Source organism: Pelecanus crispus, chromosome 3, assembly GCF_030463565.1.
Source record: "Pelecanus crispus isolate bPelCri1 chromosome 3, bPelCri1.pri, whole genome shotgun sequence".
NCBI classification, from domain to species: domain Eukaryota; kingdom Metazoa; phylum Chordata; class Aves; order Pelecaniformes; family Pelecanidae; genus Pelecanus; species Pelecanus crispus.
The window spans coordinates 113,917,870-113,989,958 of NC_134645.1; the positions used below are offsets into that span (position 1 = coordinate 113,917,870).

Here is a 72,089-nt window from a genome sequence, read left to right on the forward strand (position 1 = left end):
AAAGGTTAGAAACCCCAAAAGTCCTAATAAGCTCTATACTGTCCTTACTAAATGAATTAATTGACAGGGAAAGTCATTTACAAATGCAGAACTGCCAGTAGTTTGTTCTTAAGGTTTTGTTATAAATGAGGAAAGAAAAACTATAGTTGAAGCTCCAAAAGCATCTCAATTTACTACATTTAATCAATGAGTAAGAGGAGAAAACTAAATGGAAACTAGAAGTAATAAACCAAGGCCCAACACCTATTGATTTTTAAGAGCTGTGCTTAAGTGTACAAAGCATTATGGAGAAAATCCCAGTAACATGCCTCTGCATGTCTTCCTGAAATCAAAGGTCTGTAACTTATCGGTACTTGTTGTCTAGAAAACTGTAGCGTGGGGAGCCCTGGAAAGAGTGTTTCTACTGTGGTGAACCTGCGTTCTTTCCTTTCTTCCCCTTACGCTTTCTGCTGTCTCTGCGTGCCTGAGCACTTCAACCTTTGGTTTCGGTCTTTCCACCTTCGCTGTTGCAGAGGCGTTATGCACGCACAGATGGGCTGCCACAGTGCTTCTGCTTTCTGCAGTAAACAGATACATGTGTTATACTGCAAATGTTAAATGTGGGGAGGGGGAAAAAAAACCATCAACAAAGAAGGAAGCATTACGATGCAACAATAATATTACTGTGAAGGATTAGAGGTGGGGCTGATGTTGAAGCTAATACATTACACCTCTGAAAATACTGCAAATGCTGATTCTCACTCTGCAGAGGAAGAGAAGGGAAACAGGCACTCAGGCAGCTAATACACTGCTCATCCACCCACCAGCCTATGTGATGTGGTAGGTACCAGCAGATGTTGTCTGAGGCACGACTAAACTGTGTGAGCTGCTCAGTTACGCAGTAAGTTTGAGGCAGAAGAGTTTATCAGTAGTTGCTTGTAACTCAGGTGATGTTCTAATCACTAGACCATCCTTTTTTGGTGTGTGCAATCTTAGTGCTTCACACTGACTTAAGCACTTCCTCTTGATTGTGTTTGTTGAAGGTCTTCCAAGGCCTGTGCTAAATGACTTGACCGTCAATAAGAAGGTAGCAAGACACTGGAGCAAATTAAATATATGTCCCTAATCAAAGTGTTATTAGATAAGATAATAAGAATCTGTCTGTAAGTTCCCTAGCCCATGTGAGTGACAGATCTGTGCCCAGGCATGTGCTGGTTGAATGTCACATCAGCACATGACTTGGAGAAATGTGGTTGGAACATGTAATACTGTAATGTGTGAAAGGGAATTTGGGAACAAACAACACTTTACTTGCCAAGCTAGCATGGCTGAGATACTAACATAGACCATAATATAATTAAATTTTGTAACACTGTACTGAAAAAAGGCAAACTGCTCCTCTCCCAGAGAGAAGAGGAAACTTGTCCCAAGCCAGTGTCCTAGTAGAACACCCTGACCTCTCTTGTTTGGCTGACCTGGGCTACTTGCCTTGGATACGGTGCAGTGGAGGTGAGACAGAAGAATTGGGTTGTGATGCAGATGTGACGGGAAGAGGGCAGGCTCCTTCAAGCAGGAAGAAATTAGAGCAACAGTATTATGTATAGGAAAGGAGTTAAAAAGACAAAGAAAACAAAACTTTTAGGAGGAGGCAGGGAAATGATCAGTTGGATTTGAACAGTGCCCAGAGAGAGGTTTTAGTCCAGAGTCATCAAATTTGTCAGGCCAGAAATTTTGTTGTAAAATGTCCTAGCTGATGGGTGTAGCTTTTATCACGTGAAGCAATCTTTTCCTGTGTTACCCATTGTTAAATTTGGTACTACTATTAAGAGAAACAGTGAGTAGCTCATCCTGTTAATCAGGCTAGATCCTGTTTGCGGGATGTACCAAGCAGGCTGTATCAGGTTTTTTTCCCCTCAAACACTGAGGGGGCAAAAAAAAAAAAAAATCTTACTGATTCAGCTCATTGCACAGCCAAGCCATTGGATTTATTGTCAGGAGATGGATTTCTTCCAGAAAGATGTGGTAGTGGGTTTTTCTGTTTGGGTGGGTTTTTTTCCTTTGGCTGAGCTGCATGATGCTAGACATACAGTCTCCCTCTGAAGGCCTTCAAAATTACTTTCCTTTCTTTCACAGAGTAGGTAATATAGGCAGTGATCTTAGAAAATCTGCTTCTTTAGGCACCAACAATAGGGTGACTATTTTAGGTAGCCTGACTCCCATCCTAGGTTTCTCCTTATGCTTAGTCTGGTGTGTCACACCAACATGGTGAGTGAGTTTGCATACCATGACATCTAATTTAAATACACTGTATTTTTCTGTCCTCTGAAGAGTTGAGGGGCAGTTCTGGGTCATAGCTGATGCACAGTGCAGTATGGTATGATGGAAGCTGTTACTTCTGCAGTGAAGCTGTCCAACTTCTAACTAGAGTTGCTGTTTTTAGCATGGTTTTGGAAAAAGTAAAAGTAATTTTCCAGATGGCTGTAATTACTGCACAAAACATTTCTATGAAGTTTTACTCTTTCTATGAAGAGTCTTTCTCTTTTCTTGTACTTCAGCAGTATTTTCTTCCTAGTCCTATTGACTGTATGTACTCTGTTGGTCCTTTTCCCTCTTAATACTGGTAGTAGAAGATAACCCTTCAGAACAAGGGAGAACTTCATGCTAATCTCTGAGGGGCAGATCTGGGGCATGAGACTGGGAACTTGCTGTCCACACTGGGAGCTGTGAAAAATGCTATCTCTTAACAAATTTCTGCCTGGAATTTTGTGGTGGTTGTTGAGTCACAGGAACAAAGAGAGCTGTGGGTAAGTTAACCAGACTTCACCCCACTCTGAATGCTGTTTTCAACTACCAGCATATCTGCTTTGTGGTTCAAGTGCAGCATATGAAGGGATGGTACTTGTGTATGTGTTGTCTTACAGCTAGGACGTGAGCTGTTGTTAAAATCTGAGCTCCGCAAGAGGGTTTGCAGTGGGCTTTCAATCCCGTGTACTTTGTTCCTTCAGCTGAGACTTGTCAAGTGCTATGGAAGTACAACACTGGGCAGTGCACCAGGCATGCATCTAGCTATAGTTGCAAGGAAAAAGACAATTTTGACTAGTGGAAACGAGAGAATTGCTCAGCTGGTCTCTCCGAGTCTCTCAGTCAGAACTAGGGCTCCACTCGCCTTGCCAATATTTGCATTTTCTCAGTAATTTCAAACAGCTTTAACAGTGGTTTCTAGCTTTAAGCTTCCAAGGCTTTTCTCTTCCCTCCCCCCCTCCCCAACAAAGAAAAAAACTCACATGGCTCAAGCTTGGTGTTACTTGGGTTTTGTGTAAACATAGCTCTCACTTTTCTCAGAGAGTCAAATGTGGAGAAGGAAAAACCTTGTGGTATGCTAAAGTTTCAAACTGCTCCTTACTGATTTATTGCTAGTGTGGAGACAGCTCAGAGTGCACTAATTCATCAGTTCCTTGTAAGCAGAGAGGAGGGAAAGAATAGTAGGAAGCAAGGAAAAGGGTGGAGGGGGAAAGAGTTGGGGAAGAGAAAAATAAAAACATGGGAAAATGTTACAGATGGGAGGAAAGGCATAGCAAAGCAGGTTTTTTGACTGGGTGGTTTACAAGTTTCTGGAAAATAATAAAATAAGATGTTACCCTAGAGAGCAGTGGAATTTTCTGTGCCCTTGTTATTACTGTTACCTTCACAAACTAGAAAATAATTCAGTCACGAGTGACTTCTCACTGCTAGATAGTGTTCAGGGGTTGTTGCAGCTGCAAGTTGCATGGTTAAGTTACAACTGTCTTTTGGTTAAGACCAGTCTCTTTTAGGTTGGCTTAATCTTACCTCACTTTTAAGACCTCTTACAGATGTTATCTGATTCACCCTGGTTTCCTTTCCTTGTGGGAGAGTTAGGACCAGCAAAAGGGCAAGGCATATGGGTGGAAATTTAAGGTATTTAACAGGCAGGTGGCTACTGGGTTACCTGTAGCCAGTAGTAGAACTCTAGTTGGTATGGCCAACAGAACTGCCAAAATAGTCAGCACACCCTAAAGTGGGCACCTACAGCCCATGACTATAATGGGAGCTCATAGCTGGAAAACGTGGAAGTATCTTCTTAGCCATGTTAATTTGGAGTAGGACTTAACTGTGTTCTGAGCTGCCTGCCTTGGCTGATAAATGCTAGCTGCATAGCCCTTGGTGTACCCATGGTTTTGAGCATGAATTCTGTTAACAAAGGTGGTGGTGACAAGGTGCAGAATACTCTGTAAATCTGAAAACATTCAGCCAGGAAAATGAGTTTGACTGTTTCTAATTTTGTCTTATAACCAAAAAAGCCAGGTCAACAGGATATGTTGCTCTTCCACTCTGGAAGTCACCTGGTTGTTGTTGGCATCTGCTGAAATGGTTATTCATATCACAACTCCTTTCAAGAAAGATTACACTGCTTTTGTTGTATTCAACTGTCAGTGGAGAAGGAAGGTTTGGGTTTTTTTTCCTGAACTCTTGTTCCTTTGGTCATGATGCCAGTCAATTGTTTTAATCTGTGCTTGATCTCAGAGTCTTACTACTATTTCAAGCATGTAGTCTTGGTTCTGTTTGTTGAAAATTGTGGAGAAGAGGAACAATGGAGTGTAGCGTGTCACTCTTCATATGGAGAAAATCTTTCTTATTTCCTAGATTCTGTGTGCAGCTGACTTTCCTGTCTCCAAGATACTTACAGAGCTTGAGCTTAAACATGTCAACTGTTAATGATTTAACCCATGGTCTTCCACACTTCTGCATGGGCTTAGTGGTTGCCACAGTAATTCATAGATGGTACCTTGGTCTTGGCCCTAGTATTCAAAGGCGGTGGTTCATTGCATTAAAGTTCATGGGAGTTTTTAATGAGGATCTAATGGGTTCATGACTCTTAAAGCAGGCAACTGTGATGGGCAGGCTCATTCTTGCCAGACCAATATGTATTGCATTTGTGCCAGTTTCAGATCCAGTTGATACCAGTGCTACAGTGTCTAGGCTTTTCTCCAGTATGGTGGGGGTGGAATTTTCCTGCTCAGCATGGAGGAGGATGCTTTTAAAATCCCTATCATCTTGACCTAGCTGTTTCAAATCATCTTGAGGCCTTGTCTCTCTGGCTGCTGAGAGTCCCTGAGGCATGCTAAGGGTCTGGGAGTCCACTGCTGGGAAATGGGATGGTGCAAGGACTTCCCAGCTCTCACCTGAGGTGCTTTGCTGCTCTCTTGGATAATCTCTTGGATAGCAAACATCGATTAGACACATGAATTCTGAGCAATGTTCCTTAATATTACCCCAACTCTGTCCTTTTATGTCATCTTTTGGGGATATTGAATGTTTGGGCAATAATGCAGTGGAATTCCACTTCAGTTGTACTCTGTATAGCAAAATACACTTCTAGGAACAGCCAGGAAGAAGATCTTTTTCCCCTATTTTCTTGTCATTTCTCTCTATCTTTCCTGTGTTCTCTGTCTTCCATCTCAACCCTTCTTTCTTTTTATTAAATTACAGGGGTTTTTTTTCTCTGTACCTTTGAATCTTCCAGTTCTTACCCTTCTGCCTGACCGCAATTTCTTTCACATGGAGTAAGTGGTGGGTTTTTTCTCCTTTGAAATGTTTTCACCTCTGCCTACAGGTCTGAATAACAGCCACACCCAGTTTATTTCAGGTTGCTGCTCTTTGGCAGCACTTTGAGAAGCCACGATGGTACCAGAGCTGGTGACAAACACAGGAAAATGCAGGGTCAGAAAAGTCTTTGGCTCTATCACGTTATTCAGCAGCTGTATTTTTTGGGACATGAAATGAGGATCTAATGGGTTCATGACTCTTAAAGCAAGCAAATGAGATGGGCAGGCTCATTCTCTCCAGACCAAAATGTGTTGTGTTCATGCCAGTCTTGGATCCAGGTGATGCACCTGTGCTGAAGTGTCTAGGCTTTCTAGGCACTCTGAGGTACTTCTGTATGGACAGGAGATGAGCTTGTGGCCTGTCTATTTGTAGTATTCTTTAGAAGCTGGAGCTTTAAAAATCTGTTTGTTTTCTGTGTTTGTTTCCATAGTATCTTTTCCTCTCTACCCACCCATGCATTTGATAGGGAACATCATCATATACATCCATAGATCTAGAAGCTGTCCATTACTTTTCTAATATTTAAAAATCTTTCATGGTCTGTGACTTAAACCAAGCTGTGTAAATTTCCCTTTTTTTTTTCCTTATATGATACTCTAATTTCTCAGGAAAAGAAACAAGAAAAATTGTTAGTCAGGTGTTTAGCAAAGAAAACTTTTTTAACTTACCCTAATTCAGAGGCTTGTCCCAGAAGTGGTCCAGTAGACTTTTTTTGGCACTTTTGATGCTATTTTTCAGGTACCTTTTGTCAGTGAGAAACCAGCTGTTCTCTTTTTCTTTTATCTTGGACTAGAATGTTTGAATGTCATCTTTATATGTGTATATATTTTTGTTACATACACATGTGCATGTATGTTATTTATATATATTTAAAATATGTTTTGTATCGGTCAGGAAGGTGAAGCAAAGAAACATAGTGGCTATTCGTGGGGTGGACTGAAGAGTCTGGAATAATTCAGTTTCAACTCAAGAAAGATCCTGTTTCCCACATGCGATATTGTCCAGGAGATACAAGTTGCTGACAGTGCTCTAAGCTTTTACATGGTCTTTTATCTAGTCTGGGCTTGGGCCCTGGAATAGCTTGAAGATAAGAACAGAGATGGTGAGCTTGGAATTGATGGTTAGCCAGTGTAAGGACTTAAAGGCCAGGTCTGAAGAGTTCATGATAGACTATGTGTTGACATTACTTTCTGCAGTATTCTGTGCAAGCTGCAGCTTCTTATGTGTTGAAAAGAGTTATGCCTGAAAACAACAGCCACAGAATGTGGCTTTACTGGTTGGGGTTTTCTGGAATTCAAAGGACAACTGGTGTCTGCTGGACTTGAGCAGTTGACTGGGTGAGTGAGCCTTAAGAGTTAGGTAGGCATTTGGCAGGATTTAAGAACCTAAGGAAGGAAGGCACCAAATCTCTGTAAGCTAGTCATCTCTAAACGTCTGTGTAAATCCAGTCTTCTGTGTGTTAGTTTGCCTGACATTTAGCAGAGAGAATTATTCTACTTTACCTCCCAAGCAGCTCTGTGAGGACGAAGACTCAGAGACAAACAGTTAATGCAATGGTAGACACCAGTAACTAACTGGGATTGGTGAGACACACTAAGTCTGCCTGCCAACTTTTACAACCATAAAATCTACCTAGTGGGTGAAATTTAATTAATTTGTTTTAGAGAGGGACTTTTAAATGGCCTTATAAGTCTATGGTACAGTTACATAATAAAACTGGCAACGCCAACAAAAAAAAGCTTGCTGACTGGTCAGTTCTATCATACAGGTTTCTATATTGCTAGGGAAATATGAGTTCTGCTGAGGATTCCTGGAAAAGGAACAGGGAAAATGGCATCAAACTCAAACTCTGACAAAGGAGTAACAAATAATCCAAGTTGCAGAACTGCCACTGAACATTCTCAGCCACCAATCTTCATGTAAGCTAGTCCCTGCTGACTTGGGTGTCTTGGAGATAGCTATTGAATTGCATGCAATGAGCTACAGCTGTGACTACATAGGAAAGCTCAGAACTGTTTAGCTCACAGAGTCAAAATAATCACTTAATAGATGTGGCAGGCAGTGCCAGTTCCAGAGTGCAGTGTAATAGCCTTTCTGCAGATGACTTCACTTCAGAAATGTGCATTTTTTCTCCACAAAAGTAAAATATCTGAAGAATTTTTTATAGATTTGTATTTTTATATACTTATTAAATGTATAAATCTAATCTATAAAGATACTTATATATAAAATATGTGTATAAAACTGTACTATGACAGATATGTTTGACTTCATTTAGGAAGAAGTGTAGCCTGGATTATATAAATATATATAATTATATATATAAATATATTTAAAAAAACTCTACTATAGCAGATGTGTTTGCCAAAATAAACTCTAGTTAAAATAATCCAGGGTACTAGATGAAATCAAAGAGGGACAACAGGAATGAGAACCAATTTTAAATCCCATTTAAATCCCTTCCCTTGGCTTCTAAAAAAAAAAATGTTTTCCATCATGTTAGTAAATTCACATTAAGATAACTCCTTAAGGCAGATGACTAAGTGTACATGATTAACTAGTTGTCTGATAGGAGAGGGGACTGAAGCCCTTTATTTAGAAATTAAACTCATCCCTAATCTAAAGCTGAAAATAAGATTCTGTTGAAAGCTCTGGTTTGGGTCTTATTTGGTGGAAAAAGACCCACTAGTTAAAGCGTGGTGTGTATGACTTTTATTCAACCATGTTTTCTAGTCACTTTTTTCTCGCATAGCTGGTCACAGATCTGTGAAATGTTAACTTGATGCAATTGCAGTTTGACTGTACAGGGCTGTGAAATGCTTTACAGTGCAGTAAGAAAACTCATACTGTTTTATAATTTCTTGAATGACTTGTATGGAAGAAAGTTGCATTATTTCCTGCTTTCAGAGTTTTTCCCAGGCATTTTCACATTATTTCTGTTTCACTGTTTTCTGCAACTTCTTGAAGCCTGGAAAGAAAGAATTGTTCTATTCTTGACTTAGAGATCAAGTCAGCCATTTGTTCTCACTTGAAAATGTAGTCTGTGTAGGTGGACCAAAAACTAAGGGATTACTGTTCAGAAATCCAGTTTGTGTTCACTTAATTCATTAATTGTTGTGCAGAAATAATTAAAGATTCCTTTTCCCCTCCATACCCATCTCCCAGAACGCATAACAGTCACGTTTTAAATATATGAACGTGTTGTTACAGCAACAAGACTTCAGTCACTTCTGTGTCATTATGCAGTTGTTCCTTTTTTGTGTAGACATGCACATCATTGCAGAATTAAATTATCATTAGTCAGGCTGTTGATTATTTATGTACAGACTGCTCTGAACGAACTATTACTAAAGGTATTTCCTATATTTCCTACTCCCAGCTTGCTTTGGGATGCTGCCCTAGAAGATGATGGGCTGCGTTACCATATTTCTTACAAATTCAGTATTACCAGATACAGACCACAGTCTGCAAAAATGTGTAAATGAGACTGACCTTGACTGCAGTAGAGTTTGGAGTCCGAACTGGTGACGAACTTCTCTTCTGGTTTTCTGTGTCTCCAAGTCTGATTTGGTGCGTCTGTTATCAGGGCCTGTGAAGTATTGATGTTTGTATTGACTTTGGTAATCAACACTAAATCTCTAATGAACTGAATGTTTATTGGGCTAAGATCCACTAAAGATCCTCTAAGATCCTCTAAAGGTCCCTTCCAACCCAAAGCATTCTATGATTCTATGATCTGTTCAGTAGGTGGATTGGACTGTAGTTCTGTAACTTTACTAGCTGTATTTTTTGGTGCCTCCTAGCAGACAGCCAAACCAAGAGGCAAAATTCTGTACTGGCTGGTGCTCTAACTGGTGGTCATCAGCATGAGGGCACGCCAGTACATATTTTTCAGTCTTTTGTTCCTCTAGAGGTCCTTTTGGTTGCCTTCTCTTACTACTTGCTGTTACTTTACGTTCTCCGTGAAGTATTGCATGTCATTAGAAAGCATGAGAATACAATCTGAAGCAGTAGGAGACCATAGCTATGGAACAGTGGGAGTCTTAATCTGATTTTGACAGAAGGTAGTTTTTTCTGTGTTGTTCTCTTGTGAGTTTGTTTTTTTGGTTGGTTGTTCTTTTTTTTTTTTTTTTTAAAAAAAGGTTTCTTGAGCATCATGATGTAAACACAGAAGCTTATTATTTAGTTGCAACAGTTGCCGGATGATCATGAAGCAAGATCTAGCCTGTGCTTTGGAAAGCCTCATTCACTGTGTTCCTTTACAGGGATACCCAGCAGAGGTGTTCCACTGGGATGTGGTAGCTTTCTGTATGCGTTTTCCAAGTCTAGATGGCAGATTTCTTGATCCTTGCTTTAATGCCACCAGGGACAACAGATATTTATTCCCATGCAAGTGAACGTAAGATTTTGTTACTAAAAGCTGTTTTAGCATAGATTTAGTGTGTAATTGAGGTTGTAATGATTGTGTGTGCATGTAATGCTATCTTGTACTATTTGGACTCTATTTGAAACAGTGACATACCAAAAATAAGACTAATTTGGTGACTTGGAACTTGTTTTCTTTGGCAGCGCGGGATAGAAGCCTTTAGGAGTCAACTAAGCATTTTCTTTTTAATGTGCCCCTTTGAATGGAGGCAATCAGCCTCTGCTGCACATATTAGTGTTTCAACAGAAGGTGTTTGGCAAGAAGAGGTGAGCAGAAATGGCTCTGCTGCCATTTGAAGCTGCAGTCAGGCTTTTGCTTTCTGTTATCACCATAGCTGAGCTCGTCATGGATTACATGCCAACTGTATTGGGCAGCCAATTTCTGCTGGCCTGCTAGATGCCAGCTTGAAAGAAATTTCACTTTAATTGACTTTCGCTTTGCAGGAGATGACAGAGGAGAAATATTTCCTAGTGAGTTGTTACTGCAGTATAGTTGTGTTGCAGAAGAGGAGTTACCACAGTGATACCAGTAAGCCTCTGTCGAAAGCCCTAGGGATCAGGGAACAAGTGTAAGCCTTGGAGCTGAAAGGTTAATATTGTCCCCTTTATCATCACTTACTGACCCACACTGAATATATATAAACTTCTTTTTTGTCTTGATTGTATTGTATCAATATATTTGGTGAGTTTTTAGTCTGAATTGTGTCAGATTTTACACCTTCGCCATAAAACTTGCTAGGATTTTGGTCTGCCTGATGTATGCAAGTGCATCCTTAACTCAAATTTGTCCCTCTTTGTTCATCTGCTAGTTTCATTTGCTTGGTGCCATAAGCAATGGATGTGCAATAAACTGGGCAGGACAAGCAAAGGACACTCAAACTAATAGCAGAGTTAGTTCAGGTGTGTTTGATCACTGCTTCTCAAATACTTCATGAATCTATCTGCAAATGTCAGATAAGCCAAAGTTTGGCAGAAGAAAATTGTTTTTGCTGATATTTTGTGTTCAGTGAAAAAGTAGTGACAATTGACAGTATAGAGGCAGTCAAATAGCCTTAAAACTCTTGGGTTTTCATTCATATCACCATGTCAGACTTTCATGTTAAAGTCTCAGAAAAGACTGCACAGCACAAGTCTTGTTTTATGATGTGGAGCTGTTACTCATGTGTTGTTCTGTGAGACTGTCTCATCTGTTTCCTTTGAAAGAGTGTGGAGTTTGTGTGTGAGCTTTTGGAGGAAGTGATCCAGCACATCCCTGGAAATGGAGTTGTTTAATCTTTCTTCTCTTCCCCTCTCCTCCCTGATGGCTGCACTAGAAATAAGTATTATTAGGCTCTGCTCTTTTGGTGTCCTTTATGTACCTTTTAAAGGGCATCTTCTACTGAGTTAGACTGAACGGGGGGCTAACATAAAATCTTCACTTTGTTTCAGAGAATTTAGAGACCTTGGTGGAGTCATGTCCACAATGAATTGAATATCAAAGACTCAGACTTCACAAGCACTTCTTTGAACTCTCCATGTGATTTGTTTGGGGGCAAAAAGCATATTTTGCTTGAACATCTGCCTAAACCTAATCTAATAAGCACGAAAGTAATTTGTTGCAGTTCTGGAGGTCTTAGGAAGTTCAAAGATAATATGTCTTATATCATAGAATGCTTTGGGTTGGAAGGGACCTTTAGAGGCCATCTAGCCCAACCCCCCTGCAGTGAGCAGGAGCACCTTTAACCAGATCAGGTTGCTCAGAGCCCCATCCAACCTGACCTTGAATGTTTCCAGGGATGGGGTCTCCACTACCTCTCTGGGCAACCTGGTCCAGTGCTTCACCACCCTCATGGTAAAAAATTTCTGTCTTATGTCTAGTCTAAATCTATTCTTCTTTAGTTTAAATCCATTATTCCTTGTCCTGTCACAACAGGTCTTGCTAAAAAGATTCTCCCCATCTTTCCTGTAGGCCCCCTTTAAGTACTGGAAGGTCGCAATAAGGTCTCCTCATTATATAGATACATATAAAATATATATATTATTTTATATATATATTTTATATATATAAGTAGTTGCTGCAAGTGCCAATGAAAAAAAAAAGCTGTAGTCACAGTTGGAGTAGTGTAACTGCTTGTGTGGGGAAGATAAGGAACCAGCTAATTTTGGGAAGGAGAGAGGTGAGATAATGTGGACCTCCCAGCAGCCTTGTGATGTGAATTTCCCACACTTGGAAGGTCAGTATCACAGTGACAAAACAATACTAGTAAATGTGGTGTTAGGATATACTATATCAATTACCCTAGATGTTTGTGGGAGTCTATGTTTTTTTGTTTTGGTTTTTTTCCATGTATGTAACTTGTAAATTAGCTTCCTTCTTTGTGGGAATACATTTGTTATGTGTGAGATTATTTTCTTTCTGGTTAGTCATTTGGCAACTGACCATCTGGGCCCTGAAGCCTAGGATAAAGGTGCTGTGCATGGTCCTATCCTACTGCTGTCTTGGGGGTGATATATAGCTATTATAGCCTTTTTTTATAGCTTGCTTTGTGTTCTTATTTGCCCCAGTTTGTTGTTGCTACAACAAAGTTGTACTCTTGGCATATAGCAAGGGTTGGGAGAAAAATGCAGGCTAAAACTCTGAGTGTACTCAGAATATTCATTGTTATTTCTAAAATTAACTTAGCAAACTGATCTCTCATGCTCTTAGGAACAAAAATATCTGGCTCTGAGTTGCAATATCATCAGGCTGGAAAAGGGACATAATAAGATCTTTCATGAATCAAGCATCTGTGAGTTTTGCCTGAGTAGCTGGAGTTGTGGGGGTTAAGGAATGTATTTTAAGTGATGGGTAATCAATGTTGGTGAAAGAAAGCTTGTAACTAGTGGTGAAAATGGCAGGAATTGGGAATGAGATTTTTGCATGTATAATATCAGACAAAAGTCTGTGACCGAAGGATATCTCCTGATTGCTCTCATATTTTGTTAGTGTATTACGTGGGTGGATTTTTTCCTTCTGCTTGCTATATGCATGTTCTATTGGGCAGGGGATGTATAGCCTACTGCAAGTGCTGACAGTGTCAAATTAGCCATTGGTGTTTATAGGTTTTTTTTCCCAAATAGCTAACAGGCAGCAGCTGACAATGAGACTTTCAGTGGCAGAAATGTACCAAGTATCAATATAAAGAAATGATGGAGTATCTTTACTTTTGTGCTGTATTTCAGACTGCTCTGCAATGACTACAGCAAGATATAGGCCTACCTGGGACTTGGTACTTGACCCATTAGTGTCCTGCAAGCTCTGCCTTGGTGAATATCCTGTGGAGCAGATGACAACAATAGCACAATGCCAATGCATCTTCTGTACCCTGGTGAGTTTGCTTTTTTATTAGGCATAAAAAACAATGCACAATTTAAACTGCAGAAATCATATGTGTTTCTGCTGAGTGGGTTTCACTCAGAAGTATTGATGCTGTAGTGGAAATAAATACTGTTGCTGCATACTTGACACAAATGCTAGCAAGTAGACTTTTCTGTTCTCCTGCTTTAAAACAAAACAAAACCAACCAAAAACCTCAGCACTTCCATATGCTGCTGTATACAGTTACCTCCTTAGCAAGGTTATTCACATTTTCCCTTTATCATCTATCAGTGGCTTGGTTGGTTTTTGTTTGGGTGTGTGGGTTTTGGGGTTTTTTTTAATTTTAGGTCCAAGTCTTTCTGGAACAGAGCCATGCACACGCTTTTAACTAGAGAAGTATTTAATATATTATAGATACTAATTTCACTCTATCATAATTACGATCACATAACAGGTTTTCATTACCATATTGCACAAATGTGTGCCTAGAATAACAAGAATCTTGTCAGTTACGTATAAACACTATTTGGTGCATGCAAGTGTAGTATGTAGCAAAGATTATCATGCCAGTAAATTGGTATTGCTAGTTTACAAACAGAGAAACAAAAGAAGTAGTAGTTTTCCATCCCTAATGATTTGGAATGAAAATGTTAGCTCCTTTAACTTTGCATTGGGTGCAGGTACACAAAGAAGACCTTGTAATGATGGTTCAGCAGTGGAAAAATTACAGTAACATCAATAAGAATATAATTTCTGGGATACATGCTCAAAGACTTTAATGCTGTGTCATAAACTCATGAGGAAATAATGAGTTCAGACATGGGATCAGGTGATTTTTAATTTGAAAGTCCTTTTCAACAAAGTCAGGTTTTGGGTTGGGTTTTGGGGGGGGGGGGGGGAGTTTTGTTTTAATGTTGAAGAGCAAGAATTTTTTAAGTAGTCTTTTCTATGTTTTAATTTTCTTCATGGAAATATTACCATTTTTTTAAATAGAATTTTTTCTGCTTGTTATTGAGAAGCTATAGGGAGTTGCCAACAGAACAGGCAGCTCCTTTTTGTTGCTTAGTGAAAACAGCAAAAAAGCAGTGCAAACAGCTCAGTTTCTAATATGTGTAATATTCTAAAAACTCCAGGTTGTCGTAATCAACTTTAACATTGATGTTCCATGGGAAAAGAGAAAGTTAGTACACAGGCAGGTAAGCAGGTACAGTCTGTTGCAAACACTGTGCCTGTCCAGTTAAAAATAAGTATTGCTTCGTTACACGCTTTGAAAGGAGTGTTTGCTTAAGCATGCAAAAGTATATAAAATAATAGGTTTCATGAAAAACAGAATAATAGGCTTCATGAAAACTGTTCTCTACTGCACAATGGATAGTTCTAGTATTTACAGCTGAGTTTTCTGTGTGTCTCCCTACTGCCTGGATGCAGAGAATATTTTCATTTCATTTTTCAGTAACGTTTAAGTGGCAGCAGAAAGGCTGGGTTACCAGATACATCTTTTCCTTTCCACCTTGTTCCTTCTGGCTTTTGCTGCTATTGCTGATCTTCCATTTCTTCCTGGTAGAGTATGGTTACTGACTCTTACCAGTGTTTTGAAAGATATAAACTGTTGCAGATGTTAAAGATGTAACCTTTGCCGATAACCTGTTCTTAGGACCTGGCATAAGTAAGCTTACTGTGGTGACATTGGATTCTTGTGTTGAACTCTATTCAGGTGGAATCATCAGTCCATTTTTACCACTTATATTTGATTGTCTTGAATAATTCATTGAGCTTTGTCCTGTTTAAGCGAACCAGCATAGCTTGTCTGCCTCTTGTCTGCCATTTATATGAGCTTCACTACAGTGATGTTTGAGTGCCCTGAAAAAATTATTTACCCTAAAGTTTTTCCATGAATTAATAGGAAATAATATTACCCTTGCTTTCATTGGTGGTGATGGGGGAAGAAATAAGAATCAATCCAAATAATTGCAAGAAGTGATAAATATAAACCTGTTACAGCCCAGGAATTCAACGTGACTGAAACCTTGTGGACAGCCTGCAGGTTAATAAATTGCCTAAGAAAATACTCCCGTAACGAGTCAGGCAAGATGGTTTAGCCCACTGGCAGTGGTTAAGGAAGAGTGTGACAACTATGCATTGATTCTTCCACTGGTGTTCCTCCAGTGATTATTTCCAGAACCTTGGTGTTTCTGGAAATCATCATTGCAGTCCTCAATATGAACTGTGTTTTGTAAACAGCCAAATTAAAGTTATTGAAAACCAACAGGGAAAAATAATCCTTTTGACTCAAGACTTGGGATGGAGTCTACGTACAGTAGATCCAGTACATTATACTAGGATAAGTGGAAATACAATTGAAGAAACATTTGACTGTCTCTGTTTTGTTCTTGATGGACCAATGTATAATTTTGTTCTGGCTTCTTGCTTTTATAAAAATGATCTGAGGTAACTGATGGCCTCTGCAGTGACATGAGCAAAAAAGAAAAAAGCATGTCTGTTCGAAGTGTGAAAACTATTTTTGCTGCAGCTCTTGCTCCTAGCTCTAGCCCTTCTGTCTAAATCACAGCAACTTGAGACAGTGTGAGTATGTATTACAAAGAGATCTTTCAAGTGCAGTGCTACCGGTATGTAGGCAGAATTTAGATCAACATGCAGATTTCTCAGTCCTCTAAAATTTCTGTCTGCAAGTCTTCACTCTTTATAACCATAAAAGTGGTGTGGTAAAGATCTAATTAAGGATTGTCTCTTCCCAACACCTATACAATAAGACAACATTGCTATTCAGAAAGATAGAATGGAGACACTGTTTCCTTTTGCTCTCTGGCAGAGCTGTGCATGAATTGAATAGAGCAGACTGCCACTCCTCTGCTGATAAGGCATAGACGCTATAATTTCCCATGGTATTATTTAGCCAGTTGTGGCTATTAGTACAATACTCCATTATGGTTTTTATCGTTATGAGCGTTAATGCACACTCAATGCTGCAAGCTCTCTCAAGTTTTGTATATCTCATCCGTTAGGAATGTATCCATTGTTGGATTGCTGAAGGTACCAGAGAAACAAAAGTCTAGAGAGTAGAAAGGAAAACAAGTTATCTGTTGTTGGCTTTTACATTGGTTTTTTTTCCGAGTATTGTCACGGGGCAAAGAAATATTTCTTTCCTTCTGGAATCATGTCAGCAACAGGACCAATCTTAAGTGTGCTTTTCAAATTTTGGACCAAAATGCTTAAATGTCTTGCTCTTTATTAAATCACTCTTCCCTACTTAACTAGCACACAGTAGATAGCTAGTAGCCTTAGATTTCAAGATAGTCACTTAGCAGTTGCTTGCTGCAGGAGAAGTAATTGATTTTGCATGTTTTCTTCAGAAAACTTTCCTTATGGCACTTATCTCCTTACAAAAGGAAAGAGAGTAAAGCAAACAGAGCATCACTTTTTTCTTTATGTCTAATTTTATTTTGTATTAGTTACTGCATCAAATTTTTATCAGTTGTTACTTAGCCTTTGCTTTTTTGGGGGTGAGGGGAGACGGGAGGGAGCAATTTTAGTCCAATTCCTGCCTGAAATTCTGACCATTTTATAATCCATGATGAAATTCTTACGTGCCTCAAAGGACAGGATGTTCCCTTGATGTGTTACCAATTGTGTATGTATTAAAGTTACAACAGGTTTTGCTCCATTTGATATTCTTGCATGGAAGTCTGTCAGCTAGTTGCTGAAATGTGTTGTGATTCTGGATTACATATATATGGGTGTACATATATAATGTTTATATGTATAGAAACATACACATAGAAGTGCCAAATAATGTGTTGCAAGTACAGTGATGCTGCTACTCTTACTCAAGACAGGCTAAGCTCCTCTTGGCTTCACATTAGATTGTTCAGTCCCCTTCAAGATTTTATGCAGTGCTGATCATTCTGGTACCAGAAAACTTGTTGCTTACCTTTTTCAAATTTAAAAAGAAAATCAGTCATGTAGGCAGTCCAGACAAGCAAATATCTGGAACTTGTCTTTGATGGAAAAAATTATTTTGATTACTCATCTGAATCCACCTTGTTACTAATGGAAGGAAAGAGTGCTATTTGGATATGTGAGATAGAGGTCCTACAATCAAAAAGAAAATAACAAAACTAATGTTAAGACCTGCCTTCTGCTGCTTGTTTGTGATTTCTTGTTGGCCAGCTGTGGACATGTAGATCAGCTTTGTGGTGTTTAAAATTGGCATAGCAGTATTAGTTTCATATCTGTTTACTAGATACTTGTACTTCAATTCTTACCCATAGGTTCTACCTTAAGCCCTTGAAGACAGCTGGTTAATATTCCCTGCACCTTTAGGTGTACCTCTGAGTTTGGTAGAACTGTGATTTAAGTCTACATCTAAGTGTATTCTATCTCAGTAGCATGACAGTGGCATAGTGATAGACTTTCCTGCTATCACTAGCCCTCTTTAACCAGGATTACTGCACTTCCCTAATCATGACTGTTCATACACATCTATGTAATTCTAGTCATTCCCCTAATTGAGTTGCTTTATAGGCTGAAGACCTGAAAGGAAGAGAAGACCCTATGATCAGCAGGGCAAATATAATTAGCCTGCCTGTAACTAGCAGCAGGCATTTTTTTTCCTTGTTGTCATGCTTGACTGGAAGCACATAGAGCTTTGCTGGCCTCTGAGTTGAAAGACAGGAAAAAGCATGATTTACTTGGTGTTCTCCCTCACTCCAAATGAGGTAGCATCAGCTTCTGCTTCCCCTGGGGCAAGGTAGAAGCTAAGAGCAGCGTGGATGGGAGGAGGTAGTCTTGGCTGCCTTCCTTATTCACCATGTTTGTCCCTGCTTGCCAAGGGAAACCTGTCTTAGCAGGGCAACACTGGGCTGAGGCCAGGCTGTCCCCGACCTCTACCAAGAGGAGATGCTGTGCTTTCTTTGAAACAGGAGGGAGAGGGAAATCTAATGGCTTGTGAGGTTTTATAGAGCTCTGGGTACTTCTTAGCAGCTGTAATGTTTTCCTGTTTCCCACCAACTGCTTGCAAAGCTTAGGGCTTGCTGCTTGTGCTCACTTCCCCCAAAACTTAGCAGAGAACTGATACTAATCTTGACATGTGATGTCTCAGTAGAGGCTTCATGGTTAGAGGTCCCTATGTGTTTGCATAGCAATTCACATGGCTGGCTGGGTTCTGACTTGTCTTGTAGGTGCTGTGGTGACAAAACTGCCTGCTTAAATAAACTTGCATATTTGCAGAGTAATTAAGGTACAGTTGGGAACTGCAGAACCCTGAGTGAAAACTAAACTTGATCCAGAGCCTTCAGCTCTCCCCTCTTCTCTGCGATATTACTAAATGAGATTAACGTTATCTGTCTTCATCTGGGTATTGGGAAAACTAGTTCATTTTTGTTTGCATAATGCTTTGCATATGAAAGTGAAAGGTTCTTTGTTTGCTGCAGGTGTATTATCTTCCCACTCAGAAATACTCATTCTGTTCTGAAATAGAATAAACTTTTCTCAAACAACCGTATAAGGGAAGACTGGATTTTGTTGTTGTTTTTGCCTCCTGAATGTTTGAGTTTCATCCTGCATATGTTGGCATTTGAAAACAAATTTCTTTTTGTAAAGTTTACTCTGTGTTTCTACCAATTGCAGCCCTGAATAAGTCAGAACAAACAGTTTATGCAAGATAGTGGAGGGGTAAAAATCCAACATGGAAAAAATGTTTACATGTACATCCACTTGCAATAACTATTCTCAGATGAAGTTATGCACAAACCTCAAGGTATTATTGTCTCATTTGGCCATTTTCTGCTGACTATCTACTGATGTGAAAGATTTCTCTGAAGAAAAATTGTTCATCTTCCATATATTTTACAGTACACACTCAAATGTATATAAACTCCCTCAAAAAAACAACCCACCATTTTAAATGGTAGGCGGCAGTAAGTCTTCATTGCCTTCCCTTTCTCTATGAAGACATTCAACTGGAAACAGGCAGTTGTTTTTCAGGTTCATTTAGTTCCTGCTGCTTGGTCCTGCTTGTGATTTCCACAGCCATTGACTGCTGTGTCTCAAAGGATATCTGCCATAGTCTAGTATTTCTCAAGCTGAAGAAGTCAGCAGGGCTTCTCTTTCAGGGATAGCTCTTGCTGAAAATACCTGTATCCTTGATGATACATACATTTCTCCTTGCCTCACCTTCATAATTTGTTGACTGATGGTGTGATGCTGACAATTCCCTGTACTCAAACTGGCACGGTTACTCCAATGCAGAGGGTTTGGAGGCTGCACTCAAGCAGAGAGGGGTGCTGTACCTCATCCCTAATGTGAATATCTTGTCTGTGAGTTGTTCACATTGGTTAAGAAGTGTGTACCAGGGACTGCTGTGATACTTTCTGACAGTACACCCCAATACTTGGGCAGAGGTAGGGCCACAGCAGCAAAATCTGCACTGCTATCCGCAGGCTAAATCAACAGCCCTCTTCGCACTAACCACAGTGGCATTTGCAGTGCGTGAGTCCCTGCTGCTGGCAGGCTGCTGGCCATTTCCCAGCCTGAGATTCTGCCAGCTGATGGGAGCACAAGGACTTTTGGACAAGACCAATTTTTACAGCTCAGGAAAGGATGCTCAGGTGGTTTGTCCCGAGACATGGAAGCATGTGGGTTGCATTTATCTTCCCCAGCCAAGGCTGTTTGACCATCATCTATGGGCAAGGTATGTGACTGGATTTAGGCTGACAATATAGGCTCTAGCAGGGCTGCAGAACAGCTGGTACAGTCTTTAAAAACTGACAGCATGGAAGGAGGAAAAGGCATTTACCCTTGGCAATTTTGTAAAAAAAGTATCCTTTAAAAAGGGGGCAAGTGTTGGGCAGGTAGAGACAGGAAGCCTGTCAAACAGAGCTTTTTCAAATTACTTGCCACTCTGGGGAAAACATTGATCACCTGTGATGTTATCCATCTCTGGTCCTGGCTGAGGTCCCTTTCTTGATATGTACTTTCTTGTTCACAGCATAGGAGGCCAAATTTGGGCACTAGGTATTTCCCTGTTGCAGAGCTCTGGAGAGCCTTGCAGGTGCTTGTATTAGAGTCAAGGTTTTGTATGCTTGTGTAGCATGATTTTTGTCTCTGCAACAAAACAAAGGATATAAAGAGCAAGCATGTAAGACTTCTCTGTTACTGCTTTCACAGTTGTAGATTTGAAGTACTGCATGTCAAGATAAGTGACTGTTTTCTCCTGTTATTTAATCTTAAGCTTGACGAATCAGCTACAGGGTTAATAAAAATTGGAATTTTGATAGTGAAGATTTCTTTGAAAGTAGATTATTATCTCTGAGAAGATGTCTATCAAAGTGGAAATGATCTATTAAAGTTCAAAGCAGCGTCACAAATATTAAACATCTGTCTAATGTACATATGTCTCTGACATCCAGGGGGTTTGTTGAGTATAATCTTGCACAGTATATCTAATAAAGGAAAAAAAGAAAAATCACTCCTGTGGTCATGTGTAGGCCTCAAACAGATCTTTGTGTTGAAGTGTTGTGGTGGTTTGACCCTGGCTGGATGCCAAGTGCCCACCAAAGCTGCTCTGTCACTCTGCTTCTCAACTGGACAACACTCCTTCCTCTTCAGGGGAGGACTCCTCACACTCTTCCCCTGCTCCAGCGTGGGGTCCCTCCCACAGGAGACAGTCCTCCGTGAACTTCTCCAATGTGGGATCTTCCCATGGGCTACAGTTCTTCACAAACTGCTCCAGCGTGGGTCCCTTCCATGGGGTGCAGCCCTTCAGGAGCAGACTGCTCCAGCGTGGGTCCCACACGGGGTCACAAGTCCTGCCAGCAAACCTGCTCCAGTGTGGGCTCCTCTCTCCATGGGTCCACAGGTCCTGCCAGGAGCCTGCTCCAGCGGGGGCTTCCCATGGGGTCATAGGTGGGCGTCCACCTGCTCTGGTGTGGGGTCCTCCCCGGGCTGCAGGTGGATATCTGCTCCCCTGTGGGCCTCCATGGGCTGCAGGGGCACAGCTGCCTCACCATGGTCTGCACCAGGGGCTGCAGGGGAATCTCTGCTCTGGTGCCTGCAGCACCTCCTCCCCCTCCTTCTTCACTGACCTTGGTGTCTGCAGAGTCATTCCTCTCGCATGTTCTCACTCCTCACTCTGGCTGCAGTTGTGCTGGGTTGTTTTTTTCTTTTTCCCCCTTTCTTAAATATGTTATCCCAGAGGCGCTACCACTGTCGCTGATTGGCTTGGCCTTGGCCAGCAGTGGCTCTGTCTTGGAGCCAGCTGGCATTGGCTCTATAGGGGAAGCTTCTAGCAGTTTCTCACAGAAGCCACCCCTGTAGCCCCCCCCGCTACCAAAACCTTGCCACACAAACCCAATACAAGTGTGCATGGATATTTTCCAGTAAGTCACTTGTCAACCAAGTAGGATTAGGGTGATACTAAAAAGCCAAATTGTAGATCTGCTGTGAAGAATTGTGCACATTGGAGCAGCAGTGCAAGAGTATGTCAAAGTTGAGCCTGTGATTACATAAGAATAGATTTAAGCAGGATTATAACTACCACTTTACACAAAAAGTCCATGTAGTAAGTTTGAAAGAAGCGTAAAAGCTCTCCAAGGAACGTGTTGTTATTTTTTTTTTTCCTCTTGCATGTTTTCTTGCATGCTCTAAGTGCACCACAGAAATTTGGCAGAAAGTACTTTTCGTTTTCTATGAAACACTAAGATTAAAAGTGCATTTGTCTTATTACTAGATGAGCATTCCTGTTGCTTTTACAAGTATCCACCAAAATATTAAAAAAGGGTATCATATGACAGTTATATATAGCTACAGGAATCCCTACTCTATAGGAACAGCGAACACTGAGGCTCAAACCTTACTTGATCATTCTTCCCTCCTCTTCAGAGAATACCCCAGCCCAGTAGGCTCCTTATTTTAGGGGAGTTTTTCCTCTTGAGATTGTTCAGCTTTGTCTAAATGGAAAGTCTTTCTAGAAAGTGACATTTTCTTCAGGGAAAAGCTCTCTAGTCCAGAGTGAATTTGCTGTTCGGACAAAAGGGAGGGGAGCTTTTATTCCAAGAGTATTAGCCTTCACCTGAGATGTGGGCACCCAAATTAATTTTTCTGATTTATTTGTAGTGAGAGACATTCACTCGCTGTCATGCATGCTCTTTCCCCCTGCCCTGTTGAGTATTGCACACTACATCACTATTTACTATTCTAATCCAAAGCTAAAAATGAGCATTACATCACATTACCCAAAAGACTTACAGACAACGTGTCTACCGGTATAAATGCCTATTCACCAGACTGACTGCAGAATTAACTTAGTGGAATTAGCACAAGGCAGTGGAATAACCTTGGTATTACACTGTCTTCTGGCAAGAACAGATATTACCTTCTCAGTATTCATTTTTAAGTAATGTAAAGAAAAATACCTGGTATGCAGAACATAAGAATATTACAAAATACTATCAAAAGTAGTTGTTGCAGTAGTTTTGTTCACCTGTGTAGCCTTATCACATCAATTCTGAGCTTTGGCTTAGTATCCTTTTAGTACAAAAACTACCCATAGACCAAACTGTAGATTTGTAGCTACAAAACACTGCTAAATTAGTGCTTCTCACTCAATATCCTTTCATATTCTTCATATTCTTTCCTAGAATGTAAGGCCAAAAAAGATCATTACATTCATCCAGCCTGATGTCATTTGTAATGTGGATCATAAAATACCAGCCAGCGTTTCCTGACTCTTCATGTGGTTGAATGCAAGTTTATATAAATATATGTGTGTGTGTCTATGTAGGTATATTTTTAGAATTTCATCTGATCCTGGTTTGCAGATGATACAGAATTTGCAAGACTTCAGCAATTTAGTCTACATGTTAATAATCATCTTTCTTGGAAGCATTTTCTTGTTCAGTTTGAGCTCTCTTCCCGGTATTATTTTCCATTTCCCCTCTTTTCATTGAAACTTAAGCCCACTAATTTTAGAATCAGATTTTTTGGTTAAAAAAACCCCCAAACCTCCCTTGTTGAAAAAGCATGTCATCCCTTGCTTGTGTTCCTGAAGTGCAGTTTAAAACACTTAGTGATTGTCTGCCCAAGGTGAAGGGTTATTTACCTGGTTAATATTTGTACAGAATAGCAACTGCCTTCGTTTACCCTTAATATTCACCTTTAATAAATGCATTGTAAAAAAATTCATTCCCTTTCTTTTTTAGAACTTGGTAAATGCTAGATTACTTTCCTTTTATTTCTTCTTTATTCCCTTTCAATTTTATCAGTAGGTGTTTGGTTTTATTAATATATTTTACCAATACCAGCATGTGATGATTTTGTGTGTAGTGCACATTTCATTTTGGGATGGCTGTGGCCTAGTGCCAGCACTAAAAACGTTTAAAGTTTTAAGACATAAATCAAATGATACGGTGATGATATACTTGGCTCTGCAATCCTGTCATGCTTTTTTGGCCTTTCCAAATCCATTGACTTATTTATAAAATTTCCCATATGACTTGGCACTTGCATCTGCAGCATTAGTGTAGTCAGAAGTCTGCATTTTGACAAAATCCACATAGCAGCTGTTAATAAAATAATACAGGATCATCTTCTTGCCTGCCTAACTCTCAAATAAAAGGTGACATCTTGAAAAGCCATTCCTTGTCTCCTGTGATAGTAGCAATAACATGTTCTTAAATGTAAATTTGTTACAACTTTTCAAAAAGGTGTGCTCTTCTATTTTAAAAAATGAAGATGTTCACCAAAAATATCTTCAAGTGTTTTTAATTACGTGCATTTTGTATTCTAAAATTTCCTTAGGCACCAAGTGATCACTTTTTTTCTGTCAAAATAGATGGTAGATAAATGATGGCCCATATGGAAACAATGAAAGTGTGATTCCTTCTTATGAATTACGATGGTTTTTATTTGGGTTTGGGTGTCAGGAGAAATAAGTCAAAGCACCATCATCAGAAATAGGCATAACTGTTGCTCAAATTCTCCTAAAAGAAAATTAAGCAGCTAGACATTTTAATTCTTTATATTGAGATTTTGCTATGGTCTGTGCAGGTTTGTTACAGTTAAATGCAGCAAAGTAAAATTCGGTGTTATGGTTTGGAAATTAGGCAAAAAATAATCATTTTGATTCTCATAGGGTATTTTGATCTTTATAACGTTAGACAAAACGATGTGAAGCTCTAAAGCAACAGCACATCAAAGGTCACTGAATATACTTTTCTGTGTGGCGCAATCCTTGATGTACAAAGGTTAGAAGTACAACTCATCTTGCAGAGCTTTAATATTAGGCTATGCTTGGCAGCTTCAGAAACTATGTTGTTCCTTTATTAGCCATATACCTCCGAGGCTGAGGCAAAAAAAAAAAAGTGTTCCTAATTTATATAGGAAGCTGATAGTAAAACCGCTGCTGAGTTGGGCTCTTAGCTGATCCTTGTAAGATCTGAGCCAAAACTCCTCAGTGGATGTGCTCCTGACCTTTGTCAAGGGGACAGCAAGTGACAGTAGGATTCTTGGATTACCAGGTAAAAGAAAAAGTCATCCAGACACCAGAAAGGACAACAGTGAGGTGCAGAAAGAGGACAGAGCAGGGATGCCCAAGGAGTGTGCATACACGGGGAAACATACAGGCGTAATGCTCAGGGGAGCTAAGCAGTCTCTTTGGGGCATGCAATGCATCTTGACCTGCATAACCTTATATAAAGTTTTAAATGTAATTTATATATATGTGTGGTTTTTATATATAGTTCATATAGTCTGTATATAGTTTATATATAGCACATACGTTGTGCAGTGCTTTGCTTTCCTTTGTCTACAGGAAATTACAAAAGTTATATAGGAGTTTTCATGGGATTCCCTGTCTAATCATAGAATGCTTTGGGTTGGAAGGGACCTTTAGAGGTCACCTAGCCCAACCCCCCTGCAGTGAGCAGGGACACCTTTAACTAGATCAGGTTGCTCAGAGCCCCATCCAACCTGACCTTGAATGTTGCCAGGGATGGGGCCTCCACTACCTCTCTGGGCAACCTGTGCCAGTGCTTCACCACCCTCACTGTAAAAAATTTCTGTCTTATGTCTAGTCTAAATCTATTCTTCTTTTGTTTAAATCCATTATTCCTTGTCCTGTAACAACAAGCCTTATTAAAAAGATTCTCCCCATCTTTCCTGTAGGCCCCCTTTAAGTACTGGAAGGCCGCAGTAAGTTTTCCTCGCAGCCTTCTCTTCTCCAGACTGGACAACCCCAACTCTCTCAGCCTGTCCCCATAGGAGGGGTGCTCCAGCCCTCGGATCATTTTGGTGGCCCTCTTCTGGACCCACTCCAACAGGTCCATGTCCTTCTTGTGCTGAGGGCTCCAGAACTGGACGCAGTACTCCAGGTGAGGTCTCACCAGAGCAGAGTAGAGGGGCAGAATCACCTCCCTCGACCTGCTGGCCACGCTTCTTTTGATGCATCCCAGGATTCGGTTGGCTTTCTGGGCTGCAAGCACACATTGCCGGCTCATGTCCAGCTTTTCATCTACCAGTACCCCCAAGTCCTTCTCTGCAGGGTTGCTCTCAATCTCTTCATCCCCCACCCTGTACTGATACCGGGGGTTGCCCCGTCCCAGGTGCAGGACCTTGCACTTGGCCTTGTTGAACGTCATGAGGTTCACACAGGCCCACCTCTCCAGCTTGTCCAGGTCCCTCTGGATGACATCTCGTCCCCCTGGTGTATCAATCGCACCACTCAGCTTGGTGTCATCTGCAAACTTTCTGAGGGTGCAGTTGATCCCACTGTCTATGTCATCGATGAAGATGTTAAATAGCACCAGTCCCAGTACGGACCCCAGAGGGACCCCACTTGTCACCGGTCTCCATGTGGACATCGAGCCATTGACCATGACCCTCTGGATGTGACCATCCAACCAATTCCTTATCTATGGAACAGTCCACCCATCAAACCCATATCTCTCCAGTTTAGAGAGAAGGATGTTGTGGGGGACTGTGTCGAACACTTTACAGAAGTCCAAGTAGATGACATCCATTGCTTTTCCCTTGTCCACTAATGCAGTTACTCCTTCATAGAAAGCCACTAGGTTGGTCAGGCAGGACTTGCCCTTGGTGAAGTCATGCTGGCTGTCTCGAACCACCTCCCTGTCCTCCATGTGCTTGAGCATAGCTTCTAGGAGGATCTGTTCCATGATCTTCCCAGGCACAGAGGTGAGGCTGACAGGTCGATAGTTCCCAGGGTCCTCCTTTCTTCCCTTTTTAAAAATGGGCACAACATTCCCCTTTTTCCAGTCAGCAGGGACTTCACCTGTCTGCCATGACTTTTCAAATATCATGGAGAGTGGCTTGGCAACTACATCAGCCAATTCCCTCAGGACTCTGGGGTGCATCTCATCAGGTCCCATAGACTTGTGTACACTGAGGTTCTTCAGGTGGTCTCGAACCTGATCTTCCCTTACAGTGGGAGGGGCTCCACCCCCCTGGTCCCCATCTTGTGGTCCATCGATTCGGGAGGGGTGAGGAGAGAGGTTGCTGGTGAAGACCGAGGCAAAGAAGTTGTTGAGTACTTCAGCCTTCTCCTCATCCGTTGATACAAGTTTGCCTTTCTTGTTCATCAAGGCGGGTACGCTTTCTTTAACCTTCCTTTTCTAGTTGATATACCTGTAGAAGCCCTTCTTGTTATTCTTTATGTCCCTTGTCAAATTCAGCTCCATCCTTGCCTTGGCATTCCTGACCTCCTCCGTACACAACCGGGCCGTTTCCCTGTATTCCTCCCAGGACACCTGTCCCTGCTTCCACTGCCTGTGCAGTTCCCTCTTACTCTTTAGTTTGACTAGAAGGTCTTGACTCAGCCATGCTGGTCTCTTCCCTTCCTTGCCTGATTTTTTACACCTGGGGACTGATAGCTCTTGTGCACTATGGAAGGTGTCCTTAAAGATCTGCCAACTCTGTTCCGTTCCCCTGCCCCTGAGGACCGTCTCCCAGGGGGTCCTTCTGACTAACTCCTTGAAGAGCTGGAAGTTTGCTTTCCTAAAATTTAGTGTCCTGACTGCACTCCTCGCTTTTCCCATGTCCCTCAGGAGCGTGAACTCCACCAATGTGTGATCACTGCAGCCCAAGCTGCCTCCAGTCTTGACATCACCGATGAGCTCACTTGTATTTGTGACCATCAGATCCAGTATCACGTCCCCTTGGGTAGGTGTGTCTATTACCTGGCTTAGGAAGTTGTTGTCTATGCATTCCAGGAATCTCCTGGATTGCCTACAGCTCGCCGTGTTGCTTTTCCAGCAAATGTCGGGGTGGTTGAAGTCCCCCAGCAGGACAAGAGTCTGCAAGCACGAAGCCTCCCAGAGCTGGAGGAAGAAGGCTTTGTCAGCAGGCTTCCCTTGATCAGGCGGCCTGTAGTAGACACCAACCACAAGGTTCCCTTTGTTGCCTCTGTCTCTGACTCTTAGCCATAAGCTTTCGACCTGCTTGTGGCTATTCTTCAGGGACAGCTCTTCACACTGTATTGATTTATTTACATAAAGGGCAACGCCTCCGCCCCTCCTTCCTCGCCTGTCCCTTCTGAAGAGCCTGTAGCCATCAATAGCCACATTCCAGTCGTGGGATTTGTCCCATCAGGTTTCAGTTATGGCAATCAGGTCGTAGCTGTCTAGTAGCACAGCAGCTTCCAGCTCCTCCTGTTTGTTCCCCATGCTGCGTGCGTTCATGTAGAGGCATTTCATCCCCATGCTGCGTGCGTTCGTGTAGAGGCATTTCATCTGGGCTGTTGGCCGTGTCACCTTCTTAGTGGAACATCCCTTGTTTCCCTCGGGGTGTTTCACGAAGGTTTCCTTGTGAGCTCTGACTATCTCAGGAGCCCCCGGCTCATCTCTGAAAGACTTCAACTGTGCTGCAGCATCCCCATCATGCCTCTGGGCAACAGGTTGAGGGCTCACAGTAGCACCCTCTCCCTCTAACCATTGTATACCATCCCACAGCTTGTCACAGGCAAGCCTGATATGTTCCCCCTCCCCCTTCACATCTAGTTTAAAGCCCTGTCAATGAGCCCTGCAAGCTCCTGTGCAAAGACCCTCTTTCCGCTTTGAGAAAGATGGCTCCCATTTGTCACCAGCAAGCCTGGTGCCATGTAGGCCATCCCATTGTCGAAGAACCCAAAGTTGGGACGGTGGCACCAGCCTCGGAACCATGTGTTAAGAGATTGGATCCGCTTGTTCCTACCAATGTCACCTCCCACAACTGGAAAGAGGGAGGAAAAGATGACCTGTGCCCCCAATTCCCTCACTAAGCATCCCAAGGCCTGAAGTCTCTTTTAATCACCCTTGGGCTGTGCACTGCAACTTTATCACCACCCACGTGGAAGAGCAGTAAGGGGTAGTAGTCCAAGGGCCGTACCAGGCTGGGAAGTCTCTCTGACCTGGGGTCCTGGGAGGCAGCAGACTTCACTATGAGGAGGGTCCACCCAGCATATTGGACCGTCCGTTCCCCTCAGGAGGGAGTCTCCTACGACTATGACCCATCTTTTCTTCCTTGTTGAGGTGGTAGTAATACGGGGGTTAGGTCTTTGTGGTCTTGGCAACTCTTCTGGTGTAGATGGATCGACGCCCACATCGTCCACTGACTGGTCCTCCACATCTAGAGCCTCATACCTATTGTGCAGAGGCACCTGGGGGTCACGGTGGGCAAGGAAAGGGTTCGCTTGCCGCCCCAATTGTGGACTTGTTTCCACTCGCCGCTTCCCTCTAAGACCCTGTCTGCATCTTGGTGCGGGGAGGATACTGGCTCCCTTTGGTCACAGGCTTTCTCTGGAGGCTGTCCCTGGTCAGGTTTCCGGGAGCTCAGAGCGTGATTCCACCTGTCTATCTCTTGCTCAGACTCCCTGATGCTCTGCAGCCTGTCTACTTCCTCTCTTAGCTCTGCCACCAAGCCAAGTAGATAATCCACTTGGTCACAGCACACACAGCTGTTTGCTCCACTGACATCTATTCCCAGAGCAAGCTGGTGGCACTCCCTGCAGCCAGAGACCTGGACAGCTGTGTGTTTCCCTGGGAGGTCAGTCTGAGTGATTCATAATATTCATAAATAATATTCATATATGGTGTATATATATATATGGTGTGTATATATATAAAATATTCATATATGAATAGTATATTACAATCTCGTTTTAATTTAAAAATATAGGAAGTTGTAAAATGAATGTTAAGGTATAGATCTGCATAGTTAAGGAACACAACCTTAGTAGTGTCCTAGTAGTGTCCATCATATAATAATTGTTCTTTTCCTTTCCCGAGTCATTTGGTATGCTGAGACCATGCATGCTAGACAGAAATTTAGGCTACTACAATTGCCTGTTCACTTGCTGCAACTGCATTGTAAAACAGAGTAGCTTGCCTAACAATTGTTATAAACTGGCATGTTTTAGTTCTGGATTGGGAAAGGAGTAGAGGAGCACACACATGGTTTGTTACTATAGCTGGACTAATGACTAAAAACTTACACACTTGGTCCTCTCTTCTTGCTGGCTAGGCAGGTCTTCACTGTTCCAGGTGAAGATTGTCAGAGTACAGAAATGAAGTACAAAACTGAATGCAAAGGAAACGTTTCCTCTTATGACCTATTTAATTCAGTAAAGGGTTATTTTTTATGAAATGCCAAGTCTTAGCCTGGTTTTATCATGTCAAACTATATACATAAGCAGAAATGTACAGAATAACCGCCATCAGTTTTTGATAGGTTTAGAGTAACTCCAAGTGTGACTTAAATAATAATTAGTTATTCAATTTCTTAAATACGATTAATTATTTAAATACAATGAATTTTTTTTAAAGAAAGAAACAAGTTGAATTTAGCAAAAGTATTGCTTCAAATAAAAGTAGCTTTCCATTGACACATGTCAAGGAAGAATAAAGCTGCTCCTCAGCGTATGGATTTTGTAAGGGTCAATGTACAACAAGAAGGGTATCTTGGGACCTTATTCCTACCTCAGCCCTTAGGTACCTAATTTCAGCTCCTGTTTCCTCTGAGAAAAATTATGTAATACAGTTCTTTTCGAAAGTTGTTTGGGGTGACTTACACTCCCACATTATTTGTTCATCCTATACAGTACTTTATTGCCTTAATGGAAAGGCTATGAAGATATTTTCTTCCAGCATGGGATCAACTACAAGCTGCATAGAAAATGAGCAACAGTTTAGTTGTCATCTTTTTGTAGTTGTCTTGTAATGAATTTTTCATAGTATATAACTGAGTACCTCATTCTACTGTGTTGTTTTGCTTGCATGCTGGTGCATTTCCAGTACTGTAGCCAGTTTAAAATTTTCTGACACAAGTGGCACATCTCGTGTCTGCTCTCAAAAGAAGCCACAGCTACCATGTGCTTCAAATTCTCTTGCAACCACTTTAGGTTACTCTTTCTCCACCCAGCGAATCTCTGGAGTGAGGAAGTCTTGAGTGGACAGAGTGTTTTATCCTCTGCCTAATTTACAGTGATATTTCATGGCCTCGAGACAGCATCTGTGTTCCCAGAAGGATGTAGCATAAGAAGTGCACTTTGGCTGGGCTGGTTTTGAGGAGGTAGGGGCCAGTGCTACATCAGAGGAGGGGGAAAGCCTTGGACACTGCTCGTGGCAGGAATGAACTGTGTTATTCCTTGGAAGATGTGAGGAAAAGGAAACAAATCAAATGGGCTTTGGCAATGGTCCCAAACAGGTTGAGGAAGAGAATTAACCACATTAATGATTAATGATGGCAAAGCTCATTCAGCTTGAAAAGTACTTTCTATAAGTGCTAAGTGCTGGCATTAAAAATGTATGCATTTTCATTTTAATCCACACTTGGCGTCTGCAAATGGAGGGGAAAGGGAAGAGCCAACAGTGTCATTATGGCAACACTAATACCTCCCTACAGCTGAAATCGCAGTTTGCCAAGGCACACAACCTAGGACCTGGTTCTTGTGGAGCTCAGCCTGCTGTCGTTGCTGCTAGTGGTTTTCTTGAACTGCTCCACCACCTGCCCTGCAGAACTCTAAGCGACGGCTTGGAAACCTTCTGCAAGTCAAACCATCTACTAAGTGAACAATTGTCTTCATTAAATCCCTACTGATAAAGAGGAAAACATAGACCATAATTGATCACACATGGATTTTTTACACATGTAAAACTTTTAAAGATACCAATTATCCAGTCTCTGTTTTTCTTTTCCAAAAAATAGACTTGTTATCTCTGTTGAGTAGGAGACACAGGGAAGGGGAATCTGACAGAAATGATATGTTGTGCTATCAAGGTGGTGGCATGCGGCTGCCAGAAAAGCTGTGTACCAGAGCAGCAGAAATTATGTGGGCAGGAAGTGAAGTTTTTGCTGCAATCAAACTGTGAACGGTAAAATCTAAAATACTATGTTAATATAGGTGATAGGGTCTCTGAAAGGAGCAGAACAGACATATTGAGAGGCAGAACAGAAAGAGAGGAGGCTGAATGAGTAGACCCAAAGTCTAGACCTTAGCAGCTACAAGCCACATGCAAAGGGTTAGGCAGCAAATGTGCTCGTTGATGGGCCTGTTTGATGGCGTGGTTGGAAGGAAGGAGCGGCTTTGTGCTCTGTCCCGCAGTTAGGCACACTGGACTTGGCAAGGTCAATGCAGCCCTTTGCCTTCCCAGGCTGATGGCGAGCCGGTGGCTGCATACCTTTTGCAAGTTCTGTCTGGAAATAGTACTTGAAGTCCCTGTTTTGCCAGCTTGCTGCAGAGTGTGTAATCCTTCTCGCCTCCCACCCGGCTGTATGCTAAGCTTGTTTTGTATCTCCATTTCACTCTGCTTTTGGTCTTTATTCACATATCTAGTTACAGAGAGTTAGGAATGTACTTCTGTAATTGTCTTCCAGTTTGCCACAGCCAGCTGAGCTCACACGCAGGGTGAGAACACCACAGGGTGACCCATCCGCTGGAAAGCAGACCCTCGTTTGCCCTTTCTGTGTAGTGTCAGGCTGGTAGAAATTCCATGGTATCTGCAGAGAGAAGGATATCTCTCTCTCCATCGCTCCCCTTGCCTCCCCAGCAGACACCTATGCGGTAGCTCTCACCTTGATCTGGGAAGTGTGGAAGTGGAGGGGGGTGGTTACTCTTCAAGAATAACAAGGTTTGGTCTTAATTGGCCCTTAGTCTAAAATATCCACCTTTCTCCTCTGTTTCGTTGACGGTCGTGCTGTGCACTACTGTGTTAGATGCCACGTTTTCAGTTATGACTTGGGTAAAATGCTGCGGTTGCTAGGGGAGAAAAGTATTAGTATTACCAATATTTATTATTCGGTCCCCATGGAAACTGTAGTTCTTCTGGGAGTCCTAATTCTCACATTTTTCTTCCTATGGAAAAGATATATCTTTAACCATGAAGTTCAGATAGTTATTTTCTAGAAATAGAAGGCAAGATACACCACTCCCTTTTGCTCTCTGGTAGGCTTGACAGATGTCTGTCTATGGGTGGTTACTGCTTACTAAGCTGTGTTGTGGTTTCCACTCACACAAGGATTTTTGGAGTGTGGTTAATCTAATTTTATCTTGGTGGTGTTTTATTATTTTTCTCCCCTCCTAGCTCCCTGTTTGATTTGTCCTTTTCCCCATTATTGTTATTTTTTAATTTCCTGAATATTTTAAATTGAGGAAGAGTTATTTGATGGGGAAATTAACTGTTTTCTGTTTGAAGGTATAACTGTGGCAGAAGCTGTGGGCATGGCCCATGGTTGTAAAAGGGACACAGTAGTATCTGTTTTTTCAAAGAAGTTTGAGTTCTTCAGATTTTCAGAGGAAAGCTGTTAAAATACTGAGTGGTTTATTGTTGGTGGGATAGTTAACTCAGTCTTTGGCTCTCCTACAGTGCCTAAAACAGTATGTGGAACTTTTGATCAAAGAAGGTCTAGAAACAGCAATCAGCTGCCCTGATGCTGCCTGCCCAAAGCGAGGTCATCTGCAAGAAAATGAGGTACACTTTTACTGCAAATAGGGGTTTTTTTTCTTTTCTTGCCAGCATGTTTAAATGTGTCTTGCTGTGTATGTTACAGCTGCCATTGTTGCCAACATACGTTTTTAATAATTCTCTAAAGGTCAAATATTTTGTCTGCATTTGTTGAAAATGCCTTAGATTATTGCTGTTCCTAACTGGAAATTTGTCTTTTCCTTTTCCTTCCTTCAACAGATTGAGTGCATGGTTGCATCAGAAATCATGCAAAGGTATAAGAAGCTACAGTTTGAAAGAGGTAACACACGTAACACTACCCATTGCAAGGCTGTGGGAACAATATCACTCCAGACAATCCCATAAATCAGACTCTGGCTCTACACATGTTCATGCAGTAGCACCGTGCATTAATTGTTTGGTCATCACAAAAAAAAAAAAAAAAAACCCAACCCAAAAAACCAAACCCAACCAAACAAAAAACCCTATTGTTTCTGTTCTTGCCTGCGTGATTCCCAGAATTGCAACATTCTGTGAATAAACTAAGGAAAGAAAATTGCTATGTATTATAATGCTCTATAACTAAGGGAGGGAGTGACTTCTATTTTGAGCTTTGCTGTTCGAGTTGACTGCCAGCACTCTAGGGGCTGGGGAGGTAGACTGACCCCTTTTATGGAGCCACCATTGTCTCCTGTGATGGCATCTGGTGCAGAATTACTAGGCAGTTCTGTCTGTAATGATAACATGAACCTTGTTAATTTTTATGAGGATATAAGGTGACTGGGTGCCTATGGGGTTGTGGAACTGTGTGGCCATAGAGAACTTACAGTAAGGTTTTGCTGAGCGCAGGACCCAGCCTAGAAACCACTGAAGTCATTGGCAGGTTTTTATTGACTTCAGTGGTCTTTGAAACATGAAATGACTTACTAGTAAGCAGCCTCCAAGAAAGGGATGAAACTGTATAATACTCTTATGCTATTGTTAATCGTGGTGATATTAGGGCAGAGGCTAACTTGAAACAGAGTCCTACTTGGGAGGGCACTGTAAAAACACTTTCTGATGGGTTTTACCTGCGTAGTATATGCTCTATTTAACTTCAAGTACAACTGAAAAAAAAATACATCTCATTCTCAGAAGAAGTTTAGTTCAGTGAATGAAAGTGGCCGATTAATTCAAACTTGGGAAACTCACTTTAGTTTGGTGCCTGTTTGCAAAGCAGGCCAGATTTATGTCTTAAGAGGGTAGCATAAATTAAAAGGCTTCTTTGTAAGTGTGTGTCTTCAGATGCCCTGCCAGTCAACCTCAGCTGGAATACATTGTTATGGAAGGCCGGTCTTGTAACCACCTTTGAATTTTCTTCTTTTATGCCCCTTTACAGAAGTGCTTTTGGATCCGTGTCGGACTTGGTGTCCATCCTCTACTTGCCAGGCAGTTTGCCAGCTCCAGGAACCAAGCCCACAGGACCCCCAGCTGGTCCAGTGCAAAGCCTGTGACATTGAGTTCTGCTCTGCTTGCAAATCTAATTGGCATCCAGGTCAAGGCTGTCAAGAGAACATGCCAATCTCTTTTCTCCCAGGAGAAACAAGGTAAAGTATTGCAAAACATCAAGTATTTAGAAACAAAACACTCAATCTTTGAACAAACCAGAGTATGAATAGTAAAGAGGCATTTTCCTGATATTTTGTTTTAAAGCTCTTTCCTTCACTTAGTCATTCCTGTTCCTTTAATGCTGTGTTCCAAAACTGGGCAGCTCTTGGCAGCCTCACTCCTTGCCACCATTCCTGGCAAAGCACAAAGGAGCTGCTTGAGCCTCTATCAGCCACCCTTTTGTCCCAGTGGGAAAATGTGATATCCAGGCGGCTCATGAGCTTCCCTTCAGAAAAGATCTCGTTGCCTCTGCTATTCTGGACAGCGTGAGGGTTCATAACATCATGCCAGACAGTGATTTTTAGAATACCCTGTCAGTAATCCCAACTGCTGCACATTTGGCCAATGATCTTAAGTTCTGCTTCAAGCTGTTTCCATTGGCATACTGCAGCCAGTGAATAAGAAAGGCCGTTGTGCATGCGTTCTACTTAATGTTTGGGCTTTTTTAAAGATTATATAGTAGTTCCAAGGTGTCATCAAAGCCCTAGCCAGCCTTGGACTCAGCTATTCATAACTTGTCTTCTTTCAAGCTTTGCTGTAACAGATGACTAGCTAGGATGCTGTCATGAGTTCCTGGTCAAATGTAGTAACTTTTGCACGTGCTTTTTGTGTGTGCTTGACCAGAACCAAAGCTCACTAAACTTCATGGCAAGATAAAAAACTTTATTTATTTTCCTTAATGCTTTGGTTGGTGTTAGTTTTTATTTCATGCTTCATTTTTTACTCCATTGAGGTTTGTTTTTTCGTTACTTTGGAGCAAAATGTGCTAGTAGCAGCTTGTGCTACCATGCATTTGGAATTTCATATGCAGTTTATGAATTCAAAGCATTTTTCTGTAATATGATTGCCCCTAATGTGACTAACGAGTGTATGTCCTTTTATCCTGCTGTTGGGCAAATCAATCAATCAGTCAAGGGTCAGTCCTGTTTTCCAGCAAACTGTTGATTCCCCGTCAGTCGTTCTTGTATCTCCCAGTGGCAGGGACTGCAGGAAGTGTCATTTGTTAAGGTAGATTTTAGTTATTGGTGTGCATAAAGCCTGCATATAGTGGAAAGCTACTCAAGGGAAATAAATGTTCTTCTAGTGTTTCCACATTCCTCTGTGTTATGCCCACTATATGAGGGGACATCCCGTGGTTTTGCACAGCGATGCAAGACAAGAAGAGGCGGTGCTGACCCTACCTCATGAACCATGATTAGGACAGTGTTAGAGATGAAGACATCAACTCTGAAAGAACAGCATGCCCCAAAAACCTCATGATTCCTGGTTTGGAAGGATATTCCTAGGGAGGATTCTCAAGGAGGGCAGAGACAAGCCATCTCTCCCTAGTGCCACGGTCCAAAGGAATGTGGTCTGGGCTTGTGCCATCAAAGGATTGCTTCCTTTTCTGAGAAAGAAGAAAGGAGGAAAAAGGAAAATGATCTAGACATACAAAGCATTTAGGTGTGAGCTAGCTGCTGCTCATCTGGTTAATTCCAGGAGAAAACTGTATCATATCTATTAGTATCACTAGATAACAAAAACAGTTGGTAAAATATCTGGTAGAGAAAATGTCCTGATGCTTACGTAGGCACTGTAGTCATTAAACACTTTTTTCTAGATACATGTTTGAAAAATAGAGTATAGCCAAAATATCTGAATAACAAAACTCAGTTAAATACCTGGATCTCTACTACTTTCTTATTTTTTAAAAAATAAAAAGTAGGTTTATCTTCTTAGCATATTTCTTAGAAGTTCTTCTCTTCTTCATGGCTACACATCTTATTAATTCCTCACTCTCTCCCACAGTTCAGTTTTTAAGATGGAAGAAGATGATGCTCCAATCAAACGCTGTCCAAAGTGTAAAGTTTACATTGAACGAGATGAAGGCTGTGCCCAAATGATGTGTAAGAACTGCAAACATGCCTTTTGCTGGTACTGTCTGGAATCGCTTGATGTGAGTACATGCCATGCACTCTTATTCTCAGAAGCTTAGAAGTTCATTGCTTTGCCATCCAGCTGTCTCATTAATCAAATAGTATCTCAGTAGCTTCTGCCCAGCTTGGTAGACTGCGACCCACCAGAGCTGATGCTGGTAATTTGTATGCTCTGTTTTACTTGTCTGACCTTTGTGATCTTGGCATTTTGCTTATGTGAGCCAGGAAACAATCATTATAAAGTAAAATGTTATGAAAATGTTGTTTGCAATCTTTACATGGTAACTAACATGGGGGGGGGTGTTGGTGTTTTGTTTTTGTTTTTTTTTAATAATACTTCATTTAGTACTGACTTTTCAATGTTCCCCTTCTTGAAAGAGTTACAGGATGAATAGAGCACTGTACTCAGTCTGTGGAAGTTTATCAGATGAATTTTAGATTTGGTGTGTCACCACGCAGGAGTCTAGCAGTCAGATTTCTTTACCATTCACTGTATTCTGTGGGACAAGAAATAGAACTGACTTATGAAAAAGAATACGATGTTCTCCTAACACCAGGAATTTGTTAGTCTATAATCTGCTGCTGTCATATGTTTATGTTTTTTTAAAAACAGCCTGTTATCGTGTCCAAGGATCAGAGTATATACAATACACAACATCTGTTTCCATGTCATCTGTTTTATTTTATAGCATTATTAACAATAGCAAAGGAAATGGTTTAGGTTCCCGAAAGCTACTCTGACTATTCAGATCCTGTGGTTGTCCCATTTGAATGCTTTACTAACAGTCCTTAAGTCACAGGCTTCTTACATGCTCAGTTAAAAAGTAGTGTTCCCTTGGTACTAGGCCTGCTGTCTTAGCTGGTTTGCCAAAGGATGGCAGGACAGATAGGGACGTCACTTCTCAAAGATCTGTATTGTCCTTTTATTCTTCAACTAATAAAAGGAACCAAGTTCGGGAAGTCTGCAGTGCAAGTATTCATTTTCCTTTGCTCTTTCTGTATGTGTGTAAAATATATGCAATGGACAGCTTATCTTCTTGGATCCTCTTGCTAAATTCCATACTAGCATTTAAATATGCAGGTTGAGAGCCTTTGGGAGAAGAATGCATTATAGATATATAACACTTGCTGAACAATCCTCTTTTTGAAGATACTTAACTGTAAACAAAGCACTTTAGAAAGGTTGGACCTGGCCATATCCACCTCACTAAGCTTTTATCTTCCTGTACAATTCCTGGTTATAAGTTCTCAGGAAATACTATTTTATAACTCGAAGAACAGTTTGTACTTCTGTTTATTACTTACATTTTCATTTAATATTTTGTAGGATGATTTTCTCCTTATACATTACGACAAAGGACCTTGTCGAAATAAGCTGGGACACTCCAGGGCATCTGTTATCTGGCACAGAACACAGGTAAAGCTCAGATCTTTAAAAGCTCTGTACAGGTCTACTACTGTCATAGTGCCTTCCTTTGCCTTATTCATTTTAACACCTTAGGGTAAAATTCTGTGCCAAATGGTAACTAATTCTCACAGCAGATTTGAAGAGGGCAGTAGCTTGGGGAGGAACAGGTAGCTCTCCCAGAGAGGACACTCCTTGGCAGAAAGCCACTGAGAACTAGGAAGGGTTTTGCAGAGCCAGTTAAGTGACAAGTTATGTTCTCAGTAAACAAGGAGGACAAATTAGATTGCCACCATCCATACTATTAACAGGGAAGCTCGTCCTGCAAGGGATCTTTAGCTCCAGATCTGGAATTGGAAAGGAATTAGCCTGAGTATGCTCAGTATCTTGCTATGGACTCCAGTTGACTCATTAATGTAGGTTGGGTAGAAGGTAACACATAGAGATTATCAGTAGTTCCAAACACAGATGCAAATTGACAATTACAAAGAGTGTGGGGGTATCTCTTGTAGTCTAGATCCAGTCTTGCTGGACCCAGCATGAATGCTGGTAATGGCAGACCTCTCTGCACTACTTCGATGCATACAAAATAAATACCAATATATGACTTAGTCCAATCTACTGCCTTTACAGTCACTTCAGAGCTACAGAGACATCTGGGTATCTGAGTCATCTCTTCCTAAATTAACTGTGTGACAGTAAATATCTACCTTAGCTTGAGATGAAGTGTTTTTCATGAAGTACAGATTTCTTTCCATTTGAGCATAAACCCCAAGTCTAGAGAATAAACACCAAGTCTGGACAAACAGCTAAACTGAAATAAAAGGAGAAGAATCACACCCCTCCCTCCACATACACTCCTGGGTGCCTGAGCTATGGACTGGGTTTTGCAATGGTATCTTAGGAAGTGTTTGGGTACATGAGCTTTCTTGATATACCTGTAATCTGATATTTGGAATCTGTTCTTAGCCACAGCAGTTAGTGCAAATACGTTTGATAGACAGTATGTTTGATGTTCTGGTCATTGTTGAGAAAGAAAGTGATAATTCTCCACCAATTAGGATATAATTTGACTAAACCCACTAAAGCCAAATCAACATTGCAATCGTTTCCTTATGTTAAGTTGCTTTCAGTATTTATCCAAGGCAAATTGAGGTGAGCCTTTGTTTTGTTGTTTGTGGATTTAAAAAAAATACTTGTTTTGGCCAGAGGGAATGGCTTGATGCTGGGTAGGGCAGCAACTTCTTCAGAAGCTACAGAACCAAGTAGAAAACAAGTAAGTAATACTCAGCAGGCAGTTTTGTTTAAAAACCAAACAAACAAAAAAACCCACAAAAAAACCCCAAAATAAACAACAACAACAAAAAAAAACCCCAAACAAAATGAAACTTAATGAGTTCTTTGCTATACGGAGGCTGAAAGGAAAGTGTAAATAGATATGTCATAAAAATCAGCAGTAGTCAATCCAGTCCACTGAATTGCTCATTTTCAGCTTGGCTCTATCTGACCAGTGCACTCTTAGTCTGGGCTGCAGAAAGCTAGGCAAGGGCATGCTGTTTCCAAAGAGCAGTATGGCAATAGTTGCAGCTCACAGTTTTTAAAGGAGATGAGAATTTAGCTTTGGTTTATGTCTGTAGTAAATAAATACAAAGATTAGTAAATGGAAGTTGCATCAGATAGTCAGCACCTCCAAAAAAAGAATGAGTCATGAAATGTGTACACCTCTGAAGCTGAAAAAGAGATTGCTCTTGGCAAGAAATAAAATTGTTAGGGCAAGGAAGTTTGAGATCTTTATCCCCAGACAGCCAAAATCCAAGATTGAAAGAATTTGGCGTAGTAGGAGGCAGTCTGAGGGTGGTGACTGCTATCCCACAGCGCCATCTCCTGCAACCAGCCTTTCCTCTCAGCCCCTCTTCTGAAAATCCCTGGATAGTGGAATTGCAAAAAGAAATACATAGTAATCAGAACGAGAAATTGTCCGTGGCCGACAAAAGTACTATTAAATCATCCCATCTATACCATGGCTAATTAAATATTTGCCAACTAATTGAAGCGGCTTATCTAGCCCTGGCTAGAAGAATTCGTAATGAGAATTGCACTCTTAATTTATTTTTGCCTTCTGTTGTGAGGTTTTGCTAGCAGATTAGCATTCCACTCCTGCTTTCATTATTCAAAACTATTCACAGACACTCTCCCCTGAATAAATCTGAATTATTTTCTCAAATAATTTGCGAGCATATTGTTGCAGCATTACCCTTACGGTTGCCTGTGGCAAATGGGAAACTTCCGGAGGAAATGAACCTCAACTTGAATGTTTTTTTAATAATTTTCCAAATTTAAACTATGTAGAAACTAATAGAGTTTGGCACACTGACAGAATGGGTAGGTCTGTGGTCCTCTGCCCATACCGGGAAGAGGGTGATCAATAAACGTCAGTGAAAAAAACCACCTTGTGGTGGGTTGACCCTGGCTGGATGCCAAGTGCCCACCAAAGCCGCTCTGTCACTCTGCTTCTCAACTGGACATGGGAGAGAAAATATAATGAAAAAGCTTGTGGGTCAAGGTAAGGAGAGGGAGAGATCACTCAGCAATTACCATCACGGGCAAAGCAGACTCGACTTGGGGAAATCAGTTTAATTTATTACCAATTGAAACTGAGTAGGGTAATGAGAAGTAAAACCAAATCTTAAAACACATTCCCCCCACCCCTCCTTTCTTCCCAGGCTCAACTTCACTCCTGTTTTTCTCTACTTTCTCCTCGCCAGCGGCGCAGGGGGATGGGGAATGGTGGGTGTGGTCAGCTCATCACACATCCCTGCTGCTTCTTCCTCCTCAAAGGAGGACTCCTCACACTCTTCCCCTGCTCCAGCATGGGGTCCCTCCCACAGAAGACAGTCCTCCGTGAACTTCTGCAATGTGGGGTCTTCCCACAGGCTACAGTTCTTCATGAACTGCTCCAGTGTGGGTCCCTTCCATGGGGTGCAGTCCTTCAGGAGCAGACTGCTCCAGCGTGGGTCCCCCACAGGGTCACAAGTCCTGCCAGCAAACCTGCTCCGGTGTGGGCTCCTCTCTCCATGGGTCCACAGGTCCTGCCAGGAGCCTGCTCCAGCGGGGGCTTCCCATGGGGTCATAGGTGGGCATCCACCTGCTCTGGTGTGGGGTCCTCCCCAGGCTGCAGGTGGATATCTGCTCCGTGGACCTCCATGGGCTGCAGGGACACAGCTGCCTCACCATGGTCTGCACCAGGGGCTGCAGGGGAATCTGTGCTCCGGCGCCTGGAGCACCTCCTCCCCTCCTTCTTCACTGACCTTGGTGTCTGCAGGGTTGTTCCTCTCACATATTCTCACTCCTCACTCTGGCTGCACTTGTTCCGGGTTGTTTTTTTTTTCTTTTTCCCCCTTTCTTAAATATGTTATCCCAGAGGCGCTACCACCATCGCTGATTGGCTCGGCCTTGGAGCTTTCTCCAGCAAAAAGGGGAGGACCTGAAAGTGGGAGTCTCTAACTCTTGTAGTCTTGATCCTGATATTTAATATTTAGGTTTGATCAAGAAATACCTAATCAGTTGCTTCATTAGTTCTTTGAGATATAGCAAAACTCAAAAAGGCAAATAACCATCTGCATCGCTTTGTGTAATGGGACTGAGTTGTGTGGCGTGGTTCTGACTGGAGCAATGAAACATGAACGTTCGCTCTCTGATTTCACTCACGTTTACTGATCTCAGGAGCTGACTGTAGCGTGCACTTGGGGGGAAGTCCTGGGTCTGGTAAGGTCAATGGCATTTGCTGAGATCCTTTTGAAGGACACGGATGATGTACTGGTGTCAGCAGAACCTAGACAATTGTTATCCCTAATGCAATGCTATTCCTTTCTCTTGCAGGTGGTAGGAATTTTTGCAGGATTTGGTCTTCTACTTTTGGTGGCCTCCCCTTTCCTTCTACTTGCTACACCATTTGTTCTGTGCTGCAAGTGCAAATGTAATAAAGGAGATGATGACCCTCTACCTACCTAGACTGAGAGAAGACTGGACTCATCACAACATGTGTTTTGATTTTATTGTTGCTGTTGATGCTTACCCCTTGCACTTACATTGCTGTAGCCTTACTTGCCCTGTTCTGCTTTTCATTGACACACAGTCTTGGTTCCAGGACCTGTTGTTACTACTGTTGCATTGATCAATTGAAAATAGACAAAGAGGGTAATGGAAGGCAAGTTTGGTGCTAAAGGGAGACCATGGACCCAGGTAGCTATCTGAAATGAAGAGGTGATACTGCTAAAAATAGTGCAAAAAGTTTCTGATGCCCTGCCTGTGGACTGGGAACTGTGCTGAATGACATCAGCAAAACAAGCTAAAAACGCATACAAATCTTAACTTTCTGCATATCCATTCGCTTCAAAATTTGGTGTCTTATTCCTCTGTATTTTTAAGTTGCCTGTCATTTAAATCAGATAGTCAACTTAGTGTGATTTTACCATGTTTATTACACATCAGTTTTTGTTAAAGCCATCACAATGTACTTTTTAGTACCTATTTTTCCAAGTATAACAAAATCAGTACGGTGCATATAGGCCATCCTATGCCTTTCTTGAAATTTGGGGAGGGTTAGAAGGACAAAGTTGGTCCTGTTGCCTTCCAGGAATTTTTTGAAGTCTTACAAGAAATTTGTTTGATTGAAAGCTACATTTTAAAAACGAATTAGTGAAGCTGTAAGGTTGAGTGGTGACACAAACCTGCTATCTAATCAAGGTTCTTTTAAAAATGCATTGATGGTATTGATTACCGCTGGACCACTAGTGTTTTTCTGAATTGTTATTTTTTGCTTTGTTTAGGGTTCTGCTACACTTACAGGGCTATGTAACTTCTAATCCAGGTATCTTAATCTTTTTATATAGAGATATATATATATATAAAAAATCCTATTTAAACCAAATGTGTAAATAGCTGTGCTACTGAAATATTTTGGAAGTTCAAGATAGCTTGCTTCTGTCTTTAGGGCAATTATTGAAAAATACAGGACTAACTTTACTATTTAGCAGACTCTTGGGTTATCAATGAATCTTTCCTTTTAAGTACAAAAATACATCAGGGTTATCCCTGTAGTTAATAATAAAAATGCCTGGGATATTTGTGGAAGTTGTACTTTACATTTAAGCTACTTAGCCCATTTTCAGAGTTAATGTCGTATAATGTATGATGTATGCTGTTAATAACAATGCTGTGACAAAAGAAGTTTTCATTTGAAAAATAATCACTTAACTTGATTTGATAGTTTTGCGTAATTCACAGTGCTGTTTCCAGGGTAGTAAAGCGTGCTAGTCAACATACTATTAATCATTGTAATTTCTCTTTAGAAATATTTTGTTAAAAACCATTTTGCTCTCATTTTAAAGCCTACAAGAATTTGACTAATAACTTCTTCCCATGAAATATGAAGCATCCAAAACAGTGTGTATGTCTGTGTGTAGTACTGAAGGAAAAAGTTCTTTTTGAATGGCTTGTGGACTGAAGTTTGACTGCATTTTTTTTTTTGTCATCATTTATTTCTGTGCATTATCAATGTACTGAGGTGGATGAATATGTTGAAGCCAGGATAACTTTGCACTGAAATGTATTAAGACCCTTAAATGCAACTGTTCCTGGCTGCTGTCACAGGCTGGGAATGTGGTTTCATAGCTCAAGTTTAAGGAAATTACTCCTTTCTTTATTATCTTTTGTTTTATACTGTCTGTCTGTTAAATAAAAAGACTGTAGGGTACAATTTTGAAAAGGGACACTGTCTTTTTATAAAACTACTCTTGAATTTCTTCTCCTCCCCCTTCTTCCAAGTTTAATAAGAGTATTCAAATTCAAACTGTATCTAACCACAGATTTTAGCTCTGGGAGCTGGAGGTTATCTGCAATTCACTTATTTGGCTTGATTTTAATGAGTTTGGCCATTATAACATGAAGAAAAACGATAGCTGGTTTCCAGCAAGTCTGAACTCCTTGTGATTTCTTCAGATTGTTTACGGCAAAGCACAGTTCAGATCTTTACTTGTAATACCTGTTTTTGTTACCGCAGTTTTTTTAGTATTTTAGCTATCTTTGTTATTAGAAGTTGCTTAGTTGTTCAAAAATATCTGTAGGAAGGTCTGGATGGTGCATTCGATCACTGTTTGCCAGCCCCCGGGGGGGTGTGAAGCACCGCCGAGTTCAGCGGGCAGCGAAGTGGTTATCTCACTCCGTGTCTGGCAGCAGCTCGGTCCATCTCCCCAGAGGTGCCCTAAGCCAAGCACCTGCCTTGTCCTAAGTCATAGCTTCAGTGTGCAGAAGTCATGGAAACCCTTCTGCGAAGGACAGCTTCCTGCAGGTAAGCTTAAACTATGACCTTTCATCCTTGACCCTGTAATTCTATTTAACTGGAGGAAAAAAAAAAATGGACTACAAGACATAAAGATTTCATGGGTTGTTAATTTTCTAATTGGGAGCACTAAGGGATTTTGTTGTATGTGGCAGTGGCTCTAATGACCAATTCTACTACTGTGATGATAGGGAACAGCAGAGGTGCAGTGGCCTGTTAACGGTACTGGAGTGTCCTGGTATGAGGTTTATTTTCTCTGTGCCTTTCTTCGAGACAGCCTCTGTGTGGCAATATAGCAAAACTTGAGTTTTCCGTGGTACTGTGTGGCCAGTTAATAATCAATGTCAAAATTAATGCATTTTCAGATTTAAAAAAAAAAAGGCAAGAGAAAGAATTCCTTTACAAATACGGACATTTTTAAGTTACAGTTTATAATTAATGCTCACAGGTAGCATTATGTATAATCAGAAAACTCTGTACTTCTGTCAGTATATCTCTGATCTCAACATACTTGAATTGCTACTGGAGATTTTTATGACATATCTCTTGTTTCAAATCCTGGCTGTTGGTATAGACTATATGCCTTCATATATTTACCAAATACCTTTCAGGTTTGCTAAATGTCATTCCATCTGTATTCTTCTTGGGGGTTTTTTGGGGTTTGGTGGTTTTTTTTTTTTTTAAATGCTGTTTTGTTTCCAAAGTAGCAACTTCTGTTGGTGATGTATTGAGTTTGGGATGTTTTTATGTTACAGCTTGTGATGATAGTATGACATTTAATACCCTGAAATTGAATTGTAAATACACCATTTTAAACTCTGACATTTAAACCCCCTGCCATGGAAAAGCAAACGTTTGTCCCTGCTGCTTTTCGGATGAAATTCTGTTACAACAACTTTGGCTTTTTAGATTTTCACCAGAAAAATAAGATTCACTGCATGATTTCTGTTGTGTTTTTATGGTTATGCTATTATTTAGGTTTTTTGCATTGTCTTAAATGCTGTTTTTAATGGAGTTTTTAACAGTACATCATTTGCATGTTCTGTTGGGGTAAAGTGGTGTCCTGTCTAGTGAGCATGGGACTGAGTGTGGAGTCCAGACTCCAGAGGCTTTGCGTCTCCCTAGACTTGCCGTTCATTAGTGGAACTGAAGTCAGACCTGAGAGAGATCAGCAGCATAGCCTGCACCGACTTCAGTGGCAGGAGCATTGAGTTTTTCCGCACGTGACAACAGACAAGTCACTTATCTCCTCTTATCTCAATTTAACCATTTTTACATGGATGGACCATTGTTTACCTACCTCACAGGAGGGCTGTGAGGGCAAATTCATTGGTTTTGAAGCTCTTCAAGATTTTGTGATGAAAGATTACATATAAATGCTTACTGTAGTTTTATGTTAATATTCCAATTTTATTCATGTTGGCATTCTTCCTGAAACCTCCTACTACTGACTTTAGCATGCCAAGAACTTGGGATGCTTTCCCCACATACCAAGCAGCATGATCTTTCCTCAAATACTCTGTCTTATGAATTAGGCAAAATCCCAAATAAGAACTGACTGGATCCACTCTCAGCTTAACAGTTGATCTCCTGACATGCAGGAAACACAGTTAAAATCAGTGAAAAGCTCTCTTGTTTATGGAGCTGACAGGATAAAATATTCATTGATCAGAAAAAGATTAAGTGCTTTTGATTTAAATTTGTTATGGGCAGGAAAATAAAAATGAAGTTTTGTGCATTTCATCTGTAGGTCTTTTACTGTATAGGAATAAATATATTTAATACAGGCTGTTCTCATCCCAGTGAGGTGCAGCATGCATAAAGCTTTGTGCAGGTTTGCTTTTTTAAAACCAAAGTTTGTACATTTCACATACATAATCTAAAATCCTGAGGAAAACAGATAGAATACGGTTTTTCATGACAGTGATATTTAAAGATATCAAAAAAGCCTGCATCAGTGCTTAATTGCTAATGCACTTATACTAAGTAAGGCATGCTGTTTGTGTTTAGAGCCCTGTGGTCTTCATTATTGCTTTGATTTGTGTATCTCTCTTGTAAGAATTCCAGGAACTTTAGGTACAGGTACGTGGTACGTAACTGAACCTTTCTTGATCATTTTATCATGGATATATTTTAAACTTGTATAGGGATAAGCATGAAGGAGTCATGCGTATGTATAAATAATGTATTTGACCAGTGTAAAAATAGTTCTGTTGATGTATTTGAAATGTAAGTACATTTTGTGCCACTAACACTGTGATGTATAAAAGAGCTGTTGAATGCCTTTTAATGTTGTGTTTTGTACTTTGAATCATATTGAAGAGTTTAATTTGTAATTTCAATAGATATTTTAAATGAATGTGTCTCCTTGTGATTCTTCATAGTGACTTTTCAGTGCTACATGTTCACTTTAGAAAAGTGCTTTTGTTATAGTAGGACTCCCTATGCTTATCTGCCTCTCCATCCTTCAGAGCAAGCACAGCGTGTGGCCTGGAGCCCTGCTGCCTCACTTTTGGACATAACTGCGGTTTCTGACTCATCATCTCGCAGCTTAGCTGAAAGAGTGAATTTGGTTATCTCAGAGCTAATTTGATCCACAGCTGGGTCTTTGGTCCAGCTCCTGTTGCAGTTCATCATAGAATCACAGAATGCTTTGGGTTGGAAGGGACCTTTAGAGGCCATCTAGCCCAACCCCCCTGCAGTGAGCAGGGACAGCTTTAACCAGATCAGGTTGCTCAGAGCCCCATCCAACCTGACCTTGAATGTTGCCAGGGATGGGGCCTCCACCACCTCTCTGGGCAACCTGTTCCAGTGTTTGACCACCCTTGATAAAAAGATTGCCCCCATCTTTCCTGTAGGCCCCCTTTAAGTACTGAAAGGTCGCAATAAGGTCTCCTCGCAGCCTTCTCTTCTCCAGGCTGAACAACCCCAACTCTCTCAGCCTGGCCTCGTAGGAGAGGTGTTCCAGCCCTCAGGTCATTTTTGTGGCCCTCCTCTGGACCCGCCCCAACAGGTCCATGTCCTTCTTGTGCTGAGGGCCCCAGAGCTGGACGCAGTACTCCAGGTGAGGTCTCACCAGAGCAGAGTAGAGGGGCAGAATCACCTCCCTCGACCTGCTGGCCACGCTTCTTTTGATGCAGCCCAGGATACGGTTGGCTTTCTGGGCTGCAAGCACACATTGCCGGCTCATGTCCGGCTTTTCATCTACCAGTACCCCCAAGTCCTTCTCCGCAGGGTTGCTCTCAATCTCTTCATCCCCCACCCTGTACTGATACCGGGGGTTGCCCCGTCCCAGGTGCAGGACCTTGCACTTGGCCTTGTTGAACGTCATGAGGTTCACACAGGCCCACCTCTCCAGCTTGTCCAGGTCCCTCTGGATGACATCTCGTCCTTCTGGCGTGTCAACTGCACCCCTCAGCTTGATGTCGTCTGCAGTTGTTGGTGTACACTCTAGATGGGTGAATGTGCTGCTCTGAGGATCACTCTGAGATGCGTGTATATTCTTTTACCACAGATTTAGGTCTGGTGGAGGTGGCTGTAGCAGATCTCTCCACAGTGAGTAGCTTGTATGCCCATCGGTTTGGTGTTGTGGAGGTAAAACTTTTAAAGGCAAATCCCAATCTCCTGTACAATAGAGCATACTTAACTCTCTTTGACAGTGGGAATTGGCTCTCCTGTTCTTGACTCCATCAACAGGCACTTTGCATTTCACCTGAACTGCAGTTGAGGATGCAGTCTTTCCTTCAGTCCCCATAGCTTCTTTCTCAATTGTTAGGATACAATTTGTCTATACCCATAAAAAAAGCACAGGCACGCTTTCTTCAAAAAAATGGTGCCCATAACTAATAGGCATGTATGTGCTTTATGCCTCACAATTTAAGAAAAATCAAGGCCACATAATAGCTGCTACTCAGTCATTCCTTTCTTTCATTTTCATGGATCATAATGATTTTTCTCCATACGGGAAAGATCAGTTTAGAACTTTTATGCAATTAATTGGGCAGAAAATAGTCTATAAGTGCCACTAGGGGTTTTGACCTATTCTAGGAGCAGGTATTATTAACAAAGCAACGTTTCTTTCTTCCTCTGCTCCCACAGTCAGTTGCTTCCAATTAGGGTATGTTTTGCTTTGCAGTTTTCTTTTAGAGAGGAGGGTTATTTCTCAGTCACGTGCAAGTATCTTGTAGTTTAGTAACATTTAGCTCCTGGGTATAATGGCAAACTTCTAGTCCCTGTATGCTCTAGTAAATAGAGAGTGTCCAGGATCATTCAGTCATCAGAGGTGACCCACATCCATAGTCATAAGTTCTGTTAGGAGTGGCCCCAGTGCCAGAATAACTCCTGAACTGTATGTGGGAACTGGGTGTGAGAGTTCAGGTCAAAATCATGCCAGTAACTGTCCTCTAAGAACTGAACAATCAAGACAACTGAATCCCACAGCACAAAAACATAGTGCTAGTTCTAGCATTCTAGTAGTTTTAGTAGTACTAATAGAGATGTGACTGTAGACATTGAATTATGTACACACACATGTACGGGGGTAGTGCTGGAGATTGCCACTGCCAACCTGCAAGCACAGTTGGATCCACAAAGCATTTTTTTGTTTGTTTGTTTGTATTGGAGATCATCTAGGATGTTTCTCATAGGAGATTTTGTGCTGTGGGTACTTGCCCATTAGTGCATCTATACCAAGAGTCTTATTTTATGCAGGATATATAGAAACTGTTGGAGCTTTTGCCGATTTTGAAAGTAAGAAGGGAGAAAAGACTATTTTGTACAAGGAAGCCTTTGGTGCCCAGACTCTGCACTCTGGGAACCAAGATTCAGTGGTCCTTCACTTAAGTATGAGGTTTGTCTTAACATTCAGGTGTCTGGCCTTAACTGACGGTAGTCAGCGCAAAGACACATCTCCTGTGTCTTTGGGACACTTCCCATCCTATGCTGCTTACTGAGATAGTTGTCTAGACAGCTTAGTCAGCTGTCTCAAGGTGCTTCTCAGCTGTGGTTGTTTTCTCACCCACTTTGATGACAGAAGAAGTCTAGGCAACTGCCTTTGTACAGACACATAACTTAGATGGCCAAAACTGAGTGAAACCATCATAGAGTGCCTTATCGCAAGTACTGCTTTCAGATACCAGGGCAGAACTTGGTGGTGCAAATTAGAACCAGGCTACTCCACTCCCATATGGTGTTTCCAGATGAATGTGTGTGTGTGTTTGTGTGTGTGATGACTGTAACTTAACATGTGGCACATATACAAAATGTTTAGAAGCTGTAAATCATGCAAACCAACTCACACATGCAAGCAATGGAACTGCACTTGAACAACTGAATATTCCAGTTCTTCTGTGGCGTGTGCACAGGAGAGAACGATGTCAAGGTCTGTGTGCTAACTGGTAGTTTATACCTGGTGTTCCTTGGTCAGCCAAAAATGAAATGAACACTATAATCAGTATAGAAATGCTAAATTTAAACGTAGGTCCCAAAGAAGAGAGCCCCTGGGAGTAAATTCTAGGTGTCCTAACTCAATGCCATTTTCTAAAATCTGAATGTAAATCTGTGTGTCTAGCTGATGTGTGGTACTTTTATTTTTATGCGCAGCATGTCCTTAAATGTCAAATGTGTATTCTAGTCAGTGTAGCTTATATATGCCTACAGGAAGAAGAAATTCTACTGTGTAATTTTGTAAAGCAAGAAATCTGATCCTGGAGCAATGCAGATTGCCCATATTAAATAGACTGATTGAGGTTCTGGGATATTTTTGTAGCTTTATGTGGAAGAATGTGTATTAGGAATAGAATTAAATCACATCCTCCTTCAAAACATTGCCTTTTTTTCCCCAAGTAGCTGGAAAAGTAAAAACAAATGCCTATAAGCTTGAGTAAGTGGTACTCCATGTATGCTGTGAATTGCCTGCTCGGAGCCCATTAAAACGGATTAATCTTTCCATTAGTTTTTAGTGAGTTTGGATTTTCATTTCAGGTGAGCAACAAGCTCATCTTGCTGTGTAAGAGAGCACCTGTGACAGAGAACTGTGTTTTTCTGACAGGGTTTTCTCTGCCAGTGATTTGCTTCAATTGTCATGATCTGTTTTGTGTGACAGAATCTGAAAGACTGATTTCATGTGGACTATGAGAGAAAAAAGTTATATATCGTTAAAAGAGAGTGAACATAACTCACTAATTTAGCAGGTTCTGTAGGCCTGACCTGCTCATACCAGTCTAAGTTAAAGTCTGTGGGCTCAGCCATTCCTGACATCTGCACTGCTATGGTTTATTCTTGAGAATGATTACAAACAAGCACACATTTTATTTTTTCTCTTCGCTCCCTTGAGATGATGTTTTGGGTTTTGGTGGGTGGCAGAAATGCTTGAGCTGCCTCAAAATCCTGAGGTCTCATTATATTTTGAGAATGACACTGTCATTTTGTGGGATTACCCACAGGAGAATTGCATAAGATATTGTGCAAAATTTCATTTTAGAATTGCCTTGGCAGATGAGCATAATGCAGCATTTCTTTCTTTATTTTCATGCCTCAGTAATTACTAGTGTACTCATTTTGTTGAAGTCTCATGTGACTTCTATGATGGGTGTAGGTTGAATGAGGGATACCCGAGTTGGAATATGGATAAACTTTTCTTAATGCATTAGAAAAGCACACGGAAAGGGTATTTTAAGCCCCTGCAGTAAGAGGTGCTGCTATGAGCCAGCAGGGTGCAGTCTCTGAACGCCATTGCAGACAATAAGGACTGGCTTGCTTTGAGAGCATTGCACATAAATCCATATTAACAAGATTTCTCTCTCAAGCTTTTAAAGTCTGCGTTTCAAAACCTCCACAGAGTTAATTGTAATGATATCATGGCTAAAAATAACAATGTTATGATGGGCCTGCACACTCTGCTGGGGCTGTTCGAGTCTCTGGATATTAACATGTTATTGCTCCTGTTCTCTGAGAGTTACGTAAACCTTTTCTGAACGTGAAAAAGCCTAAGTATTTGAACTTTCAGAAAACTGATATAAGCATAGAGATGTTTCAGTCTGCAAATGTAAAATGAGAGGTGCAAACCAGAGGTCTCTTTCAAAATGCCATGTGCAGAGAGCACTGATTAATCACACTGACAGAAGAAGGGGGAACACTAAAAGTCAGTTGGTTCAAAACAGATTAAGTATTGGCTAATAACATTGCATCTTCTCTATATTTTATAATTGACGGATGTTGTAACTGAGCCAAATTATTCTCTTCTCCCTTCCTACCCATGCCTGCTGTCGTATCTGTGTTCCTCAATACAGATGTTCAGCAGAAACAATGCAACTGTCCAAACAATAACTCTAACCATCCGTTTAGCAGTCAACATGTTTGGCAGGGGGGGGCAAGCTGCAATGGGGGGGTTGCTGGGAGTCCTTCTGCCTTTACCTATTTATATATGTTCCAATGTTCATATGTCTTCCTTCCCTCCACCCCCCAAAGTATATCTGAGTAAAGCAAAGTGAAGTGTTAGTTTCTTGTATTTTTTGTGGCCTAGAGGTATGTTTCAGGATCCTGCCAACACTAACACAAACTCTAACTTTTAAAGAAAATATAATGTGCTGTCCTGGCTGCCACCATCTCGCTGCAAAACTGCCAGGGACTTCTGGGAGAGTTCTGGTTCATGCCAATTACAGCCTGTTAGGAACGTTTTTCAGCTGGATCCATTTTTCCTTTTCAGGACCTTGCAATTATCTTATGCAAAACAGTGCAATTAGAGGATTAGGGTAGTACAGTGTGTCTTACCAATCTGCTCACACTTTGCTTCCACCACATCACTGCGTTTTGTTCAGCAGATTTCCCCAGCCTTCGGCATTGATCAGGTGGTTACAGACAGAGGACCTTCTCAGTGCAGGATGCCTCCAGCCTTTCAGTGCTGCTTGCAGCTCCTCCTGTCTTCCCAGCAGCAGGGTGTGGTTTCCAGGTGCAGAGCAGCATTGCATGTTGAAGAAGGGCCCTTGAAAGATGCATGTGTCTAGGGGCCATCTCACTGCTTCCCACAGTACAAAGCAGAAAGCAGAGAGATCCAGAGCAGCAGGAGGGAGAGGCACTGAGAAAGAGCACCCTTCTCTCTGTCACCTCTACCTATGCAGTGACAGATAGAAATGTGTGTTTGGTGCTTAGTGCCATCACCCTTACCAGGAATTTTTATCCTTTCACTTGTAATCTTAGGGCATGCTGCATTGCAGGCTCTGCAGGCAATTACTGGCATCTCCTTACAACTAAGATTTGGTAAGGGAGGCAGACTGGGTTAAAATCTGAGAGCTTTATGTGAGAGCTGACCCTGTGAGTCAGCTTCTCCTTTGCGCTAAAACTGAGGCAATTAACCTAGATATTTTATCTGCCATTTGTTTGTGGAAAACGAATGTGAAAAGCTACAGTACCTGCAAGCAGTATCCTTGGTTATTTTAGATACATCCCAGGGCTCTCTAAATGTGAAGAGCTCTGTAGGGTGCAACCATCTCCCTTTGGTAACTTTTACCATTGTGCCTGAGAAAACCCCTTCTGAGCCACAGGGTCTGGACAGAAGCTGTGGCTGCAAGGCAAAGGAAACTGAGAAATGCCTGAGGTTCCAGCAACATCTGCTTTAAATCACAAGATACCTTAATGACCCTTCAGGACACTCAGTACTTAAGGTCTTTAAAGCTTTTGATGGCAACCTCAAGTGCACAGCCTGTCAGCACAGCTCAATAAGGTTGTAACACTTCTTTTGGCTGGATGGACTATGACTTTCCTTACTCCAAAGCAAATATGAAGCTCGCAGAGGAACTCTAGCTGCTATCCAAACCAGCAAAGCAGCTGGGAGCTGCCTGCCTGTCCCTTTGCTGTGGCTCACAGCACCATGGAACGCTTGGTAAGGAATGCTCGTGATGGTCTCTGCTCATAGATGTTCATCTCCAAACATGGGTGGGCAACAGCCCCACAGAGATGACTGCGGTGTTCCCGGTGTCTTGCTTCAAGCAACAGTTATTGGTCTCAGTCAGGAGGCTGCATGGGGTGGGATTTGCCAATAAAAAAACTAAGAATGCCCCAGGAAAAGGGTTTTATAGGCCTTTATGTTTCTGAGTATTCAACAACCACGTGTGAAACACTATGAACTGTAAAAGCTCCTGGATACAAAGAGCACTCAACATGTTGGTAGGGGAAGAAAAACATTTTCTGTTTACAGGAAAATATCATAATGTCTTTAAAGGCCATAAAAGCAGTCAGAACATGAGGTCCAAAAAATTTTCCATTACTCTCTAGAGTGTCCCGTATGTCCTTTGTATAAAATAGGTATTTCCACCCTGAAGAACTCACCCTCTCCTAGCATCTCTGAAGAGCTACTGAAGACTCGATATAAGGTTTGTGTGATGGGTGTGCAGGTTGTGTGCTGCGCTCTGGCTAATCGCTGCCCCTGAAGCAGCTGGGAGGGGGTGGCTGCAGAAGAATATTAAATGAGGGTAGTCCACAAAGATTAGAAAAGGTGATAATAATTTGATTTGCCAGGAGTAGAATCAAGCAATTTAAGCAAACATTTCTGAATCATTATTATTATTATTATTTCCTTCAACGAGCAAGATTTCAAATGATATTTGGCATCCACCCTTCTCCCACTCCGCAGAGTGGAAAACCTCTCTGGTGTTACTGCAGACTTGTTTCGCTAAAATGGAATTTTCTTGCTATTTTAAACATAAGGAACAAAACCCAAAATTCCAACAAGCTCTTGAGTGCTGCACAATGCGTGGCTTATTTCTTTGCATGCATGGTGTCATGGCAACGGGAAGAATTAAAAATTAATTATAATCCAGACAAGATGGCCTCTACTTATATTATATGTTGGGTTTAGCCTGACCTTGTGATTTTATTTTTGCCAAAACAATATCAAAGGTGCTCTTTGCTACTAAGGATTTTTCTTTCTTTGGTAAATAAATCTCCAATTCACTAATTGGAGCATGTAGCAAGCTGCCAATGAAAATTATGTCTTTGAATTAATATAAAGTTATGAGACAAAAGAAGATTCAAAGGAAAAAGCAGAAAAAGGTAGTAAGTGATTAAGAGAAACAGATCTTGTTAAACTTTAGTAAACCTGTGAGTAAAACAAAGCATGTTCTTTTTAATAGGAACAGCTCAACGAACATTGTTGTTAACAATTTCTCTAAAAAGATTTGATTTATGGGGTTAGTAATCAGATATGAGAATGTGTTTCATCTGAGAAATGTTCAGTGCCTGCCTTGATGTGATGATGCTTCAACCTTAAAGACACTTTGATGGTACACAGAGACAACTTAATGAAAATGCAGTTAGGCTTTCCAGCCTAACAGGTGTTTCACTTGCTCATTCAAATACAAAGTCCCAAATTTTTCATTTTTCTCTTCTGCTCTGCATTGCTAAAGAGTCATATATTGCATGCATTTTCAAATATAAAGAGCTAAATTCAAGTTTTTAACTCAATTTTTAAATTAAGCATTCTTACACCTGGAAAGCCAGTTCTGCAAATGTGTACCAGCAAGGCTATTTTGCTGTTCCACCTGCAGACGTACTGTGCATCCTGTGAAGGGACCACAGCTGGCAGGAGAGCTTGCAAAGACTGAGGTTTCCCTACAGCAGATTCCTGCAGCCTCTGTTCTGTGTAACACAGAAGTAACCCCCATATGATGAACGAACGACCCATTTATGAGGCAGCTTCCCAAAAATCATGAGAGCTGTAAAGGCCTAAATCATAAAGAGAAAGGAAGTTCTGGATTCTTTATGTCCATCTGTTGGCTTTGGAACCATAAGCATCCATATCTGCAAGTTTTCATTCATTATGAAGACCAGAATTAATGTGTTTAAAAAAAACCCAAACCAAACAAACCAAAACCAAAACTGAGATTCAGCACAAGCTCCAAAAGTAGGATTTCTGAATAAATAATAAATCCAACAAGGTGTCCCTTTTTTATTCTTTTGTTTGCATGAAAGATTTTGCATGCAGCTTATTTCCTTTGTGTCAAGTCAGTCCTGAATTACATGTTCCAGGTATCAGGTAGCCACGAAGAACCTACCATTGACTAAACAGGATATTCTCTTTCTTTTTAAATGGAAGGAGAAATGCTAATTTTTATTGGAATGGAAAGCTATATTCATCTGGGGGAAAAAAAGGTTATATTCAGGTGTTACTGTGCATTTAGTTCTTGACTAAATGAAGAATGCAAGAGAAGATCTTGAACTAAACTGATAGTCCCTTAGGAGTTAGGCTCTAGGCAGTCCTGAAGGTTTGTGAACATCACTGTAGTTCAAGCCTTTGCATGCAGTCAGAGCTACTTGGAAGGCACTTTGACCATAAGTCTCTCCACACTTATTTGCCTCTGTGATCTCAATGCAATTTCCAGGAGTTATTGCACAAGATGTGCTGTTGACAGTGGAAGTTCCAGAAGATAATGCCACCCCAGGCTTTGACACTGGGGATCAGTGGTATTGTATAACTAATCTCTGAATATTGTGACTAATTTCTATGCCAGAACAACAGCTACTCATTGCAACAGCTGAGGAAGAACATGTGGGATAAGTAGCAACAAGCACTGAACAACACATTGATATGTGTCCTCTGGGCAGAGTGTTGGATAATTGATCCACTTACCATATCCACCAGATAGATGTATGAGAGAAGTCCAGGCACCTTTCCCAATTTCTCTTGTCTCCATACATGGAGCATCAAAGAGATGAACAAAGACTCTGTTAGCTGCATTTTTGAAGAAGGAAAGGTATCATTCAGTTCTTCAACAGAAATATTTGTGGGGTGTAGACACTACCCCAAGATGGAGGATTCTGGTGTGTGATACCGCTTTAGGATCAGCTTTCTGAAGAAACCTGGGAGGCTAATGGAGAATGAGTAAGAGACAAGGAAGCAAACAGATTTACTATTCCTCAGTTGCTCTGAGGAGTAGTGCTTTAGCCATGGCGCTCTCACTGTGGCTCTCTTTCTGTGTTTTGTAACTGTATTGCCTGTAGCCAGCCTTGTTTATAGCCACAGATGATACTGAAGAATTTATAACATCTGAATTGCTCTAACGTTTTCAGATAGTTCCACAAATCACTATTGCCATTTATTTTGGATATTGTTTTAAATGACTGTTTCTTTTATGCACAGAGATAATGAGACCCAGTTTTTTTCCAGATGGACTGGCAAGCAAGCAGTGATCAAGAGGACTGACGTGTACCAGTAACCCCACTCTCCCAGGATCATGCTCCCAAATTGCCACTTCTGAAAAACGCAGTCCCAGTTAGCGAAACAGTGAGACCTCGCAGACAGCTGAAGAGAGTCTGTGTGTTTAATCCAGAGTTAACCAGGAGCGGGAAAGCAGTAGGAGCCCAGTAACTTCCTGGATAAGAGCAATGTTACGTCAGCTGAAAACTTGGCAGAGCAGATTCATAGTGGGGGCAAGGACAGACAAAGAGTCAGGGGAGAGGCATCCAGTAGAGTACAAGAGGACACTGTACTTCATAAAAAAGGGAAACAAACAGCACTGTAATTAAAAAAAAACTCCAACACCATGCAAATACAAGTGAAAGGAGAAAAAATACCAAATGCAAACTGAGCAGGTGTAAAATGTTTGTGTGAAAAAACACACATACTTTATTTCATAGAATACCTGTGTAAAAGACTATTCCTACTGTATTTGATAAACTGTCTGTGTAGAAAAGTGCATACCAGGGTTGCTTTGCACCCGCTATGCAAATCTCCTCAAGCCAGGACTGCTGGCAGAACACTTTCCCTCAGTGGTAGCAGCACTCCCACCTGGCTGACTACAAATAGACTTGCCTTTGTTCAGCGCTCCAGCCAGGGTCACCAAAGAGGGGGCACTTTGCATCTTCGTGCAGGGCAAGTTCAAGAACCAAACCTTGTGATACTGTAATTTTAGCATCTCATCGCTTAACATTTATTAAGAGTTATGTTGATATAAAGAAAGATAAAGCAGTTCCAAAAGTGTCCACGGGAAACTCTTCTCAACCACAGGGGATAAAACTGAATGAAATGAGTTTGGAAACTGAGAAGAATTTGACCTTGGCAGAAGGTGGACTGAAATCAGGGACTGGCACTCTTTCAAGGGTGTTGTGCCAGTCAGTATTTTTCCTGCCCAAACTGGAGTTTAAGCATGCCGGTAGGAAGTTGACGGGAGCCAGAGGGACTGCTTATTAGCCAGACAATGTGCTACTGATGAGAGGTTCAAACCCCTCAGGAGACAGGACTGGGAACTGCTGCCTCTTGTAGGAGACTGGGCTTTTAGATCCCAGCCTATGCTAGCCCCGCTGACAGGGTCCTGATGTCTTTCCAATAAAATATGGCTGCATACGACCTTTGCAAAGTTTCTGACCCTGATTTTACCATCCTTGGTTCAATGTATTCATAAAATGAATACATTTTATTGTATTCAGTGTTATAAGCAAACACTAAGACCAGTCAAGAAATGGACCCAAAAGGCAACAACAAATCACTTGTTTTATATTATTCAGCATCTTCTTCTGAATCCTGATCTCCTTCTATGACCTGGTGACCCACCTGGTGGATGAAGGAAAGGCTGTGGATGTCATTTACCTGGACTTCAGCAGGGCCTTTGACACTGTCTCCCATAGCATGCTCCTTGGGAAGCTGGCAGCTCATGGCTTGGATGGGCATACTCTTCACTGGGTAAAAAACTGGTTGGTAGCCGAGCCCAGAGAGTAGTGGTGAATGGAGTTAAGTCCAGTTGGTGGCTGGTCACGAGCGGTGTTCCCCAGGGCTCTGTTTTGGGGCCAGTCTTGTTTAATATCTTTATCAGCGATCTGGATGAGGGGATTGAGTGCACCCTCAGTAAGTTTGCAGATGACACCAAACTGGGTGGGAGTGTCGATCTGCTGGAGGGTAGGATGGCCCTGCAGAGGGACCTGGACAGGCTGGACTGATGGGCTGAGGCCAGCTGTATGAGGTGTAACAAAGCCAAGTGCCGGGTCCTGCACTTGGGTCACAACAACCCCATGCAACGCTACAGGCTTGGGGAAGAGTGGCTGGAAAGCTGCCTGGTCGAAAAGGACCTGGGGGTGCTGGTTGACAGCTGGCTGAACATGAGCCAGCAGTGTGCCCAGGTGGCCAAGAAGGCCAACAGCATCCTGGCTTGTATCAGCAGTAGTGTGGCCAGCAGGAGCAGGGAGGTGATTGTGCCCCTGTACTTGGCGCTGGTGAGGCCGCACCTTGAATACTGTGTCCAGTTTTGGGCCCCTCACTACAAGAAAGACATTGAGGTGCTGGAGCGTGTTCAGAGAAGGGCAACAAAGCTGGTGAAGGGTCTGGAGCACAGGCCTTATGAGGAGTGGTTGAGGGAACTGGGGTTGTTTAGCCTGGAGAAGAGGAGGCTGAGGGGAGACCTTATTGCTCTCTACAGCTACCTGAAAGGAGGTTGTAGTGAGGTGGGTGTTGGTCTCTTCTCCCATGTAGCTAGTGATGGGACAAGAGGGAATGGGCTCAAGCTGCGCCAGGGGAGGTTTAGACTGGATATTAGGAAAAATTTCTTCATGGAAAGGGTGGTCAAGCATTGGAAGAGGCTGCCCAGAGAGGTGGTGGAGTCACCATCCCTGGAAGTGTTCAAAAACAGGTAGACGTGGCACTCTGGGACATGGTTTAGTGGGCATGGTGGTGTTGGGTTGATGGTTGGACTGATGATCTTAGAGGTCCTTTCCAACCTTAATGATTCCTAGTTTTTACTTTCATTAAGAAATAATCCAGCCACCAAGCCAGGAAACATGAAATTAATTATTACTCTACCCTTAATTGGTTTAGTGGTGGACTTGGTAGTGTTAGGTTAACGGTTGGACTGGATGATCTTAAAGGTCTTTCCTAACCTAAATGATTGTATGATTTTATGATTCTATGATTCTTTTTTTACTTTTGTTCTACCAAACAGGCAAATCCTTAAATATCATGGAGAAACTTCTGATTTTGAAAAGCTACAAAGGAAGCTGCATGAAAACAGCAGCAATGGCTCTAGCAGCAGTCAGATAACAAGCAACAAAACCTTGCAGTAACCCAGTAAGTTCCCATCTCACTTCACTCTGGGGACAGGGATATAGGTAGTGCGAGAGACTGAAAGAGTTAATGTCTCAAACATTGTGGTGAGACAAGTTAAAGTCTGCAAAGAGACAAGTTAAGGTCTCCATAGTGATAGATTGGGGTCTGCACAGTGCCACAGGTGAGAAGCTGATTGGCACAGAGCCGGGAGGGCAGGTGGGAGGATGTGCAGTTCTGCCCTCTGATGTGTCTTACAATGCACCACTGTGACAAGAGGTCATACAGGGTTTATTTGAGGAAGGGGCTCACCACCAACCCAAAAGACCCCTCGTGACCACCCCCCAAATGGTGCCTGCACAGAAGATGAAGAACATTCTGGAACAAGAACCATATAAGTCCTCAAGGAGGCAAGACTAGAGGCGGAGACTAGCCTATAAAAGACAACTTTGAGGACTCCATGCTGCTGCTGCTTCAGATCTGCCTCTCCCACCCGTGCTCCAAGAGCAGCGTGCCCACCACCAAAGGATTGCCATGTCTACCATCGACATCGTGGGATCCAAGGGTGATGATCTCTCTGCCCCCCCCCCCCCCCCCCGCCCCTTTTCTTCTTTTTCCTTTCTCCTTATGGTTATTCCAATTAGAACCCATGTTGCCTACCGTTACGCCTTCCTAGTTCAGGTTGCCTACCATTACGCTTTCCAAGTTCAGGTTGTTTTTTGCCATCAATAAAGTGTTTAATTGATTGTTTGGTGTCATTTCACCTTAATTTAGCCCAAGGGAATCACAGAACCGCCACGATCCACCCTGGGCAACCCAGTTTGGATTGTGACAGGTAGCAACAGTGAAAATGTGTTTAAAAAAAATAGAGATTTGCAAGGCAGCCTTATTTCTTCAAAATCTTTTTCTCTCTCTCCCTCTTACATACATACATATAGCTTCCCAGTATTTACTTTTGGTGTGCTTCACTCCTATTGCTCTGCAGTTATTCATTCATTCCTTTCACAGAGCTGTGGTGAGCTGAGCAGCTCAAAACTGAGTTTCTCACCCCAGTTCTCGTAGTTTTTTATCTAACCCAAACTGGATGTCTACAAATTAGATAGCTAGACAGCAAAGCCTCCCCTTACATTCTATGGAAAGAAACAGTTACCTCCAGAGGTGGCTTATCTCACAAGTTATGTGAGATTTAGACTTGTCTCTAGGTTTGGTGTCTAAGATGGATAAGATGAGATGAACTGCTCACTGTTTCAGTTGAATGATGTTGAAAGAGCATGGGGCTGGTTTCCCGGTAGCCCAAGTCAGCCTGACTGAAGGCTGGCATGGGCCTTTCCTCCAAAAGTCATTTCGTTCTTCCCTTCCAAAAAACTGACACTGGAGCTTGTGGGATCCTTTTTCACACGTTCATTTAGCAGGCCATCAGAAGAATCACTGAAGTCACTGTAAAATTTCAGTCTGAGATGAATAAATTTTATCTGCTTAAACTTCCTGAGATAATTTTATTTCTGTTTTCTTTTATGTGTTTGTTTTTGTGGGACTGGTTAGAGGGTTATGTTCCTGACTGTTTATTACAGGGGTTGGTTCCCATTCTGGTTTCTGAGCTGACAGGGCACACTTGCTGTTTTCAAGTGTTATTTCTGTGAAAAAGAAAAAAAAAAAAAGGCTAGAAACCTTTGTGGGACATGAAAACAGAGTATTGCACACAATCTGTATTTCAGCAGTTGAATTCCTGAGGGAAGCATCCGATACTGGACAAAGGGAAACAGTGTACTTGATACAGCCATACATGGAACCGCAAAGTGAATTTGATTAAGAGTACAAATGGCAAATAGTTAAACTTTTGTGTCGTCTGTTCTGAAGTCTGATTAGAAACAGTCAGCTGAGCTGTCTGTGCAGCAGACTTGCCTAAACTCACCTAAAACACATGGGGCCATCTTTGTGACTCTTTCTGTTTATTGTTGTTTGTACCCATCAGGTATGCAGGTGTGCTTTTTCCAGCTAACAGTTCATATTTTCATATATCCAGATGCAGCCCATATATAAAAAGGTCCATATCAGGACATTCACAGTTTAAATCAATATAATTTTAGGTAATATTCCTTCTTTCTATTCTCTTCTAGTTCCTGTGTCTTTCTTCCAGCATAACCACAGAACACTGATGCCAGAAGCCATATGTCTTCACTTTGAATATTTATAAGCAGTCTATAGTCCCCTTTGGTTTATTGCTTCTGACTGATCTTTGTTTTTAGAGCAATTTATCAGTTTAAAAATAGATGGGTGTGTTATATTCAAAAATCCCAATGAAGGATGAATGCTTTGATCTTTTCTTATTCAAAAATGTGCTAAATAATAATTCTTCATATGGTGTAACTCTCTAAGACTTGCCTAACACAAGTATTTATCTGTTTCTGAGTAGTTTGATATTCCAAAATGATATTTTTTTACTGAAAATGAAGTTCAAAAAATACAGGTCAAACTAAATTCTCTTACTGTTGCCATTAACATATTTTTGGCTAGTCTTACCTCTCTAATGTATTTTGGCTAAATTCAAGGCTCACACTTACATCTTGGATTCACTTTTGTTTGAAAACATAATCTCCTAAATCTGAAAGTCATGACCAGTAGTAAGACCTAGGATGAAACACCTATTCCTTTTTTTTTTTTTTTTTTTTTTTGTACTCTAAGTCCCTTTCTATCTCAAAGTGACAAGGTTCTGGGGAACAGAATGATAGTAAAAATAGTTTATTTTTTAGTCACTTGAGTGTTTTGGGGATTCTGCAATTAGTGGCCTACAAGGCTGCTGAAAGATATGTAGCATTTGAGGAAGGTTAGTGCAACCTGCCCCCGCCAAGAAGCTGAGTTGAGCAAATCAGAAGATGCCTCAAGAGGATGCCCCAGCTCCTGGCTGTTGGGTGGGCTGTAGCCTGCAATCCCATCTGCACAGGCAGCCTATGTTGGCTGTAGGACAAAAGCAAGGGATCTCTTCAGCTCTCTTCAGTTTGGACAGTCCTTTTAACTGCTGGGTAGGTGTTGAGTTTCTGCCTGAAAACTGGTCACCCCCACCAAGGCAATTGCTTGTAACTGCAGGTATTCAGCCCTTCAAAACCTAAACTGTCATGTTCTGAGTTATGAACCAGGAGTTATGGAGTCATTTGAAAATATGTACTTTATATGGCTAAATCAAAGATTATCTCAGAATTCACCTGGCAGTGCTTTGTGGTCATTTACTATCACCTTTTCCCACTATAGCATGCTGTCCTGCAATACTTGAGCTGCTATCTTTTCCTCAGAGCAAGGATGGTTGAGGCATGTTCTCTCTGTAGTGGATGGGTAAACTGTGGCTTTAGCCTGCAAAAAAGGAGAATGGAGCTAGAAACAAAGATTTACTAATGGCTAAGTTAGTGAAGTCCCAGAACAGGCTAAGGATTTTCGGGTTTCCCAGTGTCAGAGGTTTTAATAACAGATTGGACAAATATTTCATAGGAAGGGTGTTCTGGTGATGGATTGGGACCTCCTGAAACCTCTCCAAACCTTGCTGTCCAGCAACTCTAAATCCATGAAGAGACCTTGTAGTAGCACCTACTCCAAACCTTCAGGAAAGCTCAGAGGTGTGTTTGGACACTTGGGTGAGTTGTTATGGCCCCTAAGGTGTTTTATAATACAGGAAGGCTACTAAAACCTCGCTCCTTGGCAGCAAGTGCTCAACATAGCACATACAGGAAACAGTCTGAGTCTGTCCCAGTGACTGCTTCACATGATTATGGGGGCGTAGGTATTCATATAATTACTAAGTGGCTGTTAGTGAACAAAAGAGGTAATGTCTTGCTTAATAAATGGAAGAGGGTTTTCCTTGCCCCTCTAATGGCCCACAGTAAAGCCAGTGAGAATGAAAGGACAGACCACCCTGTGCAATGGGCTCAGTTTTACAGAGGCTTTGAGAAAAGGTAGTAAGAAGGCAAAATATCTGGCTTTGAAATAGTTACAACAAAAGCTTGGGAGTGAAGAGAGCTAAAGAAACAAAAGGACACTGAGAAAAGGGTATTTAGGCAAAAACGCTGGTAAGGGAAAGCATTGTTTCAAAGGCCTATGTCAAACCTGCAATAGAAGACAGGTTTACTTGTCCAGAAAGTAAGATCTGGTGTAGATACATTCAATAATCTTACTCTCTTTTTGATAACCAAACAGCGCAACAGTTTGGCACACCAGTTGTGCCAGGTTGACTAGATTTAAAACAGAACAAAATACTTCTCTGGTTGGAGTCAAGACTTGCTGTCCTTGCAGATATCAGCTGCAGTGCTTAAGGAAAGCTTTTTAGGAAGGGAAAGAAAAAGCAAGCAGTCCTGTTTGCCAAGTCAGACTTGGGAAGTCAATACACTAAATCTCTACTCTCTTTGTCTTGTTATTGTTTTAGTGGAGTGAAATAATCTCTCAAAAGCCTGCCATACCATGCTGTTTCCGGAATCTAGAGACCCTTTCTAAACCTACACATCCACACTGCACAAAAACAAATTGTTCCTGCTCCTACTTTGTGTAGATCAAAGTGAAGATAAAATTCCCAGGGACATATTGGCAAGTTACTGTTTTCCAGGTGTGGTGTTCTTCCTTAGTCCTTTTGGGCTAGCTATGAGCTGGACAATTATATTACAGAACAATACATGCACTTAGGACCAGTAGTCAGGCTCAGTAGTACTCATGCAAGCCTTACACAGATTGATCTCACACAGTATTGCACGTGTTTGGTAGACACCAGCTGGACCTGAACTCTCCCCTACTCCCAAAGCAATGGAACAAAATCCTATTAATGTGTTTTCCTATGAGGTGAAAAGCAAGGAGACAGCTGCACTTTCATTTTTCCTGCATACTTCTAATGTAAGATAGCAGCAGAATTTACATACGGAGGAGTGGCAGGAAAAGACATGACTCATAATTTAACCTCACATGGGAAAGGAGGGAAGGTATTATTCTTCAGGTTGTCACAAATGCAATGCTGTACTTAATCTCCACCCTTCTTACCTGTTTTGTATTGTACAGAATGAAAAAAGCAACCCCAATAGCTGCAAAGGAACAAAACACTACAGAGTAAAACGGAGTATAAAGTCTGACTGGTCATATTCCAAAACAATGTTTTATATCTGATTGTATATATTATTACTTTATCTTGTGAAAGAAAAGCGAGAGCAATAAATCAAAGTAGGAAACAGAAAGGAGCCATGGGAAACAGATGAATGATGACATTCAAAGAATGGCATGACAAACTGAAGAAATGCTACACAAAGCCAGGAAATTGTCATTTTGCAGCAATGGCATCTATCTATGAACATCTCCAGCACTGTTTCACCACATTCATCAATGAAGAACGCACAGATGTCACCATGAGAAATTCACAATTTGAATCAAGTTCCACAGCAAGCAACGGAAAGACTTTGATTGACTCCAGAGGGCTTTGGATTGGGCTCTTTCCATATCCTGGCTCATTTTGGCTCGGGACCTGAAATCACTGTTGTTCTTTTTAATAACAACACTTTCCACTTCTATAGTGACTTCCATCCACAGAGCTCAGTGAAAGCTCATAATATTTCCTCTTATAAGTTCTATTAATATCAAGTAAGATAAAGACCTTTCATCTTGAAATACAGGTCATCTTACCTTCTACTACTCTCACAGTTCAGAGCCAGCTGAAAATTGTAATTAATTTTGAATAAGAAATTGTAACATGTTGAAATGGTTTCTCATTCCGATTTAGAACAATACAGTTCTTATGAAACAAATACTATAAAACACAATAACCTGAGAAGCTATTCAGATTTTGAAATATCAAGTCAGAGATCATTCTTCAGTTTTATATTTTACTTATGAAATGGGATTTTCTTCTTTTATACGTATGACAGTCAACATCTGTCATTAATTACTGTCTGAAACGCAAACTATCACTGCCTGTAATGCATCATAATGTGATGGAAATATGATTGAAAAATCCAGATTTTTTTTTTTTTTTTAAACTGGGGGGGAGCTGCTCTGTAGTAACATAGAAACAAATGAAATCTCTCTCTTATTTTTCCTCTTTTTTCTTTTTTTAGGCAGTATCTCCTGTTTATGTTACAATGAAATTGTTTGATCCTTTAAGACAGGACAACACACTATGAAAACTAAAAGCAATGAAGTCAAAAAGTCTCCCTTGAGCAAAAAAGTAGTATGAAATTTGTTCTGCTACATGTTTAAGGAATGGAAAAAGTGCTTGTGCAGAGCAATATGATAGTGGATTCTTCTGGGAAATCTATCCTGGATTAGAAATAAGTACAAATTTTATTTTGAATAGACAACCAGTGACTTGTAGACAACGAAGATAAAATATCTTTGCGGAAATACAGACAGCAATGAGCACACAAGACAGGTGTGTCTGTGTGTGTGTGTGTGTGTGCGCGTGCAGGTTACCCTCCTCTCCCCTAGAAGGGATTTCCAAATCCCAGAAGATGAGACCAATACAAGCAAACAATAGTGCTGCTATTTTAGCAACAAGAAACAAGAAAAAAGGCAGCTCCAGCAGGAGCAGCTTGGTGCAAGAAAAGGGCTTTTATCTCTCCTTCCATCCTGATATCATAGCCAAGCATCATGATGAGACTTTCAGTTCCAGTGCAACAGTACACTCCATTTTTAAAGGCCAAAACGGATTCTGATGAGGCTGTCTTAATGCATTAAAAATAGCCTTGTGCTGAAGTGGAAGAGGGCTTGTTCCAAAGCCCGCTGAAGTCAATAGGAGTTGACTTCAATTGCCTTTGGATCTAGGCCACGGTAATGACAGAGGCACCATGAGGTCATAGTTTAACAACTTTGTTCTGAAGGACAAATCCTAAAATGTTCCAACCCTCGTGAGTTCCTTACTTAGCTGCAGGAGGCTTCAATGGACGGTTTGCATTATGAATTGAATCCACTATCTTTTCAGTTGAGAGGATGCTACCAAGTGCTCAAGTTAGAAAAGCTTGTGGTTGCAGTGGTTAGGGCTGCCTCTAGAACAGTGAGGGCTCTCAGGGAGCTCTGAAGCTTTCTCCATAAATTACAACAGTGCATCTCAACTCCCTTCTTCAGCTGCCACCACAGATGGCCTGGACGGGTTCAGTAACTGCATGTCACCGTAGCTGTGATTGCAGAGATCGTCCTAAGGACTTACGTCAGTACTTCAGCATTCAGCCCTCTGCATCAGCTTCTTGATAGAATTTTTTCTTTTTTTTAGATTTGCAATAAATAAGTAAACATCATAAATCTATTGAGCACTATTTTTCCCCCCTCTCTCATTTGTAGAAGCCTTCCTCTTTTTATGTCTCCTGGCTCCCAGCACCATTACAGTCTTTTGTTCCAGCCAGGTATAGCAGATCACATATTGCTGGTGTCTCGCCTTTGCACATTGGCCTTTAGTCATGCAAGGGGAGCTCATGCTAGTGCCAGGTAATCCTGGGCCAGTTAGGTGTTACCTTTGCTTTCATCCCACAGCCATTTTGTAGGTTGTGTACTTCAAGTCTGCCCTCAAGGAAATGCTTTTCTGAGCCCAGGGATGGGATTTGTCATTATATTGTGCAGTAATGCCACTGAGCTAGCATGAGGCAGTGTGGGGTGCAAGGTGCTCTCTGGTGACTTTCCCAGAAGGGCAGCTGAGATGTATGGGAGGTTGATGACAGGTTCAGGATGAGGCAAGAGAAGCACATGTGAAAAGAAATTAAGTCTGATTTTTGACCCAATCTAGACCAACACACAGTCTTACATACAAACCATGTAAAACCCGCATCTCTCCCCTGAGTTTTTGTGTAAAGGTTTGGTTCAAGTAAGAGCCTTCAAAACGTAGGTTCAAACATAAGAAAAATCTGTGAAGAACCATTACGAATGAAATTGCTACTAGCAAATAGGTCCCAGCTGCCCTTTGAAAGGAAATAGTATGGTGGGTTTCTTTTTCTTTTGCAACAGTTGCAAAATCAAAAGAAATAAAATAAAAAGGAAGGAAATGTTGGGACATTGGGCTAGATTTGCCTGTGCAAAAGGGTCCCATACAATTAATATCCTAGTCCTGTGGGGCTGTGGCTTAGGTGATTTGGATGAAAAATCATCATAATTAGAAATATCTTAAAGAAAGCTTTCTAAAAGCATTAGGTTTTGAGAAATATTTAGCATCTTATAAAAATGCAAAATCAAGACAGGTTTATTTTTGGAAAGGGTAACATGAGCCCTTGGTATGATCAGAAATTTATGAATTCAATATCACAAGAACAACAAAACCCCCTCTCTATCTTCAGCTTATGCGTTTCCCAGCATAATTACTTGCTATCTGTTAGACTTGAGAGATACAGTCCTCTGTCTGGTTCCAGTACTCTGAGCTCTGGTATTTCTGATGACTTCTGCCACTAAGGATGCTTGCTGGTTCTTATCCTTGATCAAAGCTTATGTCAGTAAGTATTTCACACCAGTACTATTAAAAAGGTAGCTTGAATTAATTAATATTAGCTAAATAAATCACACAATTTTTATTTTCTGTACATGAAGTGATTCTTTCAGGGACAGTAAAGTTTTTGTCCATTCTCACTGAATAAACAGTATTTTTAGTCTATTATCTCCCACCATTATTGTAATGTTACTCAATAAAACTAAATGCTTTATTTGTTCAGCAGGGTGACAGTGTATTTCCTTAACAACACAACATCATTGTGTGCTTTAGGAAACAGCTGCACAAGCCAGTAAAGTGATGACACATACTTGGAATTTTCTCCATCTCTCAACCACATTTTGATGAATATCCCATGAAATGAATAAAAGCTATCTGCTGTAAATGTCAGGCAGGTGCTATGCAGCTGCACACCAAACACGGAAAGACTATTTCATGAGAATCTATCTGCTGTATCTATCTCTTCATGCCTCCATCTCTGCACTGTGTCTACCCATCTACATCTTTTCTGTCCATTCTGCCTAAATCTCATCTCTAAATCTATTTCAGTCTAATCATCCGCTTGCTTCTATATAAAACTAGGTTTTACTTCCTGCTGTGGCTATGTCATTCAAACCCTTTTACTAAGGACACTAAAAGCAGCTTGTTTTCTAGATTGGTGTTGGTTGGAATGTCCTATTAAGGGACATTCAAGAATGTCAGCTCACCTTTAGGTACCATCTAATTAAAATGCTTGTCAGAGTGGGACTGACTTCTGAATTTTGAATCTCTGACCCTAACAGCTTGCACAATTCTTGCAGTGCAGAGAATTTTAAAAAGGAGTTTTGCCTTCACATTGCACTGGGTAGAGGCAAAGAGGCATTTTAATACCATCTCCCCAACGGTTAACTGTAAAAGTAGGTATATCTGGCTCGGCTGGCTGACAGGCAGTGTGTGTTTGCTTCAGTGAAACTTGATACTATGTACAGCAATCTCCAGACTTTCTGAAGAACTGACAGGACTAGGAGAGTGTTAGTGTGTGCTGTCCCTGTGGCTGTGCTTGGCACATGCTGGTGATCAGATCTGGGGACAGGGCTCACTGTCCATAAGCATATTTATGTCCACTGTCTGTAGAACACGGATGGGACTGACACTTTCTAGAATTGGCTTAAAATGAGATTCAGCTACCTAAAATCTATTCACACCCCATGAACTTGTCTACCTCACCTAATGTATACCTATGTGGATATCAATGTGTGTATTTTTATATATACATATACCCATCCCATTTGTGTGTGTATATATATATATATATGACAGAACAAGATAGAATAGACTAGAATAGAATATATTCTATTAGAGAATATTATTAGATTATATTCTAATAATATTTCAGTTGGAAGGGGCCTACGATGATCATCTAGTCCAACTGCCTATGCACCTGTTCTTTATATTCTAGTGCATAATATCTATGTTTGTGTCTATGTGTGTCTCTCTGTTAAGGAGAACCACTGATAGTCCATGTAAATCCACGGTATCGGCTTGTATCCATGTGGTTGCAAAATTGGGTGGAGTAGCTAATACACCAGATGCTTGTGCTGCAATTCAGAGGAACCTCAACTGGCTGGAGAAATGGTCCAACAAGAATCTTATTAAGTTCAACAAAGGAAAATGCCAAGTCCCGCAGCTGGGGAGGAATGACCCCATGCACCAGTATGCACTGGGGGCCAGCCAGCTGGAAAGCAGCTTTGCAGACAAAGAGCTGGGTGTTCTGTTGGATACCAAGTTGACCATAAGCCAGCAATGTGCCCTCAAGGCAAAGGTCAACACCATCCTGGCCTGCATTAGGGCTGTACTGCCAGCAGGTCAAAGGAAGTGATCCTTCCACTCTATTCAGCCCTGAACATCATATCTGGAGTGATGGGTCTTGTTCTGGGCTCTTCAGTACAAGAAGATATGTACATACTAGAGCAGACCCAGTGAGGGACCACAAAGATGATGAAGGGAGTGGAACATCTGACATATGAGGAAATGCTGATTCAGCTTGGAGAAGAGAATGCTCAGGGGCAATCTTGTCAATGTATATAAATACCTGATGAGAAGACATAGCCAGACTCTTCTTAAGCCCTGCCAGAGGGGATATGATACTGGACCTGATCGTCACCAATGCAAGTGAGCTAATTGGTGATGTCAAGGCCGGAAGCAGCCTGGGCTGCAGTGATCATGCACTGGAGGAGTCTGCATTCCTGAGGCATATGGGTCAGGCAAAGAGTGAAGTCAGGACCCTGAATTTTAAGAAAGAAAACCTCCAGCTCTTCAATGAATTAGTCAATAGGACCCCCCTGGGAAAGTGCCCTCAGGGACAAGGGAACGGAACAGAGCTGGCAGATCTTTAAGAATGCTTTCCATAGAGGGCAAGAGCTCTCAATCTCCAGGTGTAAGAAATCAGGCAAGGAAGGGAAGAGACCAGCATGGCTGTGTGGAGACCTGCTGGTCAAACTAAAGGGCAAGAAGGAACTGCACAGGCAGTGGAAGCAGGGACAGGTATCCTGGGAAGAGTACAGGGATGCTGCCTGGTTGTGTAGGGATGGGGTCAGGAAGACCAAGGTGCGGATGGAGCTGAACTTGGCAAGGGACACAAAGAATAATAAGAAGTGCTTCTACAGGTATGTCAGCCAGAAAAGGAAGGTCAAAGAAAGCAACCCCGCATTGAGCAAGGATGGCAAAATGGTGACAATGGACAAGGAGAAGGCTGAGGTACTCAACAACTTCTTTGCCTCAGTCTTCACTAGCAACATCTCTTCACACACCTCTCAAGTGGATGGGCTGCAAGAAAGGGACTAGGGGGGCAAAGTGCCTCCCACTGTAAGAGAACATCAGGTTCATGACCACCTGAGGAACCTGGATATACATAAGTCTATGGGATCTGATGAGATGCATCCCAGAGTCCTGAGGGAATTGGCTGTTGTAGTGTAGTGCCAAGCCACTCTCCATGATATTCAAAAAGTCATGGTAGTCAGGCGAAGTCCCTGGTGACTGGAAAAAGGGACACATTGTACCCATTTTTAAAAAGGGAAGAAAGGAGGACCCTGGGAACTACTGCCCTGTCAGCCTCACCTCTGTGCCTGGGAAGATCATGGAACAGAATCTCCTAGGATCTATGCTAAGGCACATGGAGGACAGGGAGGTGATTTGAGACAGCCAGCATGGCTTCACCAAGAGCAAGTCTTGTCTGACCAACCTAGTGGCTTTCTGTAATGGAGTGACTACATCAGTGGACAAGGGAAGAACTATGGATGTCATCTATCTGGACTGCTTGTAAGGCCTTTGACATGGTCCCCCACAACATCCTTCTCTTTAAAATGGAGAGAGATAGATTTGTTGGGTGGACTGTTTGGTGGATGAGGAATTGGTTGGATGGCCGCGTCCAGAGGGTAGTGGTCAACAGCTCAATGTCTAGATGGAGATCAGTGACAAGTGGTATCCCTCAGGAGTCTGTATTGGGACCAGTACTGTTTCATATCTTCATCAATTGCATAGATGGTGGGATCGAGTGCACCCTCAACAGGTTTGCAGACAACACCAAGCTGAGTAGTGCAGTCGACACATCTGAGGGATGGGATGCCATCCAGAGGGACCTTGACAGGCTTGAAGGAGTGGGGCCATGTGAACCTCATGAGGTGCAAAGTCCTGCACCTGGGACAGGGCAACCCCTGGTATCAGTACAGGCTGGGGGATGAAGGGATTGAGAGCAGCCCTGTGGAGAAGGACTTGGGCGTACTGGTGGATGAAAAGCCGGAGATGAGCTGACAATGTGCACTCACAGCCCAGAAGGGCAACCGTATCCTGTGCTGCATCAAAAGAAGTGTGGCCAGCAGGTCGAGGGAGGTGATTCTTCCCCTCTGCTCTGCTCTGGTGAGACCTCACCTGGAGTACTTCGTCCAGCTCTGGAGCCCTCAGCACAGGAAAGACATGGACCTGTTGGAGCGGGTCCAGAGGAGGGCCACAAAGACGATCAGAGTGGTGGAACACCTCCCCTGTGA

General features: G+C 41.7%; 1 protein-coding gene across 1 annotated transcript; it reads left to right on the plus strand.

The window, feature by feature from the left end:
• Positions 1-13,241: 13,241 nt before the first annotated feature.
• Positions 13,242-43,017, plus strand: RNF144A (ring finger protein 144A). The gene is made up of 7 exons (XM_075707627.1): positions 13,242-13,376; positions 33,238-33,342; positions 33,556-33,616; positions 34,694-34,901; positions 36,751-36,898; positions 38,206-38,295; positions 42,163-43,017. The coding sequence occupies exons 1-7, from the start codon at positions 13,242-13,244 to the stop codon at positions 42,292-42,294; spliced, it is 879 nt and encodes a 292-aa protein (XP_075563742.1). The 3' UTR covers positions 42,295-43,017.
• Positions 43,018-72,089: the final 29,072 nt, after the last annotated feature.

Coding starts and splice junctions, on each gene's coding strand:
- RNF144A (XM_075707627.1), top strand. CDS start 13,242: ATGACTACAGCAAGATATAGGCCTACCTGGGACTTGGTACTTGACCCA. Junction 13,377..33,237: donor AATGCATCTTCTGTACCCTG/GTGAGTTTGCTT, acceptor GCTCTCCTACAG/TGCCTAAAACAGTATGTGGA. Junction 36,899..38,205: donor ACTGTCTGGAATCGCTTGAT/GTGAGTACATGC, acceptor AATATTTTGTAG/GATGATTTTCTCCTTATACA.